General features: G+C 33.8%; 1 protein-coding gene and 1 non-coding gene across 2 annotated transcripts; one reads left to right on the forward strand and one right to left on the reverse strand.

Moving 5' to 3' along the window:
- Positions 1 to 6,890: 6,890 nt before the first annotated feature.
- LOC121225952 (small nucleolar RNA R71) lies at positions 6,891 to 6,996 on the reverse strand. Its single transcript, XR_005923855.1, has one exon. It is a non-coding gene; the product is annotated as a small nucleolar RNA R71 (small nucleolar RNA).
- Positions 6,997 to 27,221: 20,225 nt separating this feature from the next.
- LOC107918950 (probable glutathione S-transferase) lies at positions 27,222 to 28,174 on the forward strand. The gene is made up of 2 exons (XM_016848510.2): positions 27,222 to 27,593; positions 27,693 to 28,174. The coding sequence occupies exons 1-2, from the start codon at positions 27,273 to 27,275 to the stop codon at positions 28,050 to 28,052; spliced, it is 681 nt and encodes a 226-aa protein (XP_016703999.1). The 5' UTR covers positions 27,222 to 27,272; the 3' UTR covers positions 28,053 to 28,174.
- Positions 28,175 to 72,089: the final 43,915 nt, after the last annotated feature.

Consider the following 72,089-nt stretch of genomic DNA (forward strand, 5'->3'; position numbering starts at 1 on the left):
TAACCTTCAGAATTCAGCCATAACGTCTAGGTTGGGTTTGAGAGTTTACAGGAGATTACGTGTTATGAATTAAATGGTCAACGATAGAAAAATGAAGGATTTGATAACAAATTTGAGTGTAAGATGCGAAATGATTGCTATGTTTTTTTGAATGATTTCAATTGTTAAATTTTTTTCATGACAAAGTAAGTTAAGTAAAATTCATATGGAGTTACTAAGCATTTAGAATGCTTACTTGTTGTCTCCTTTGCCCTTGTAGATTGTTGATTTTGCGAAACGTGTTGGTTGGATCACCTTGAAGCTCACACTATATAGTCATCTATCGTTAGACTTTTGATCGTTTTATGTACAATTTTGTGGCATGTACATAGGTGTTGAAATATGTTAAGTTTGTTTCTTAGCATAAAATGAATCTAACTAATGCTTGATGTTGGAAAAGCTATTACTTATAGGTATATATATGTATGATTTGGTAAGTTGTTAAGAATTTAGGAGTGGTAATGAAGTGGAATGTTGAATGTTAAATGGCATGCTTAGTGATGGTATGAAATGGTTAAGTGAGTGGTTGAATGGTTTGAGTTGGTATAAGTTGAATTGAAATGATTTGGTGCCAAATTGGGCATATTGGATTGATTGATTTTGTAATGGTTATATAAAATGTTTGGAATGCAGGTTATGTTGTGCATTTATGCACCAATTCAAGTGTTTGGAGATTTGGCTTGAAATAGGTACCAAGTGGTCTAATTTTTACCAAAAACAGAGTCTGCGTCGTGACGATCAACTCTCCTTACCGCAATGTTGGTCAATAGAATGTGATGTCTCGATGTCGGGAGGCTAGGTGTCGCAACAACACATTCTATTTTGTGGTGTCATGACGCGGAGGAAATGATGTCATGAAGTTGGCCTTGGATTTTCAAAACTTTAAAATTTGGTCTTATTTCACGCTCGGGCCAACAAAAGAGCTTTTGTAAGCTCGATTAATACTCAAATTTAATTGTCTATCATAATATTTGAATTTTTATGACCTGATTGAATATTTGAAGTATTTATTTATGATATGCTTGATCTGAAATTTTTAAAATGTTGCAAATTACTCCTTGTTCAATTCTGAGTTGATTTTAGAGCATAAATAAGCTCGTATAAGACTCGTGAAAGGTCGTATTTGGTGATTAGGAACTGAATTGACTATGATTGTATGATTTATGTGTAATTTTAATGTTAATTGTTTGTATTTGATTCAAAAATGATTTTAGCATCCTTCAACTTGGACCCAATGATTGGGTTGGGTGGAAACATTAAAATATTTAGACTTTTTAGCACATTTCGAGCACTAATTCATATGTTTTCTAAGTAATTTTTGTCGAATTTATAATTTTATTATAAAATGATTAATTTAAGCTTAGTATATAAATATTTTGATTTTTAATTATTTTTATAATAATTTTGCATAAATTGGGTTATTTTTGGCAGTTTTGCACAAATGGTGAAAAATCAGGTTGGCAGTCACCTTGGAAGAATTAATTTACGAGGCACCTTGGGAGCAGAAGATGATGAATTAAAAACCATGGAGAACTTAAATTTAAGTTTTTCGAGTTCCTCGAATCAATTGGTCAGATTTAATTTTTATAGGGAAAAAAGGTAGCTAGAAGTAGAAAAAGGGCTGGAATTGAGCAAGTAAAGAGGGAGCATGGACAAGCCCAAAAAAGTAGCCCAAACTGTCGCATTTTGCTGACCCAATTAGCTTATTTTGGCTGGTTTTAAAACTTACAAATAAGCCTTTGAACTTTTCCTAAAATGCCATTCAAACCTTTCCCCTTTTCATGCATTCTATTTTCAACCACAAACTAAAAACAACAAATTCAAACTCAACCACTCCTCCCACTTGCATGGTCGGCCATATGATAAGGGATTGGCTGCTATTTTTGTCCAATTTGAGCTTCCAATCTCAAGTATAAATAGCCCCCTCACTTCCTCATTTTTCATCCCTCACTTTACATATCATTCTCCCTTTTCTCTCTTCCATTCCTTTTCTTGTTTTCCCATTTTCTTTGTCTTCCTTCCCTTTTCAATTTCCCTCTTAAAAAAGAGCTAGCACGACCCTTATAGTAGCAGCATTCAAGTGTTCATGAAGGTCTTGGATCGATAGAACGAGTAGAGAAGAAGAGGAGCACACTAGTCTAGCTTCAGAGAAACACCGAGATTTGTTTTCTAGTTCCCTTCTATTTATTCATTCATGTTTATGTTGTGATCATGAACTTGAATATTTGTTATGTTGTTCTTGAATTAATTAAAATGACTTAAATTTCTTTTGTATTAGATTAATTGTATTCTATCCACTTAGATTGTTAAAAATGTGTTAGTGTTGTTATTAGGTCGTGGTAAATTATTTAATTAAATAAAATCATACTTATGTTATGATTGTATTTTAATTTTAATATAATAATTGAATTAATTATTAAACGGATTGAAATTTTGATTAATGGAAGCAATATTTAATTGGTGCATGTTTAATCTTTTAAGGTAATTGAGGGTTAAATTTGCAACAGTATTAAGTAATACATTAGCCTTGCATAACTTGTAAGATTATTGTGATTAAATTGTTTCAATATAGAGATATATTGTAACAACCCGATAGTCAGGGGTGTCAGAAAGTGTATTCCCAGGACTCCATAACTGTAAACTGGAAACGTAAATAATTTTATTAAATATTTACGAGGCTAGCTTAGTAGCTAATTAATTTCTGGATAGTGAATTTTGTGAATTTAAGAGTTATTAGGGTACAAGGACTAAATCGAATAGGGGTTAAAAATTGAATTATAAATTGAAATAAAGTTAAATGGATAAAGTAACAATTATGCCAATTAATTAATGTTTGTAAATAGGTGGCCGGCCATGAGCTAAGTAAAATGCATGTATATATATATTATATATGTTTGTTAACATTAATGTACCTATATTATAATAATTGTTATAATAATAAAAACAAAAGAAAGAGAAGATTCATTCTCTGTTACATGCCTTTAGAAAAGAAAGAAAAAGAAAAGAAAGAAAGACAAGAAGAAGACTCACGCATGGCTAGGGGTTTGGAAACTCAAGATCAAATTGGTTAGTGCAATTTAGTCCCCACACTAGTAATTTTTATATTTTTAGAATCCCGGTACGTAGGGCTACCCAACCCATATGGTAATTTTTAGTATTGTTTAAGATTTTAGATGTTGACATTGTTGAATAGTTTAAGTATTAAGGATTAAATAGATAGATTGTTAAGTTAGAAATGGAAAGGACTAAATTGTGGAATTAATTGTTGATTTTGAATAATAGGGACTAAATTGTGAAAAATTCAAAATTAAGAGACCGAATTGGAAAAGAGGAAGCTAAATTTGGTCTAGAGTGAAATTAGTATAAAAATATGAAGTTAATTGTGAAGGTTAAAATTAGTCTCAGTTTAGGGACTAAATTGAAGAATAAGCAAAATATAGTGTGAAAATTAAAATTTAGTGTGAAGTTGAAATGTGTAATATTAATGTGATTTCATTGTTTTATTTTATAGCTAACATCGTACCGGAATCCTCGAGTAAAAAGGGGAAGGATAAAATTGACGTTGAATAGCTCAGAATTCATAGTTTGTGTTTCTATAATTGAATTAAATAGTAGATTATTGCATATATAATTGTTTGCATATGGTAAGCATTTGAGGTGAGTAAATTCATAATTGAAATGAAATGGATTGATTTTGTATATTATGAAATATATTGATTATGAATATATGTGTATTGAGAAAAATGTGATTATTATCAAATTTAAATATATGCTTATATGTGATGATATACATTCATGAAATTGAGACATTGGTTGTATTGAAAAGTGAAAAGAATCCCTATTAACTGTATCAGGCTGAGTCGAATCTAGATGACATGTCATAGGATAGGAAGAGTTGAGGGATTACTTCGACCTCAAGTCGATGAGGCACTGGGTGACAATTTGCTTCGATTTACCGATGAGACACTGGGTGTCAATTTATATAGAGCTAGACATAGTTATTAGTTTGGATTTATCCAATAAGGCACTGGGTGCCAAACTGGTGTGTTGGTTGGATTCATGTATCCGTCCGAGTCCGTGTCGTGTTAATAGGGGAAAGTAAAATAATAATTTATGTGATTGATATAGAAATGACAAAGATGACAAATGAATATGAGATGAGAAAATATAAAAATGAACAATATGAGAAACGATTATGAGATGAGAAATGAGATATGAAATGATGAATTGAGATATGAAACTTGAATGAATTCAAATATTGATCAAAAATATGAATCATGCCATTGCATGAGATGTGAATAAGGAATGAGCAAAAATTATACTATTGAACTGAAACACATGAACATAGCTTACTTGTTGCATTTTGCATTTTAAATACTTGTACCAAGTTTATGTTATTCGGATTATAGAAATACCATTGATTTTTACTCAGTGTGCGATTTTGTTTTCTGTGCATAGGCTAGGTACTGTTCAAATTATTGTAGACTCAGCATCAAATCACAAATTTCGAGCTCAAGTGTAGTGATATTTCATTTTGTTATGGCATGTACCTAGGAAGTCTTTGGTTGATATTGTTTATAAGGTGTGGTTAACTTAGTTGCTAGTGAAATGATGGTTAAATATGTATATGGTTGTGGTTGAGGCTATGTTGGTATGTTAGCCTAGTTTATATTTTGGTATGTGATGGTTTAAAGTTTAGTAGCTTAGCATAATGCTTGGTATGTGCTTAGCTTCATATTTGATAACTTTAGAAGTTGAAAGTTAGTTCAAATATGGTAAATGTGATATGAATGAAAGTCTTAAATGTTTAATGTGTTCTTGATGTGTTTGAACTTATAAAATGTGGTACCAATGAGGGTACATTGGTTATGCACATTAAGTGATGAATTTGGTGTATTTTGGGCATGTTTAATCGTGTTTTGAATAGGTTAAACGATTGGTAATTGAGTTTTTTAGTGCCCAAGTAAGTAAGAAATGGTAAACTTGAGTTTTAAGGTTCTTTTGGGTGCACACGACTTGGCCACACGAGCATGAGCCACCATGGGCATGTGACCCAAGTCAGAGAGTTACATGGCCTGGCCACACGGGCGTGTGTCTCAGCCGTGTGAGGCACACGTCCTGGCCACACGGGTGTGTGACTCCTAAAATCAAAATTTTTGTAATTATTTCCTAAAATTCCAAAATTGTTTCAAATTAGCCCGTGCCTATTTTTAAACTACTTTTAAGGTCTCGTAGACTCGAAATAAAGGTTGTAAGAGTAATTTTTACTCTCTATTGGGGTGGATTAGCAAACCTAAATTAAGTGTATTCCACTAACATCATCGAAGATAAATTAAAAAGGTAATCATAAACGGAGTATGACCCTATACTCATGCTAATAATTGGAATAGTCTTGTATGCATCCGAATTCTGACATTCAAGAAGGGAAAAATAGTGATAATTGTGTAAACAGTGGAATATTAAGTTTAGCAAAGTATAAATAATGATAATAGTGTAGACAGTGAAAGACCAAGTTTAGCATTGCATAGCATGAATTACTATTCGATTGTATAATATTCTGGTATGATATGGTCTGATTGTTTGTGACCTGCCCCTATATATTATATTGTTAATGGCTAGTATATATATGTGTAATTATGATTGAGTAATTGTATGATATGTTGTAATGCCTGTGACCCTAATCTGACGATGGAGAGGGGTTAGAGGTGTTACATATATTGTTACCTCACTTAATCTTATACTTTCTTGTAAAAATTTGATTAATTGCTTGAAGTGACATAGAGATGTGTTCAAGAGATTAATGGGTTTTAGTAAGTAAGTATGTGAATTAGTTAAAAAGTTACCGAGTTGCCGTGAAATTATTCGTAACAACACGAACATAGTTTTAATAATTCTATGTTAAAGAATAAAATTGATCTAAAAAATATATGTCATATTGATTAAACTCATTTTAGAAGTCATGCATTGGAATTTTTACTTCTTATTTTCTTAGTTAATCGTTTAGATAATTTTTTAGTTTTTATATCACCTTTCAAATCAACATATTTTCCATAACAAATTTTTTTAATTTTACATTTCATAAATGATTATTTGCACAGTCCCTGTGGGTACGATAACTCGACATTTTTGTCACTTTATAACTTGATATGATTGTGTACACTTGCACATTTTCGTTGTTCCAAGTTTTTTGCTCCGTTGTCGAGGACTGTTTTCAAAGACATTACTTGTGAAATTGTTAATTTTACATTTTGGTCTGTTTTTCTATTTAATTTTAATTTCAATATTTTTCTGTAATTGTTTCAGGGGTTTATGAGTATTGATTGAATTATCGACTTACTCCCCGTATATCCTAAAATTGAAAGGACTTTTCAATAAAGAAGAAGACAAACAGCTCAAAGGACTGAAGAGATGAACTTCGAAAACGAGAATCAAGAAAATAGAGTGAATTGTGCTCAAAATCCTATCATTATTGCTGATGATATGGATAAAGCTGTAAGACAATATGCCGTGCCATTGTTTCATGAGCTTAACCCGGGTATTAGGAGACCTGAAATCGAGGCACAACAATTTGAGCTAATGCTAGTCATGTTTTAGATGCTTTAGACAGTGGCCAGTTCAGCGGAATGCCTACTGAAGTTCCTCACCTTCATCTAAGATTTTTTATGGAGGTGAGTGATTCTTTCAAGTTAGCCATTGTACCCAAAGATGCACTAAGATAAAGTTGTTCCCATATTCACTAAGGCACAGAGCTAGAGCTTGGTTGAACTTATTGCCACCAGATTCTATTGCCACATGGCAAGAGTTAGTAGAACGATTCCTTATGAAGTATTTCCCACCTAGCAAGAATGATAAGTTGCAGAATGAGATCACTACCTTCCAACAGATGGATGATGAGTCATTGTATGTGGCATGAGAAATATTTAAAAAACTATTACGAAGATGCCCTCATCATGGAATCTCGCATTGCATCCAATTAGAGACTTTCTATAACGGTCTCAATGCTCACACTAAGATGGTAGTAGATGTTTCTGCTATTAGTGCTCTCTTTTCTATGTCTTATCATGAGGTTTATAAAAAAATTGAAAGAATTTTCAACAAAAATTACCAATGGCCAACCAATTGAGCAGCTTCAAGATGAGTTGCAGGAGTATATGAAGTGGATCCTCTCACTTCACTTGCAGTTCAAGTATCTTTTATATCCTCAATGCTTAAAATTTTTCCTACTAATGGGTTTAAAAATATTACAGCTCAGCTACCCAATAAATCGAGAATATAGCTTGTGTCTACTATGGGGAAGGGCACTTGTTCGGAGATTGCCCATCAAACCTAGAATCCATGTATTACATGGGTAACCAGAACCAAAATCAAGGTAGGCAGGGACTACTATCCAATTTCTATAACCCATCTTGGCGAAACCACCAGAATTTCTCTTGGAGTAACCAAGGGGCTGAACCCAATAACACTTACGCACAACCTAGACTCACCCAACCATCTGGATTTACCCAAAGAGTTCAGAAATCACCACAAGTTGAACCTTCTAATAGCTTAGAGAATCTATTGAAGGCACATATGATAAAGAATGGTGCCACTTTAAGGAATTTGGAGAATCAAGTGGGTCAACTTTGTACTGAACTTAGGAACCGACCAAAAGGTGCTTTGCCTAGTGATACGGAGAATCCAAGGAATCCAGGGAAGGAGTAGTGTAAGGCAATGTCACTAAGGAGCGGAAAGACATTAGATCCCAACACTGTCGAAGTTGAAGAGAACCTAACTGATGCTCAAGATGCAGTGGAAATTCAACCAAGTGTTGAAAATATAGCTTCACCAAAACCAAAATCTACAAAATCCAATAAGGTAGCTTCTAAACCAGTCAATTCTAATAAACTAACATCTTTATTAGATGCAGAAGTGCCACAACAGAAGAATTGCCCAGTTCAAGTAAAAAATCCTTCGCCACCCTACCCTCAAAGACTTTAGAAGAAGAAACAGGAAGTCCAGTTCAAGAAGTTCCTTGATGTACTCAAGTAACTTCATATTCAGAAAGTTGGGGATAGGTGAGGTTAGACCAATTACGGTTACGCCTTAGTTAGCAGATTGATCATTAGTAGATCTAGAAGGAAAAATCGATGATGTATTGGTACGTGTAGACATGTTTATTTTTCCTATTGACTTTTTTTAGCATTTGGAGCAGACAATGAGGTGTCAATCATCTTAGGAAGGGCTTTCCTGGCAACTGAAAGGACCTTAATTTATGTGCAGAAGGGCAAGCTTACCATGCGTGTTAAGAATGACTAGGTAACGTTCAACATTTCTAAGTCTATGCAATTTCTTGACACAATTGATGATTGTTCTACAATATTTAAGTTAGAGAAGTTAGCCATAGAATGGGAACTCGACTTTTTTGAGGACCTATTGGAACAAATCTTGACGCCAGACCCTCCAAGTGATGAGGAGGGGGAGGAATATTTAGCCTTGCTAAAGACTGACCAAAGGGGATTTAATCTGCAATCCCACTTTGAATCTTTGGAATTAGAGCATAGAGATTATGTCCAATCAAAATCATCGATTGAAGATCCACGTAAATTGGAACTTAAAGTACTTCCCTCGCACTTAAAATATGTTTATTTAGGTAATGCTTTTACTTTGCCTGTGATTATTTCAGCAGAGTTAACTAAAGAGCAAGAAGAGAAACTTAGTTTAGTGCTGAAACAATTTAAGAAGGCTATTAGATGGATCATAGCCGATATCCGTGGTATTAGTCCATCAACGTGCATGCACAAGATCATCCTAAAAGATGGCGAGAAAGGAATGATTGATGGACAATAGAGACTAAACCCCATTATAAAGGACGTGGTAAAGAAAGAAATCATTAATTGGTTAGATGTGGGTATAATTTACCCCATCTCAGACAATTCATGGGTAAGTTCGATCCAATGTATGCCAAAGAAAAGAGGCATCTCCCTCCAACCGTAGCCCGACGCCATCTTGTTTCCGTTTCATATTACTGTCTTGTGTTCTTATTAATTTTTACAAAGGTGGTAAGCATTTTTCCCCAAATTTTAATTTGATTTAATTATTGAACTTTTCAATTTTATGAACCGTTAATTTATTTTATGAACCGTTAATTTATTTTACTTCTAATTAAATTTTGGGAAATTGTTATCTGTTTTTGTCTTGTGTAATATTCAAGTTAAATCATGCCTCGGAAAAGAACTCATGCCTCTTTCCAAGTTGAAGAATCACAAAACAAATTCCATTGTGAAGAAGCCAAAACAAGATGCGACAACATCTCCAAAAATATATAAATGCTTCCTGAGAAAGGTTTTATGTTGAAAGAAGGTAATTATATTGGTTTCATTGTGAGCATTCTACAAGTTGTTGAAGCTTTAAATTGGGGAGCGTTTTGTGAGAAAAGACCTAGTGCAGATGAAGAGTTAGTTCGAGAATTTTATGCAAATTTGACCACAAGCGAATTAAAAGAAGTCTCTGTCCGAGGAATCAAGGTACCAATAAACTCAAGTACTATTATTGAATTATTTGATTTATCTAATTTCGAAGATGACGAATATTCGTCTTTAATGGAAATTATTAAGGCTAAGAAATTGTAAGAAATTCTAGAAGAACTTATAGTTTCAGGTTCTAAATGGACCGTGTCAAAGCATAGGACTCACACTTGTCGAAGAGAATATTTGACACTATTAGCGAATGTATGATTTTATTTTATTTGGTTCAGTCTTATACCTATCTTACATGGGACTACGATTTTAGTAGAATAAATGATCTTGCTATACTCAATTATGACAGCAAAAACCATTATTGTAGGAAAGATCATTCTAAGAGAAATTTGAAACTGTGCCGCTAGACGTTTTGGTCCAACCTACTTTCCCTTTACAATAATAGTTTTGTACTTGAAAGCTAAAATTCTTGCAAAGATAAAGAATACAGGGTATAGCTAAGGCACAATCACAGATTGGGACCTTATCTGTTTAGCAAGAAATTCTATTCTGCAACAACAAGCTGAATCAAGAGATGAAACCGAAGAAGATGAAGTTCCTATAGAATCAAAATCAGTGCAACCAGTTGGAATTCTTGACCTGGTAGAGCCAACTGAACCAGTTTTCGAACCTGACATGGAAACCCCAACATTTAGAATTCATCCCCCTAGCCCAAATCTTCGAGATGAGCTGTCAAAGTTGATGAATTTAATGTAACATATGTAGTGGCAGCAACAAGCTTATTGGAGATACTAAAAAATACGGGATGACTTAATTAGAGATGCTTTTAAGAAAATATTTCACAACCTGTTTATTTTTGTGCCTGAGTTTCCAAACTTTATATTTGATCCATGGACTCCAATGTCGAGGAAGGAACAAGGCGATTCAAGCAAAAACAAGGACGATGAAGCAAAAGATGGGTCAAATTCTAAATGGTCTACAAATAAATAAAAAAGGGGTTCTTGCCTTTATTTTATTTTAAAATTTTAGGGTATTTTAAGTTTTTAGGCTTATTTCTTTTAGGATATTTCTATTTCTCGCATAATAAAATAAGAAGTTGAAATCATTAATAAAATTAAACAATTTGCAAAATAAGAAGTGTGACAATAGATATGTACATGTCTAGGATTAGATCTCCCTAGGAAAAGCTTGGTATTTAAGTAGTTAAACATGACTCACCTCCTTTTCTTGGGATCCTACCTGGTGTACATTATCTATTCACTTCTATATTTTTTTCTTTCTATTGTTTTTAACAATGGGGGCATTGTTCATCCTAAGTAGAGGGGAGCAAAAAATTGAATTTTTTTTTCAGAATACATTTTTCTTATAATTATGATTAAGTTATATTTTGTTCAAAAATTTGAATTTTTGTTAATTATGCTAAACTTTAGTATAAATGAAGTTCTATTAACTCAATAATTGCTATGTTAGCTAAATTATGACATAAATGTTGCTCTTAATAAAATATGTAAATCGAACCATAAAATTTTTAATTTCTTAGAAAAGCTAAGCATGCATGAAAGTTTAAGTCTCTAAAATTGACTTAGTAATTTCTTGAGCGAAATCCTAATAGGCATGGAATTTTGAAAATGATTTAAACAAACTTTGTTTGGACCATTTGAGCCATTCAAGATAACTTTAATGAATATTTATCCCTTAAAACCCAACTTTAAGACTATATGACCTGATTTTATTCGAATCTTGCAATAATAAGCCATCTCTTCTCTCATATTTATCTTGATTTTGTCCCAAACACTAGACTAAGTCTATTCAGAATATTATCTGAAAATAAGTTTGGGGGTGTTGAGAAGAAGTATCAAATGCTCAGCGATATTGTAGTACATGCAGTAATATGCTCATTCGTGTTAATAAAAAGAGCATACGTACTCGAAAAAAATAAGATGTACAAGGAACATGTGTACTCGAGTGCAAAATTAGTTGGTTAATTTGGAGGTATTTATTCTGAAGGTCCGATGCAATCTGAGTCTATGGTTTTAGCTTAAAATTATTTATCTTTTACTTACCCTTAACCAAGCCATGTTACAACTTATGTAAAAGACCTATTGATCTAGATTTTTGTGTTGACTACATTAGTGGAGAGAAATGACTAAACTCAAATTATGAAGGCATAATTAAACTTAGGGATTGTAGTTTAGTCTTAAATGAGGAAATAAAATTTAATTGGTAAGAATTTAGCATATCTTTTTGGGAAAACATTTAGTCTATTGCTATCATGATAATAATTTAGATAATTTGAACAATATGTATACTCTAGTTGCATAATTTCAAAATTATTGTTCTTGATCATAATTGCACTAAACTCATAATTTTGGGTAAATGATTTTTGAAGAAAATTTTCAGAGGTGATTTTCTTAAAATTTCTGTTGCAATTTGTGCATTACTCGGGATGAGGAATGAATTATGTTTGGGGGTGTGGAAACACTAAAATATATAGACTTTTTTAGCACATTTTGAGCACTAATTCATGTAGTTTCTAAGTAATTTCTGTCGAATTTAATACTTTTATTGTAAAATAATTAATTTAATCTTAGTTTATAAAACATTTTGGATTTTAATTATTTTTATAATAATTTTGCATAATTGGGTTATTTTTGACATTTTTGCACAAAGGGTGAAAAATCAACTTGTCAGTTACCTTGGAAGAATTAATTTATGAGGCACCTTGGGAGCACAAGATGATGAATTAATAACCATGGATGAAGTACATTTAATTTTTTGGACTTCCTCGAATAACTTGGTCTGATTTAATTTTTATCAGGAAAAACGGGCAACTGAAAGTAGAGAAAAGGGTCTGGATTGAGCAAGTAAAGAGGGAGGATGGACAAGACCAAAAGAGAATCCCAAATCGGCCTATGTTGCTGACCCAATCAGCTTATTTTGGCTGATTTTAACATTTTCAAGTTATCCCTTGAAATTTTCCTAAAATGTCATTCAAACCCTCCCCTTTTCATGCATTATATTTTAACCACAAGCTAAAAATAGCAAATTCTAACTCAACTGCTCCTTCCACTTGCATGGCTGGTCATATGATGAGGGATTGATTTCTATTTTTAGCCAACTTGATCTGCCAATCTCAAGTATAAATAGCCTCCCGCACTTCATCATTTTTCATCCCTCACTTCACACATCATTCTCCCTTTTCTCTCTTCCATTCCTTTTCTTGTTTTCCCATTTTCTTTGCCTTCCTACCTTTTCCGATTTACCTTCTTGAAAAGGAGCTAGAATTCCCCTTGGAGTAGTAGCATTCAAGTGTTCGTGAAGGTGTTTGATCGACAAAATGAGCAAGGAAGAAGAGGAGTGAACTAGTTTGGCTTCAGAGAAACACCGATATTTGTTTTCTAGTTCCCTTCCCTTTATTCTTTCCTATTTATGTTGTGATCATGAACATGAATATTTTTTGTGTTGTTGTTCTTGAATTAATTAAAATGACTTAAAATTTTTTCGTGTTAGATTAATTGCATTCTGTCCACTTAGATTGTTAAAATGTGTTTGTGTTATTATTAGGTCTTGGTAAATTGTTCAATCAAATAAAATCATTCTTATGTTATGCTTGCATTTTAATAGTAAGATAGAAATTAAATTAATTATTAAAATGATTGAAATTGTAATTAATGGATACAATATTTAATTGGTGCATGTTTAATATTCTAAGGTAGTTGAGGGTTAAATTCGAGATGGTATTAAGTAATACATTAGCCTTGCATAACTTGTAAGATTATTGTGATTAAATTGTTTCAATATAAAGATATATTGTTACCTCATTTAATCTTATACTTGCTTGTAAAAATTTGATTAATTGTTTGAATTGACATAGAGATATATTTAAGAGATTAATGGGTTTTAATAAGTAAGTATGTGCATTAGTTAACAAGTTACATAGTTGCTGTGAAATTATTCGTAACAACACGAACATAGTTTTAATAATTCTAAGTTAAAGAATAAAATTGATCTAACACATTTATGTCATATTGATTAAACTCGTTTTTAGAAATCGTGCATTGAAATTTTTACTTTTTATTTTCTTAGTTAATTATTTAGATAATTTTTAGTTTTTATAGCACCTTTCAAATCAACATATTTTTCATCTCCAAATTGTTTAATTTTACATTTCATAAATATTCATTTGCACAGTCCCTATAGGTACAATAACTCGACGTTCTTGTCACTTTTTTACTTGATAAGATTGTATACGCATGCACATTTCTGTTGTTCCATCGAGTGAGGGGTGTTACTAACTTAGTGGAAAGAATTGACGTTTACTTCCAGGTGAGTTCCCGAACTCAACTCTAAATGGATGTTAGTTGTTGAAGTTGTGTGCTAAAGATGTTGAATTCAGGCTTATATAAATGACAATTCAACCTATAACTAAAAGCTAATGTAACAAGCCAATTTTCAATAGTGTTAAAAATAGTGATTTCAAGACCATAATTCTGACAAAATAATTTGTAAATATTATTTAATTAATATATTTATAAGGTCTATAGAGTCATATTAAATTTTGGTTGAGAGATTTTATCGTTTAGATAGTTTATTAAGTAAAAAGGGCTAAATCGTAAAAACTAAAAAAAAATTGAGTAGTTAAATTAAAGGGGCTAAATGGGTAATTTAACCCATAGGAATTTTGTTAGTGGAATTGAATGATGATTTGCATAAGTGGATGGCTTAATTAGGCTTAAACATATATTAATTAAGGTTAATTAAGGAAGTTGTCAAAATTACATATATACCATAGTATATATATTAAATTAAACTAAAGAAAGATGATATTTTTGCAATCTTACATTCTTCCTCAAGGAATAGGCAAGAAAACCTAGGGTTATCATAGTTTTTCAATTGAAGCCTTACTTGGTAAGTGTATTGATGCTCACTTGTAGTAATTTTTATGTTTTTGAGTTCGTATTAGCTTAATCTAGCTAAATCAAGGACCAATTTGTGAAACTGTTAAAAGTTATAAAAGTTTCCATTGATGAATAAAGTTATTTCTTAAAGCTTATGATAAAATATGGAGCATTGTTGATAGATTAGATTATTCTGAAAAATGATTTTTGTAGATTTTAAAGTTTAGGGCCTAAATTGATTAAATGATAAATTGTTTGTACTCGAGATGAAATTATTGCAAACAAGGACTGATATGAAGTTATAGAATTTTTGGATATTGTGGGTGTTTAGGAAAAATGGGTGAATTGTATGATTAGGGCCTAAGGATTGAATTGAATAAAAATGGAAAGTTAAGGGGAAAATAGGTAATTTGCCAAAAGGACATAGTTGCATGAAAGGATCAAATTGTGTTGTTAATCTAATTGATGGAATGAAATTTATTGTTTCTAGATCAAGAACGTGCTGATAATCGTGGAAAAGGAAAAACTGTGGAGTAGTCTCTATACTTTAGAATCTCCAACAAATCAGTCTAGTAAGTTCATATGTTTACTTACACTCTTAAAATTCGTACATTCCTCTTAAGATGCTCTTAATGAATGTTGCATTACATATTGAAAGTATGCTCAATCGAGCAAATCCTACCGTTATACTGAATGAATCTCAATCGAGCAAATCTTACTGTTATATTGAATGAAGCTCAATCAAGCAAATCTTACTTTTACACTGAGGGAAACTCGAATGAGAGAAATTCAATGTAACACCCCTTACCCGAGGCCATTGTCGGATTCGAGCACGAGGCATTATCTGACTTAACTTACTAGCTCGGAGCATAAAATTTACTTTTAAAATTAATTCGCTCACGTTCAATATCCCTGAAAAGAACCCTCGAGACCCTAAAACATGCAACAGATATGGTTCGAGTCCAAACCGGGAGCATTAAAAATTTTCTGAATACTTAAGCAACTCAAAATAATTTATTTCACTATTCACAATAAAACTGTCCATCTGCGTAACAGTCACTAATTTAATTATAACTGGAGTTACAAAACTCAAAATTTAGATCCGTAAATTTTCCTTGAAACTAGACTCATATATCCTCTTACCATAAAATTTCCAAAATTTTTGGTTTAGCCAAATAGTACAGCCCTCGGAACTGGTCAAAAAGATCATCTATCCTCGGTAGAGGGTACTTATTCTTGATGGTCACCTTGTTCAGTTGACAGTAGTCAATACACATACGCATGGATCCATCCTTCTTTTTCACATACAATACTGGTGCTCCTCACGGAGGCACACTAGGACGAATGAACCCACAATCCAGTAACTCTTGAATCTGGGCCTTAAGCTCCACAAGCTCTTTTGGTGCCATTCTATAGGGGGAAATTGACACCAGAGCTGTACCAGGAAGGAGCTCAATCCCAAACTCTATTTCAAGATTCGAAGGTAACCTAGGTAGCTCTTCAGAAAAAACGTCTGGAAACTCCTTAACCGTCCTGACATCCTTAATTAAAGTATTCCCAGAATCTGAAACACTAACGTAAGCTAGATATGCCTCATATCCCCTACGAACCAACTTTTCGACCTTCAATGCAGAAATCACATTTGATAAGTAGTTCTGACTCTCCTCAAATACGACTACCTCGTTGTCTTCTGTAGTTCTGAGTACAACCCTTTTTGTGGCACAATCTAAGCTCACTCGGTGATTAACCAACCAGTCCATTCCTAGTATCATATCAAATTCCCTAAAAGGTACTTCCATCAGATCAACCAAAAAGATAGCTCCTTGAACCTCTAGAGGAACATCTCTAAATAGTTTGTTAACCCTTATTGACTGCCCCAACGGACTTAGTACAGTGACCTCACTCGTAGTGCTCTCAACCAGTATACCCAAGTTTCCAGATCAAGCTATATAAGAGTGAGTGGATCCTATATCTATCAGTGCAGTATATGGTACATTATAAATAAAGAACATACCCGTAATGATATCCGGAGCATCTCTATCCTCTCGGTGGTGAGCAGCATAAACTAGAGTCGACTGCCTCGCCTCAGTATATCCAGCACCTCTACCCAGTGCTCTCTGACCACGGCCATAACCATTACCACCTCTGGCATGTTCCTGGTCTCTCGGTGGCTGATATACTACTCTTGGTGGCTGTGCAGTATCATTATCTGGAGCTTGCATCTGATCGGACCTCCGTGGACACTCTCTAATACGGTGCTCTAGAGAACCGCACCTCAAACATGCCCCAGTTCTTTTCCAACACTCACCCCAATGGTGCCTACCACAGCCAGTACACAGCGGCTATCTAGTAGCAGCAATGGGAGCCCTAACTCTCATCGGCTCATCAACTCTGGCCTTTTTCTTAAGCCTTAGAACGGAACTCGAGGGCTCCGAATCCCTCTTCTTCCTACCTCTCCCTCTGTCACGGTTCTGGTGATCAATGTGCTTTACTTCCTCGGCGATCTTCGCCTTATCAACCAAAGCAACAAATCTTGCTCCCTCCGTGGAGCTATCAGAACCCTTAGATTATCCTTGAGGCCATCCTCGATGATAGAAGGTTGCACGCGGACCAAGATCGAGTTGTCAAGTCACGAGGAAAACTCCTACGAGGCTCTAAACGAATAGATCTGAAATCAAAACAAAGAATAAGATTAACACAAATCAGATCTGGAATTAAAATCCCCAAAACAACTAAGAACAACCAAGAATGAAAGAACTTATGAATAGATGTTTTTGAGAATGCAAGAATACGAAATCAATCTCCAAGATTGATTCCCCACAAGCCGAATCTGTCCAAGAACACCAAAACAGTAAGCAAATTAAGACAATCAGAATTTTTAATGGAATCTAAGGGTTGGAGCGGCAAGAAGACAAGAGAGAAATCGATGGAATAGAACGATTCAGGAAGTGAACAAAAGATTACGATGTTGCCCAATTGAACACCTAAGATGGTTTCCCCAAATTTCATCAATCGAATGGCCCCCAAACAGAATATGTAAAAATCGGCAAGAACCCTAAAAATTGGGGATTTTACGACCGATTCTTTGCTGCCAACAAGAAGAGTGTTATTCAATTTTTTAAGATGGAAGAGGGATGGAAACACAAAAAGAATAGAAAATAGATTAGTTAAAGATTCGGCACAAGCAGAAATAAAGAAAAGAAATTGAACAGCAAATAAACCCAAGATAAGTCCTAAGAAGCCTTGAAATCCTGAAAGATTTCACAACTCCCTTCAAACGGTTCTAATCTCCCCTCCAAAGAATATCGATGGCAAGAAGAAGGTTAAAGATGGCTCCCACAATCATAAGATTGTTAAAACAACTTCTAAAGAACACTCAAGAGAGAATTCTTGGAGAAAACCCCAAAGAAAATTCTGCACTTAACAAATCAGAAATTTTGATATATCTCTAAGTAGTGAGTACAAGGGGCGGCCGGCCATCCTTTAAATAGGCCTTAAACTAATCCTAATCTCATTAGGAAACTTAAAAATTAAACCTAATTAATAAAAATAATAAAGGAAATTCGGGCATGCACTTAAATGGACTGTTTTGGGCCGAATTTAACATGTAATATTCTTAGAGCCTAAAAATTAAATTAACAATTAAAATGTTTACAAATTGGGCCCTTTGACAATTTGACCTGATTTTCAACTAAGTATGTGTGGATTTCTTGATTGGGCTTGGAATCTTCTTATTGGGCCTTGCCTTCAAGAATTTGGGCTTGTGATCCATTTCCTACCGAAATTGGGTCGTTGATGCTCGTAACGGAGATCCAATGCATTTTGGCTACAAGATTCGATTTCTTGGAAAAAGATTTCCAAGATTTGAAATCTTGATTTTCTTGATTCTTGAAATCACTCCAAACAGCAAAATTAGGCCAGGATTCGGTTTCTTGATTTTCTTGAAAACAAGAAAGTGAATGTTGATTTTCTCATTCCCTCGTGTACGCATCTAAGGCCTAGCTAACAAACTCCTGAATGGTCCCATTTAGTTTGGAACGCATTTGTCAGGCCTTTGATCTCGTTATTGGGCTTGTGGTAATTTGAGCCCATCACGTTCTTGAACTTGAGTTGGGCCTTTATGACTCGTATCACTCGAAGCGAACACATCGCTCGTACTCAGTCGCCACCAAATTTTGTTTTAAAGGCTGTTTTCCATTCATCCCCTTCCCTCATTCGAATTTGATGATAACTGCTTTTTAAATCAATTTTTGTAAATATAATTGAACCATGTAATTCATCAAGCATATCATCAAGTCTAGGAATTGGATGTCGATACTTTACCGTTATTTTGTTGATTGGGCAGCAATCAACACACTACGATACGTACCATCTTTTTTTGGTACCAATAAGACCGGAACAGCACAAGGGTTTAGGCTCTCATGAATGTACCCTTTGTCTAGTAATTCCTCAACTTGCCTTTGCAATTCCTTTGTCTCTTCGGGATTGCATCTATTGGCTGGTCGTTTGGTATTGAAGCTCCGGGTACTAAGTCAATTTGATGCTCTATCCCTCTTAAAGGTGGTAAACCTTTAGGGCCCTCACTAAAAACATCCTCATAATCCTGCAAAAGAGACTGAAACACACTAGGCAAATTTTCGTTAATGTTAGATAAAGATAAATAATTTTGCCTAAACCTCACAAGGATACAAGGTTGTTTATTGAGTAGGGCTCTCCTTACATCTTTTTTTGTTGCCAAAAATTTTTTTCCGCTCATTTTACCACTTGTGGATTCACTCACCTTTGGGCTTTTTAAATTTTGACTTTTTCCACTACTAGCCTCTTTTCTCTTTGTCTTTTGTACTTGTCCTTTCTCCCTTACCCCTCACAAAATTTCATCATCTTCAATTGATCTTTATATACATCAGTGGGATTTAAAGGAGCAAAAGTAAATTTTCTACCTTTAAACACAAGGGAGTTTCGATTAAGTTTACCTTGGTGTGTAACATCACGATCAAATTGCCAAAGTTGTCCAAGGAGCAAGTGTGCCGCATGCATTGGGACCACATCACACCATACTTCATCCTCATAATTGCCGAGCTTAAAAGTGACCAATGACTGTTTCGTAACTTTAACTTCAGAGCATTCATTAAGCCACTGAAGATGATATGGCTTAGGGTGTTTGGTACAAGGCAACTTTAAAGAATCCACCAAATAGCTACTCACTACATTCGAGCAACTTCCACTATCAATAATGAGTGAACATAAGTTACCTTTAATAAAACACTAAGAATGGAAAATATTGGTCCTTTGGTTATCATCATCTTTTATCTGGATGTTAAGGGTTCGGCGCACTACAAGGCATTGAAAATCAGCAAAGTCCTCTTCTTTTGGTGGTTCGACCAACTCTTCGCCATTGTCACTGTCATCCACAAGTTCTGGCATATCTGGATCTGTTTTATCAGTGTCGGAAGTGTACTCACCATTATCTTTCAGAAGGAGTAATCTTGTGTTAGGGAATTCCCTACTATAATGAGCACGCCCTTTGCACTTAAAGAATTCAATCTCACGAGTCCTTTTCACACTCGAATCACCTAAATTGGGCTACTTAGAAGGTGTTTGCATTTTAACAGGAGCCCCTTTTTTCCAATCTGATTGCTTACTTCCATTACTCAAAGAAGATTTATTAGTAACGAAAGGTGAGTTTGAACTCTTAAAATCAGAATTGGAATTGTTACCTCAGTAATATTGTGAAGCAGAGAAGGAACCAAACCTTTGTTCCTTTAATTGTTGCTCGATCTCAATGGCTTTATGAACTGCTTCTTCCAAATCAATGTAAGTTTGTAGCCTCAATGTATTAGCTATCGGCCTGTTCAAACCATCAATAAATCGAACCATTGTTGTTTCCTCATCCTCTTCCACATTAGCTCTCTGAATGAGCATCTCCATCTCTTTAAAATATTCATCCACCGTCCTACTACCTTGAACAAGTCTTCTCAGCTTTGTTTTAATTTCTCTATAGTAGTGAGGTGGAATAAACCTTTTACGCATAATCTGTTTCAACTCATCCCATGTAAAAATCTCACATTCATAATTCCGATGACGATTTACCCCAAGTTGAGTCCACCAACTTAATGCATAATCTGAAAATTCCAGCGTTGCTAATGCCACATTTTCATTATCTGGACATTTATAGTACCGAAACATAAGTTCAATCTTAGATTCCCATTCACAATAAGCTTTTGGATCATTCTTACCACGAAATTGGGGAATTGTGAACTTCAGTTTTGCCAAAGAGGGTTGTCCACGATCATGAAAATCAACATCAGTTCTAGTGACACGTCTAGGACCGTGCTTATGAGCAGGAGGCTGGTTATCCATATCTTCTTTAATTGGATCTCGATATTGAGACTCTGATTCAATCGCACCTTATTAATGGTAGCAGTCAAAGCTCGAAGCGCAGCAGCCTGTTCGTCCAACTGTTGTTGGAATTTTTTAAATGTTTCATCATTATTATCACCTTTAGACATTTTCTAAAAACCTGCAAAAAATAACACTCAACACTCAAAAATAAAAATTAGCAAACCTCACCGTTAATCACTCAAAAAGAAAAATTAAATTCTTAATGAGGTAGAATTCAGTCTTGTGAGTTCTTTAGTAGAGTTTATATCAACCAATTAGAAACTGTTTGAACCGAACTACCAAAGAGTCTTAATTTACACTAGGATGCCAAAAACTGACGAGACACCAATTGATTTGTGTCGCACTGAGGAAGAATTGTGCACACTTTAAAAGTTCTACTAACACAAGAAGCAATAAGGTGTTAGATAATGTAAAGGGAGAATAAAGGCAAACAAATGAAAACCTACAGCTATGAATCAATAAAAATTATTGATAAAACCAGAAAACCCGAAAAACTGCGGAGTAACTTGACAGCTTCGTTCGAGGTGTTCCCGATCTCTAAAAATCATGAAATTAAATCTGGAATGTCCTTAATATTTAATTTTTGATCTGGAAAGTTTGGGCACCAAATTCAACCCGCTGAATTTTTTTTTAAAATTTTTATTGGATTTCGTCTTTTTTGATTTTTTTGACTTTTTCGACTGATTTTTTTGCGAGATTAATTTTTTTATATTCAATAACAGTGACACAAATATGTATGTAAAATTTTAGATCAATCAGACAACGTTTACCCACTCAAATGAATTTTTTTCGAAAACTTTTTCTGGGTAAAACTGCTGTTTGTAATTTAAAAAATAGAGACCAGTTTAGAAATCAACCAAGAACACCCAAAACGCCCAAAATCTGATACCAAATGATAGAGGGTTGTGCACGGACCAAGATCGATTTGCCAAGTCATGAGGAAAACTCCTACGAGGCTCTAAACGAATAGATCTGAAATCAAAACAAAGAATAAGATTAACACAAATCAGATCTGGAATTAAAATCCCCAAAACAGCTAAGAACAACCAAGAATGAAAGAACTTATGAATAGATGTTTTTGAGAATGCAAGAATACGAAATTGATCTCCAAGATTGATTCCCCACAAGCCGAATCTGTCCAATAACACCAAAACAGTAAGCAAATTAAAACAATCAGAATTTTTAATGGAATCTAAGGGTTGGTGCGGCAAGAAGACAAGAAAGAAATCGATGGAATAGAACGATTCAGGAAGTGAACAAAAGATTGCGATGCTGCCCAATTGAACAGCCAAGATGGTTTCCCCAAACTTCAGCAATCGAATGGCCCCCAAACAGAATATGTAAAAATCGGTAAGAACCCTAGAAGTTGGGGATTTTATGACCGATTCTTTGCTGCCAACAAGAAGAGTGTTATTCGATTCTTTAAGATGGAAGAGGGCTGGAAACACAAAAAGAATAGCAAATAGATTAGTTAAAGATTCGACACAAGCAGAAATAAAGAAAAGAAATTGAACAGCAAATAAACCCAAGATAAATCCTAAGAAGCCTTGAAATCCCGAAAGATTTCACAACTCTCTTCAAATGGCTCTAATCTCCCCTCCAAAGAATATCGATGGCAAGAAGAAGGTTGAAGATGGCTCCCACAATCACAAGATTGTTAAAACAACTTCTAAAGAACACTCACTCAAGAGAGAATTCTTGGAGAAAACCCCAAAGAAAATTCTGCACTTAACAAATCAGAAATTTTGATATATCTCTAAGTAGTGAGTACAAGGGGTGGCCGGCCATCCTTTAAATAGGCCTTAAACTAATCCTAATCTCATTAGGAAACTTAAAAATTAAACCTAATTAATAAAAATAATAAAGGAAATTCGGCCATGCACTTAAATGGATTGTTTTGGGCCGAATTTAACATGTAATATTCCTAGAGCCTAAAAATTAAATTAACAATTAAAATGTTTACAAATTGGGCCCTTTGACAATTTGGCTTGATTTTCAACTAAGTATGTGTGGATTTCTTGATTGGGCTTGGAATCTTCTTATTGGGCCTCACCTTTAAGAATTTGGGCTTGTCATCCGTCTCCTACCGAAATTGGGTCGTTGATGCTCGTAACGGAGATCCAATGTATTTTGGCTGCAAGATTCGGTTTCTTGGACAAAGATTTCCAAGATTTGAAATCTTGATTTTCTTGATTCTTGAAATCGCTCCAAACAGCAAAATTGGGCCAAGATTCAGTTTCTTGATTTTCTTGAAAACAAGAAAGTGAATCTTGATTTTCTCGTTCCCTCGTGTACGCATCTAAGGCCTTGCTAACAAACTCTTGAATGGTCTCATTTAGTTTGGAACGTATTTGTCAGGCCTTTGATCTCGTTATTGGGCCTTGTGGTAATTTGGGTCCATCACGTTCTTGAACTTGAGTTGGGCCTTTATGACTCGTATCACTCGAAGCGAACACATCGCTCGTGCTCAGTCGCCACCATACCACGTGCATAGCGACTCAGTCGTAAAAACCCGGCCTCATACTCAGCCACTGATCTATCCCCCTGAATCAAATTCAAGAACTCTCTCCTACGGGTATCCACATAGTTGGGCCCCATATATTTCCCCTGGAAAGTAGTCTTAAAGAACTCCCAAGTCAATCGATCGAGCTGGGTGCCCTCCTTAACAGTGAGCCACCACTGATAAGCCTCATCTCGTAGCAGCGATATATGACCCTTTAATTTTTGCTCAAGGGTCCAGTCTAGGTCGTCCATAATTCTCTCTGTGGCCCCTATCCAATATTTTGCCATATTAGGGGCAACTTTAGCAATACCCTTGAAAAGCTTAGCTCCGTTAGACTAGAGTTGTTCTGTAACTGACCCTCTCTAAAATCCTTAACATGGCTTGGGACAGTGCATCATCCCCAGCCGCTCGATCATGAGACTCAGTCTCAGCCACAGGTGAAATCGGTGTCTCACTTGTATCCAAATTAGGCAAAATGCCAGAAGATAAGGACTCAGCTCGAGCACCTCTATAGCCTCTACCACGGCCTTTTATACCCCGTTCGCAAGTACCTCTTGTGCTCATTGTCTATTCGCGTTAATCTGTATTTACTATTTTATGCATCAGTTTACAGTTCCAGTGTTTATTAACAGATATTTTATGAAAACAGTATCAAAAGTGTAACATTTGTTTTCGTACGACGCAATGTCTACCAGTGTTTATCGGTTTTACACAGTATCAGTATACACTAACTTGAGTATTTTTAGTACAGTCTATCTATAGTAGTCACAGTATATACTATCTATAGCATTTCCAGTTTTTAAACAGATATTAGTTCAGAAAACTTACAGGATCGGCGCTAGAGATTCGATATGCCACACATTTAGTAAAATCATTTCACGTCATTTAAAAATCAGTTCTTAGAGAATTGAATCTTAAAAGCCCAAATCCACAGTCGAGTTTTGCAACCTGGCTCTGATACCACTAAATGTAACACCCAAAATCTGGCCTGGACATTATGGCTGAATCTGGCGATGTCACATGGTAGTGTGTTTGAAAACATTAGGTTGTGTTGGAAAGCCGTAACTTTGATTAAAATAATTTCCACTTAGAAAATTTTAAGAATTTCTTATTAATTCTAAAGTCGTCTTAATTAATCAGTCGAAAATTTTCAAAACGTTTAATCTATGCGGAAGCTTTTAAGATAGTTTACGTATTTTTGTATATTTTGTTAAAACATTTGATTCATTTTGAAAACTCGATTATTCCTATCACAAACAGTTATAAACCAAAACGATATAAATCTCAAATTAAAAATAAAAATCCAAAGAGGCCATTATTACAATAAAATACCCCCAAAATAAAATCAAAATTAAAATTAAGTGCTAAGTCAAATTAAATAGGTCGTGTGGCCACTGCTGAGTCCTTCGTCGCACCGATCCGCCAATATTTGGGGATTACCTGTACAGTCAAATCAGAAGGGTGAGTTTACAAAAACTCAGTATGTAATCCCATATAAAGCAAACAAACAGAAAGCAATCACAATCTGGGCCTAAGCCCTTTTCAGTGTCAGAGACAATACCAGTTTGGACTTTAGCCCATCTCAACACACAAGCAATCATGTGTTTGGGCCTTGGCCCATTACAGTAACAATAATCAGTACAGTAACAGATTATACAACATAGAGGTCCTACCCAGCCAGCCTCTACACTCCATCTCCGTCCAACCCTACACTCCATAAGGGGATATAATCAACCCACCCATCCTTATACTCCAAAAAGTACCGAACGCAACACTAGACAGTAATTTTGCAGTTGAGCTGCCAGTAAATTAGGCTTGAGGCCTTTCAGTACACTTTCTTCGATCAAAATAACCCCCACCCAATGCAATGCATCATAAAGACATGTCATGGCATCATGTAATAATAAGTATAAGGTATTTAGCATGCTCAACATACAAACATACATATCTATCTCATATAGGCATATAACAGTCTTTCAATTATTTTAGTCAATTAAGGGTTTAGGTAAACTTACCGACCCTACAGTAGGTTCACAATCGACTTGGGCGATCCATGCAACCTTAGCAGTCAAACAGTGAAAATGGGCCCACAGGCCCATGTTGCAAGCCTAGGTAGGCTCATACGCTCGTGTGGCCCACACGGCCCAAAATGGCCTTGGCCGAGTGGATCTCACAACTTGACCCAATATTCCCACACGCCCAATTCGGCCCGGCCCATGAATCGCACATGGCCAGTCTCGTCGATCACATGCTCATGTTCAATCACATGGCCTACCACATGGGCCTAAAAAATTGTCCTAGCCCGGCCCAAAAGAAAATTGCTAAGCCCGAGCCTGACCCAGCCCGACCCATATTAAATATATATAAAAATATATATTTGATTAAAAATAAAAAATATATATTATTAAAAATAAAAAAATTTCCCGGGCCAAAAAAATTTTACCCGAGTCCCGGCCCGTTTTCTAAACAAGCCTAGTTTTTTGTCCAAACCCATATTTTGAGCCTATATTTTTACCCGAACCCTCCCGTTTTTTGAGCGGGCCGTTGGGCCGGGCCGGGTAGCTGAATCCATGATCACCTCTAGTCCTAAGCGAAACAATAAAGTGGGTCCCTTTTAAAAAAACTATAAAATATAATAAAATAAAAGCTAAAAAAATTTTGAGCCATAAGAAATAAAACATTTATAGTGAAAAATTAAAAGTTCTAAACATTTAATTAATTTATTTTAATTAATTTTTTTTCACATATTCAAAACTTAAAAAAAAAATTTATACTCCTTCCAACTTTAGACCTTTTGCGACTGCACTGTCAAACTAACCCAAAAGCACATAATAATTATGCATTATAATACACCAATATCAATATTCTAAATTCTTAAACTTACGCATATAACGAGTCATTATTTATCAATATGTTTTTGGTCATTACTATTTATCAATAATTATTGACTTGACTTGGTTTAGATTGGTATAGAAATTTTATTGACTTGGGTGTTCTTTCTTTCCTCTTTCCCCTCTCAAAATAAATAATTGATTAAAATACGTGATAAAATTTTATATTATTTAAAAAATTAAAATTTAGTCATTATTATTTTTAAGAATTTAATTTCTTTTTTAAATTTCAAAATTTATATGCAACTATTAATAATGTTAAAATTGTTTTATTAAACTTAAGTTCATTATAACATCATCTTTTATAGTTACATGATCACTAAGTGAGTATTTTCCTTTTTTATTTCAAAATACCACATCAGTAAATTTAATAAAATAATTTAATTTTATTAATAGTTAGACTTAAATTTTAAAATCTAAAAAATAAAAATATTAAATTCTTGAAAATGAAAACATAATAATTAAATTTCAAAATTTTAAATAATAGATGGAATATTTTAACCTAAATAAATTAATTGAAACAACTAGCTGTATACATTTGAACAACCGGTTGAGGTGGAATATATATTTATATATAAAATACCGTCATATTTAATTAATTATAAATTGATTGTCTATTCAATGAGAAAATAATCTGAACCTATATAATATAAAATATAAAATTGATTCAAAATTTTATAAATAAGAAGAAATATAATAATATTATTAACTTTTAACAACCCATCTATTAAACTATCATTCCTGTGATCAATTAATAAAATGCATTAAACAGTGAATCAACTATAGTGTCAAAAAGATTTAATATTTATCTTTTATTTGTTTATGAATATTGGTTTACCGAATTTTTACTTAAAGCTTATTAGTCAGATTAGGAAGAAAAATTTAACAATTTAATGATTTTAAAAAAATTATCAAATAATTTAATGATTTAAATAATTTTTTTAATAATTAAATGATATTTTATAATTTTTTAAAATTGAGGTAGTAAACGTAAATTTACTAAAAGGATCTATATATATGTTTTCATATCTGCAATTAGTGATTAACTGATTAACTTTCTTTAGTCAGTAGAATCAAGAAAATCATGGCAGGTGCTGCTGAAGATTTGAAGGTGTTGGGGACAAAGCAGAGCATGTTTACGCAAAGAGTTGTATGGGCACTGAAGTTGAAGGGCGTTGAATATGAGTTCATTGAAGAAGACCTTGTTCATAAGAGTTCATTGCTTCTGGCACTGAACCCAGTTCACAAAAAAGTTCCTGTACTCGTTCATGACGGAAAGCCCATCGCCGAATCCAAAATCATCCTCGAATACCTTGATGAAACATGGAAAGAAAGGCCTTTATTGCCGGAGGATCCTCGGGAGAGAGCAAATGTTCGTTTCTGGGCTGCGTTTATTGATGACAAGGTGATGATATATATTGATTTCAATTTATGAACAAATTTAAGAATTTTTATTTTTTTCACAATTAATTAAAATTTCATTATGGGAAACTTGTGGGTGTAGTTGATGGAAGCATCGAAGAAAGCATTTGTTTCGACCGGAGATGATAGAGCGAAGGCGATGGAGTCGACGATGGAGGGCTTAAAATTACTGGAACAAGAGCTTCAAGGAAAAAAATATTTCAGTGGAGACGAAGGAATTGGATATTTTGATATCGTAGCGGGATGGATTGCATATTGGTTGCAGTTTATTGAAGAAATTGGGGGTTTCAAAGTAATGGAGTCAACCAAATTTCCTTGTTTGGATGCATGGATCAAAAACTTTCTGCAAGTTCCGAGCGTCAAGCAAAGCCTTCCCTCACCCGATGAATTGCGCAATGTCTTCGGCGCAATTCGAATGGCTATGCAAAATGAAATAATATAATTTTAAGTGTTCTGTTTTTTTTTTAATGTTATTTGCATTTTTATCTTTTGTAGCTGATAATTGGTGTTTGCGTGTTGGGCTACTGTATTTGTCTGTTTAATAATGAAAATGTTTTGAAGTTCCATTTTGTGTTGAATGTATCGCTCTTGTGCCGTGATAGAAGATTTGTATTAATTTCAATTTCACTTCACATTTAATTTTAACCTCCAACGTTGGACAATCTAATTCAAAAAAAAAAGAAAAAAGAAAAGCACAACCCCTTCTCTCCCATTTGATAAAAAATTTATTTTATATTCGCGTTATTATGTTATGGCGTTGATACTATCTTATGGTCCCTTGAACTTGAGCATCTTCTAATTACCTAAGGTTCTTTTTTTCAATAAAGGGATTTTAATGCAAACAATTCAAAGAGAATCGAAAATGGAGTGGGGAAACACATGTTATTGGGAGGAAGAAGAAGCTTAGGGTGTAGTCAGTCGCGAAGTTAATCAACCTTTAAAATGGATATTTTCTCATTTAAGCTTTTTTATAATTTATAAAATTTTAAATTATTAACAATAAAATTACACTTTGATTCTTTAAAAGTCACTAAAACTTTAATTTAATTTTTTAAAAATTATAAAGATATAAATTATTAAAATAATAAAATTATATTTTTACCATATAAAAGGATACAATTGAATTTCCTCCAAAAAAAAAGAAATTTCTTCAATGTAGTGATCTCTAAAGCTCATAGCATAGGTCCTACAACTTTTTATTTATTTTAAATCAGTCATTTCTAAAAGATAAATCACAAACAAAAAAAGATAAAAAAAGGCGACACGGGTTCAAAACCAGCAATGTGGTAGGGAGGCCCAAACAGAAAAAAGAACAAGAATCTAGCGCATCAATATAGAAAGCATGTCTTCCTTTTGAACTTTTCATTCATTTTGAATTTCTATATCATTAGGGCAGGAAAAAAAAACAAAGGAAATTTAGAGCATGATCGTGAATCAACTTCGATACCTAAGGGCCAAGTTTTACTGTTCCAACTTTTTATCTTAATTTATGCACATATTATTTATTTTTTTTAATTCAATAAGATTTGGTGTCGAATAGGAAATATGAATCTAGTTAATCATCCAAAAAATAATAATTGAAACTTTAATATAATCTTAATAGAGGAGCTCTAGATAGTTGTTTGTAAAACTAACAAAAGAAAATGAATTAGAAAGATTATGTTATAAGTATTCATATTTTTCAAAAATTTAGAATTTAATTTATGTGTTTTTAATTAATTTTAAGAATTAGTATCTTTATTGTTCAGATGTTTAAAATTTAGGAATTTAAAAAAAATTATTATTAATATTTTTTTTGTTAAATTCAAGTTCATAATAATATCATTTTTTTAGTTACATGATTATTAAGTGGGTAGTTTTTTTATTTCAAAATGTTACACCAAGTTTTAAAAAAATTAACGGTATTAACAATTAGACTTAAATTTAAAATCTACAAAATGAAAAAAAATTAAATTATTAAAAATAAAAATATAGAGATTAAAAATGCATTTACTACATATTTTAATCCAATTTGAAAATGTAGGAGATTATCTCGTAAACAAAACAATAAGTAATTCAAAATGGTTTGGATGATACTAAAATTGAAAACGAAGAAAATAGAGAAAAGTCTAAGAATGATTCTCATAAGGAAAACTTGTAAATCACTAAAAGGCATAGACAAGTTTGTAGATTGAAGTAGAGAAGTGGATTTTCCACTCATTTTGATTTATTTTGAGCTAAGTTCATGTCTTAACATTTTCTTTGTTCATTATGTAGATATTTATAGATAGATAATTATAGTTTAATATAAAAGGTGTGATATTAAGCCAATAGAAGCCATGAGCAAAAATGGTTGTTTAAATGAAGGTTTAGTAGTGGAGTTTGCTAGCATAACATTGTTCTTTCATCATGGTGGGAAATATGAAATTTACAGTATAATGATGTTCAATAGTTCATGTTTATTCAAGGACGATGTCTCTCGGAGTGGCCACCTTCTTGATGGAAATAAATGTTGTCACTAAATTTAGTATATCATGTAATGTGAAATGTGAATTACTATTGTCCGATAAAAATACATTTGATTATTGAAATGTGATTTATAATAATATCTTTGTAACCTAGTTAAATGGTTAAGATACCGTAGACATGTCAATGGGGGATTAGATGCACGCTTGATTTAGAAGATTATGTTTATTTGCCTTGTGACAAAGCTCTAAGGTGCATTATGAATCCAAATCTAAGGTGTTTGGATGAATACGCTCCTAATAAAATATTTAGGGTGTTCGGTTGGTTAATTCGTATATTTAGCTTTTATTTTGCCAAGGGTTAGGATTCATTACCTTTATGAAAAAAGTTAGGTTGAAATTGAATAAATTATTCTTAAAAGTGTTTAAATTTTATATTATGCATACTTTTGCATACAAAGTAATTTTTTATGAACAAGTCAATTATGCAGGGAAATTATCTAAATTCATTATATGATGAGTTGTAATCTTATTTTTGTGATGCTATGCCTGATTACATGTAGAATTTTTACTCAATGGCTAGTTGTGAGTAAATCAAGGTATGTATTGTGATTTTCCTTGAATTTACTAAGTTTTATGTTTAACGCGTGATTGTTTTTGTTTTTTTCGCGTTGATTAACTTGATTTTGGAAGCTCAGTTAGACTAATGGATCACCTACTCACAACATTGATATTGTCGAAACCATTTTTAAGTTTGAAAAACAGGGATCGACTTAAAAAGGAAAATGGGAGTCGCCACCGATCTTTTATTAAGGTGTGATTGGTTCACCATTAAAATTTTAGGTCTGCGAGATTTGAGAAAAATAGGTCCGGGAGTCAGTTACGCACGAGGAAGGGTTAGCACCCTCGTAACGCCCAAAATTGGTACCGAATCGATTGTTTAATGTCTTAGTGTCAAAATTTTGAAAAGATTTTAAAATACGATCCTTTTATTTTGAATAAAATGAATTGGACGATGAGATTTACTTTTTTCAAAGAAATAAACCGTCACACTCAGTAAGTTAGAGTGCAACATTTTAAATCCTCAAAATTAAATTTATCTCTTGACTTTTAAAACCTATGCATTTTGAGAAGGATTTCCGATTATCTGGATCAAATGAGAAAATCAAAACCCAGTAAGTTAGGGTTCGATTTCACAAAATTCCTAAATATCGAACATTGCCTTTATTTTTTTTTAAATCTTCGTCTCGAGAAAAAAAACATGTTATATCCAATGCGTTAGGACACAACGTGTCAAATTCCTGAGAATGAGCTTTTATTTATGTGTTTTGATTAAAGAAAATTTCCGATTATTTAGATTCAACGAGGGAAATTGGAACCCAATACGTTAGGGCTCAATTCTCTCGAGGATTCCAAATTTCGAATATTGCGTTATTTTGAAAACTTTTGTATGAAATGACTTTGACATTTGTGATTTTTCGAATGAATAAAAAAATGGAATAATAATATAGAACATAAAGAATGATTTGTAAATAACATACACTAATGAATTGCGAATAATCAATAGGCAAATACAAACAAACATAGTACAATAATCTCAATCATACATTATGCCCATGCTAATAGTATCGTCGTCCAAAGAATGAGCGAATTATCAATAAAAATGAGTTATATGTGTAAAATTTAAAATAAAAAACATACATATGTGAGTTTAAAATAAGTCAAAAATGAAGATAAAAAAAAAAGTACCATAAAAATATCAAAATGAAGTTTAAGGTGAATATTGTATACGAAAAAAACCAAAATACATGAAATAATATATACATGTTAATTGAAAATAATGTTACACATGTGAAATGAAAATGTTAATAACAATGTGAATGATAATATATACATAATAATATATATAAAAAAGGGTTGAAATAAATGAAATATATAAAATAGGGCTTTTAAAAGAAAATAATTATTGTAAATATAGGAATAAGTAAGAAAATATATATAATAACATGAAATCGGTAATATAGTATATGTACATGTATGTATCAAAATAGTTTAATATGAACTATATACATATATAGATAGAGTATTGTATAAGAATATTATTGTATAGTGAATTTTAAAAAGTGTTATAAAATAAAACCATTAGAAAATGTATAAAATATGTTGGATTAATATAAAAATAATAATAACAAGTTTAAACATTCCAGTACTATTAAATTTTAAGTTAAAAATATCATAGTAATAAATAATTGAATAAATAAACAAACGAGCAAATTTAAAACAACTAATAAGGATTGAATTGAATTTGAAACAAAATTAAAGGAAAAAAAACAAAAACAAAACAAAACTGAGGGCCAAAATACGACACGCGGATTAAATGAGGACCAAATGGGAAATATTCCCTTTCCTCAAAACGCAGAGCCTTGACATGGCCTCAAATGCAGCAAAAATAAAATGTTTGGTCAAATTTAAAAGAAATAAAAGGATTGATCTAAATACGCTATAGAAGCAGGAGGACCATTTGTGAAAATATACCGCTCAACACCAAAATGAGCGGATCCTTCCCGGGTCGGGTCACCGCGCGGGTCAAGGGATAGATATGGCATCATACGACGTCGTTTTAGGGCCATTGAAGCAGGCCCTAAACGACGTCGTTTTTATCACCTTATAAAATCCCCTAAATTAAACCCTAATCAAAATTTTCGCCACTTTTCAGAAAGTAAAACTAAAAAAAAAAAACAAAGCCCTAGGCTTCTCTGTTCTCCGCTGCTTTGTGCACTGAAGGCATCCGAATGGTTTCCGATCTTAACCCATTCTCCGATGACGACGGAGAGGGTCAAAACCTAGTCACCAGATATGCTCTCCCTTCCCTTTTATTATTTCATATATGTATGTGTGATAATGAAGAACATATTGAAGAAAACAAAGAAAAAAAGAAAAAAAAAACAAACTTTGAGATTTTCCTTTTAAAAACGATCTCTTTTTTTCTTTCTTTTTGTATTTCAATATCTGTGTAAAAAAGAGAATCCTTTACATTGTTTTTTAATCGACCTTATATCCGAATCGAATAGAAGAGAAAAAATAAAATACCCAAAAAAAGAAGAATAAAAATACATCTTTTTTCTGCTATTTTTTCTATTTTATATTTTCTGTTTCTCTTGTTGGTGTTGTTTGTCTGTTTGCTGCGCAGGTACGGGCGTATGACGCCAACTGAGCGTGGAGGTGGTGGTGCACGTGCGAGGGCAAAGCTTGATTGCGGCGCTGGAGGCTCACCATTACTGCTAGGGTTTTCGGTGTTTGGGGGCAGTTGGGCCATGATAGTTGGGCTAGATGGGGTATTCGGGCTAGGTTAATTGGGTTTGGGCTTAATTTATTTTGGTTTGTAATCTGGACATTTAATAATAATTTGGTTTATTTATTTATTTTGGGCCGGACAATATTAGGGTATTACAAATATCATCCGAGAGTATGGAATTTTTATATAGAAGTTTTGACTCCTAGTGACATGTATTAAAGAGTCTTTAATTTATACATACATACATACATATATATATTTGTTTCATACTACTCTTGGGTCTTGTAATTGCGATGGATGTATTTAAATTTCATTTTGTGATGTTGCTTAGTAGTTTGAGTCTTAGGTGATTACGACGGCTATTGGTGAGCATACACACTCATAACCCTCATTTGATGTGAGCTTGCATTAGTTGATGATGAAACTACAATAAAAGTATTAGGGAAGTTCTTGTACTTAAGGGTGGATTGCATTTTAGTCCGTTTATTGAAAAAATGGGTAAATTAGTTTTTATACATTTTGAATTGTGCAAATTAGTCTATCCGTTAAATTTTATCTATTAAAATGATGATGTGAAATGGTAAACTCATGCTAAATTTTTTTATGGGTAAACTATAAAAATGTCACCCAACTATGCTTTTCATTCTATTTTGGTCACCCAACTATTAATTTTTTTTATTTAGTCACTAAAATTTTTCGAAATTAAGTAGTCTAGTCACTCTGAGCTGATGGAGGCTTTTTTATTGGTCTAGTAACAAAATTAGCTCTCTAATATTTACACATTCTATCAATTTTATCCTAAATATAAAAATTTAGCCCTCAATGTTTACAAAAAAATTCATTTTAATTCTTATTCTAAAAATTTAATAAATTTGGCCCTCAACAGTTACAAAATCATTCAATTTAGTCATAATTTTAAAAAAATTAAAAATATTAAAAGAATATTTTTTAATCCTTTATAACCCATCAGCTTACCCATGTGAGATATTAAAATAAGAAAAAGAGTACCATTTTTCAAGTCACTTGTAGCATTTTCTTTTACTATAATTAGGTTTCACACTGGATCAAGCCAATTGATTTGGAACCTATTTGAAATAATTGGTTGCATTATTACCTGACCATATAACGTTTTTAATGCTTTTATTTTCTTTTGGATCTTAATTCTTTTTTTTTTGTGTTTTATCCCAACCTTTTAGAGTTCTTTTGAAAATGACTTCAAAGACGATACTCTTTTTCTTATTTTAATATCTTAAATAGGTTCGTCGATGGGTTTTAAAAGGCTAAAAATGATTTTTTAAATATATATATATAGAATTTTTAGAGTTAGGACTAAATTGAAAATATTAGTAAATGTTGAGGGCTAAATTTTTTTAGAATTAAAACTAAAATGAAAAATTTTGTAAACATTGAGAGATAAATTTGTTGAATTTTTTATATTTAGGATCAATTTGATAGAATGTGTAAACATTATAGGGCTAATCTTGTTACTACACCAATAAAAAAAACTTATATTAGGTAAGATTGACTAAAATATTTAATTTCAAAAATTTTAATAACTAAATTGAAAAAAATAATAGTTGGGTGACCAAAATAAAACGAAAGGGATAGCTGGGTAACTATTTTATATTAGTATTAGGATAATTTCTAAGTATTTGTAATTTGAACTTTTTTTTTTTTTTTTTTTTTTTAGTAGAGAGGTCGAAATGCAACCTGCCCCTAAGTATAGGGGTTTTCCTAGTACTTTTACTTGAAACTATTTTGATTGGTTTTATAATTGCCTTATTATGTCAGTCTTGTTTAATGAAATCTGTTTTTGGTTAAAGGTTAAATGTTGAGCAGGAAAAGTTTTACTGTATATGTTCACCCTTGAAGCACACTACTTGTTGTTTTGTTTAGAGGTGTTTCGAAATGAATTTTAGGTGTTAAGAACTCAAGATTTCGGTCCCCTGCACCTAGGGTTGGTACCTATGGTGTAGGTATTAATTTCTGCTTAGGCAAGGCAAAAATTCATCCTACGTGCTTAGAGTTTAGTACCCTTGTCAAGGTATTCTATTGTATATCTTTACAAATATTACAATCTGTTAAACTTATAGTAAATCATATTTCTATATCTATTTTTAATTTTCTTCTGCCTTGATGAACATACACTAAGGCGCGATCACCTTTCAAGCTAGATCCACATTGTGGAAGATCAACTTCCTTATGTGAACTTAAGGTGACATTTTTTGCAAGTCTAGTAATTCTTTCTTAGTTAATATGACCAAATCTTAGATGCCAAAGGTATGCCTCATTAATGAGAAGTTTTAAGTCTTTTATTTAATAATTCAATTTCAAGCAGAGTTTACATCTTTGGTTTGATAAAATAGAAATTATTATTCATCCATCCATTACAGATAATAGTATGATTTCTAAATATTGCAACACTATTATTAAAATGTCACAGTCAAACTGTCTTTAAATAAACATGCACCAGAAATTAAGTTTCTTTTGAAACTTGGTACATAGAAAATGTCTTTCAAAATAATCTTCCTAAAATTATCAAAATAAAGATGTACATCTCCCACTGCTTCAGCTTCCACACTTGTCCCGTTTCTGGTTCGTAACGATAGACTTGTAATGCCCCAAAAATTGGTATATCTGATTTGTTAAATTTCATTATTAATAAGTATCTGCTTCTGTGGTTAAAGGCTTTGATTGTGTGTTTGAGGTCATGGGTTCAAATCTCTCTTTTGGGAAAAATTCAGTTATTTTTGTTCCTAGGCCTATCTCTATTTATCCGAATTAAGTATTATTTTTGATCAAGTTGTGACAGAATGAGCATGCTGGTTCTGAAGTAAGGTGTCAGCTTACCCTGTGGTCTTGTGTTTGAATCTCTACATGAGCAAAGTGGCGAAATTTTTGTTATTTCCGTTTGAGCCAACCATGTAGTGGCTGTGATTTAATTGAATTATGTTTGTGGGGAAATATGATAAGATATCAAAATTTTGAGATTGTTGAGATTGTGTTGTGTTAAAAAAATATATCTAATTATTATTTTATTTATTTTATTTTATTTTCTCCAAGAATCTCTTTTCTTTTTCACATATCTCACATTCTCCCTATTCGCCCTTTCTGCCTTTTTTTGCTTCTTCTTTCTTTGTTCTACTGTATTCTTTTTTTTTCTTTCCTTGTTGGTTCCTATTTTGTCAAGAACTCATCTTTTAATCTTTTTTTCTCCAAATTCAATTTTATTGGGGTGTGATTTTTGTTATCGCCTTATCATGTAAGTGCTTTTTGAATTTTCCTTTTGTACCAAATATTTATTTAATTAATATTATCATTAGTTTGTTATTGGTGGAAGGTTTTGAGGTTGGGAACAAGTATTTTTTGTTGTTTTATGTGATCGAGGTTGTTTTAATTGAGAAATCTTTTGGATTTAGGTGAAGATTTTTGGACTAACGATCCTCCGACGAGTTAGATTTCTGTGGAAGCTGTTGTTTCGTTTCGGGTAAGTAATTGATGCTAAGTCTGAAGTTAATTGGTGAGTTTAGGTGTAATGTGTGGACTTTGTGGTTGAGAAAAGGTTTAATTTTAGGAGGTCGTTATTGATTGAACGTGTCAAATATCATTTTTAGGTTCTGGAAGTCTCGTGGTTGCATTCATATCAAAATCGGATTAGGTGTGTAACAAAACCTAAGAACATAGCGAACGAAAAAAAGTAGAAATCTGAAAAAATCGACGCTATACGGCTATGTGCCAAGCTGTGTGGTAGGTTATGTGTAACAAACGGCCGTGTGTTAAACCGTGTGAGCCACACAGTCTAAGCCAATTGGGTCGTGTGGGCCACACGGGTGTGTGTGAGACTGTGTGGGCCACACTTGTTCCGTTTCTAGTTCGCAACAATAGACTATTATCTTTAAGATCTTTCATTTACTCGAACCTTTATAGAGAAACACACACAAGGTTAGTAGATCTAAGAATCAATGACCTAGTGGTCTATTAAATCTTCCACTGAGCAAATTTCTATCTTAAAGAGTTTTATACATTTTCCCTAGGTGTCTAGGTAATCCTTCAACTCTTTGTAGTTGGCCTTAAAATACCCTTTCTTGTTGTAGAAGAAACACTTAGACTTAAATATGTCTTTAGGCTTTTGGGTTTATTTCCTTTCCACTTTAGGTGGCCCAAATGACTTAGCCTTGTTTCTTTTAGCACTCTTTCCTTTCCCTTTATAATAAGAAGAAATTATTAAATTTTTTTTCTACTTTTTGCACTAGCTGACTGCCATTTAACATCTAGTCATAGGATTGTAAGTCCTTCATAAGTTTTGTAAGCGCCAAATTCTTGTTTCCAAGGTTATATGCGACCCTAAAGCCTACAAAATCCTTGGACAAGCTTTTGAAAACCATCTCTGTTGGCCTCATTATCTGTCACCTTAACAAGGTAACCCATAAGAGTAATCATATGGTCTTTGACCAGAATGTTAGGTTTTTGTTGGGTTTTCATCAAACTAGATAAAACCTATTGTTGAGCCAAAGAAGCTTGGCCTCCAAACATGTCCTGTAATTTTTTTTAAATCGCTTTGGTAGTTTACAACTCTCCTATTGTTTATAAAGTGTGCTGGTCTTGTTAACATATAACAACGAGCTGTCTCATTAGAATCCTCCCAATGTTTTCTAGCCTTAGCTTGAGATGCTAGTGGGTATCCATTATCAAGAACCATTTTTTGTTTCTCACAATTTAGGACAATCATTAGGTTCCTTTTCCACTCCTTAGAGTTATTCATGTTCAGCTTATTCTTAGCAAATATATTTAGTAAAGGAGTAAGTGCCATTTTTTGATTTGAAAAAAATAAAATATTCATTCATCAATATATTTTTATTAAACAAATATTAAGAAAACCTTTTGCAACATACGATATGCATTAAGATCATACATGCATCTTACATTAAACCTTGAAAGCATTTGTAAGCCATTGCAGTGATAATTCCTACACCCATTGAATTAAGTCACCTTGGGGCAATCTTAATCAACTAGTAAGAACATGTATTTCCATCCAATTAATATGTGAACCTAATTCTTTAGGTATAAATAATCATTTCACATTTGACCATCATTCTAACTTAAGCATAACTTCTTAAGAAGTTACTTAACTAGGATGGTCTTGAGTGTATAACCACCAACTCAACATCTATCATTTCATGTACCACGAATGAGTCATCTTGGGACAATCTCAATGAGTAACATGTAGAACTAGTTGTCTTATATAAAAAATAAACTTCTTTAGTGAATTCCAAATGATAATACCTAACTCAGGGCTGACAAACTATTATATGGTATCAGAAGAAATTTATTTATTTTAAGGAAATCTCCTTAGTGAGATCCATATAACAATACCTACCTTGGGGTTGACAAATTGTTATGCCATCATAAGAGACCATTGATGGAGGCTGTAAATCTTGTTTAAGGACATTCTCCCACTCAATGTTTTAAAAAACATGCAAGGTTTTTATGTTTAGTTTCAATCATGAATGATTAATAAATGTATGACAAGTTCATGTGACATTCTTTTCCAAAACTATATGTCATGCTTAGGACATGTATTCATGAACATATTTTGCATTCAATTTAAATATAATAAATGCAGTCACTGACCACTACCACATCACCACCATTGACCACCGTCGGACCACTGTTGGTCTTTTACCAATTGGCTAGGTCGGGTTTTTGTCATCTCGACCAGTTCTAGATGCGTCTCAGTTTACTTAGTTGCGCAAAAAATCTTGGTTACATAAGACTTATGTTGTTTCAACTCACATGAATTATTCTAAAAAATAATAAAACCTACGTGTGGATGATACTTCACGATCTAATTTCATATCTCAAAAAATTATTAAAATAATACTACAACCATTGTAATTTTTAGGAATCACAATTTTGGTAAAATTACTTTATCATATAAATAATAAAATAATAAAATACATTTATTCACATACATAATCCAAAACATGCTTATAATTATAAGAATGTCACATCTTATAAAAAATTAATCGAACATGAAGAAGATAGTAAATTCGGTATCGATTTATACTGTAAATATAACACAACTTGACTTGGATACCAATTTCTAGAAAAAAATCCAGTTTAAAAATGATTTTCTATCATAGCGAAAAACTAAAATTTTGTAAATCAAGTCAGTTTGTGATATTTATAGCAATAATTATTTTTCGAAAAGTACTTATGCTTTGTGCGAGACAGATTCTAAATGTTCCTAGCTTTCAACCGAACTACATTCTCCATTAATCTCGTACCATGAATCAATTTGAGTGTGGGCTCAACAATTATGAATCAAACATAGAACCAAAAACAATTTCTTACTTTCAATAGGAAAGTAACTCTCTCTCAATAGAAACCAGTAGAGTTGTTATTCCCAGAAAATAAAATTTATACTTAGAAATTAAATTCTCACTATTTTCAAACAGAATAATAATATCTCAAAGTTGTGTATTGCTTGTGTATCTTTAGCTTTACCAGTGCCATCTGTTTATAAGGAGAGATAGAAGAATCTTGGTTGAATTAGTAAAACACAAATAATACTTATTTGATAAAAAAACTAGTCTTTTAGTATAACTAAGAGAGGGCTTTTGGGGCCACTCCTATATTGGGCCCAATTATATGTGTTTATTAAACTTTTAACCTAACACTTTATAATTTAATTCAACACAATGCATGTTTTTTTTCTATTTCCCAAAATAAATATTATTTATTAAATTAATTTAAATTAATTTTCTAATTAAATAAAAATTTCAATCCAATTCTAATTCCGTTAAAGTCATGGAAACTTTATTGTAAAAGAATCTATTAAAAATATATATTTAATTTTTCACATTCAACGGATTCACAATTACCAATTAACTTAATTCCATTTTCAAACTTCAATTATTTAATTAAATAATAATTCGAAAAACTTAAAATTAATTCTCATGTCATTTTTATACTTAGTGAGAAACCACATTCATTTCCGAATGTAACTCATTTCTTTAACTTTATCATTTCTATCCATTTCTGTTAATTTGATTCTGTATGCAATTCATTTATGGCTTCAACGAGCTAGCGGAAGGATTTATTGGACATATTAATTATAAACTAATTTAATCATGAAGTCATTTCACTATAGTATCACGATTGAGCTCTACTTAATTACATACCATTACAAAAGTTACTCAATCAGTGTTCGTCCAATGACCTTGTCATAAGTGTGTTACCCTCATAGGATATCCTTAATCTCTTTTGGATAAATTTGTTCTCCTAATATGATGCTATTTTATCTCTTGTGATCATTACATCTTTAATGAAAAGTCAATTACTATCTATTAGTGATCAAATCATACATCACAAAGACGGACGACCCGTGACCACATTTACTTTTCATCAACCATGTAATGCCAATGAGAGGATATCATTTACCCATGTTTTGGGCTATAAATTCCACCAATATGAATGATGCTACATACTGCAAAAGTCGTATACCCAATGCATCAACTTTCACTTCCTTTTCTACTTGAACTTAGGTTTTTACTTACATCAAAGTATACAAGTCACACATACATAGTCCATCATCCACTCAATATTAATGTATGTCCCACTATGAACATCGCAAATGAATAAAATCCATAAAAAGATTCAAGATCTATTCTACTTGGGTCTTGTCCAATTTATTGTCAGTTCAGTTAGTCACATCTATGGCTTTATCTTCTAATAGTCATCCGCTCCGATGCTTAAGACAAAACATCTTGTACTTTACAGATGACATATTCATCTTTCATTTGGTTTGCTCATTTTCAATTATACATGTTTAGGTTCATCTACTAATACAAGTTGTCTTTCTGTATTACAATTCGACCATGCAATATTGCTTAGTATTAGTTAAATGTTAAATAACCAATGAGTCAATATTTGCTTTCATTTTGCTTTGTGTGCAAAAACCATTGAGGACAATATACAAAGGGTATTAATATAATTTATGAATAATTTTATTAAACCAATATGTTTGAAAAAATACAAGTTTACAAGCAAATATACTACATTTAGGGCACCAGATCCAACAAAAGGACCATATAAGAGACATGCTTATTTCGACTTAGTTGATTGTGCCACATTGTTGTAGATCTTGTCAAGTTTTCTTGGAAGAAATGTATCAACAACTTATTATCACTCATATGTTCGTTTATGTTTAGACAAAACAAGGTGATATATGTTGTGGGGCGAGTCATGCCATCGTACTTCTTAAAATCTAGGACATTGAATTTTGGCAGTATTATTAGATCCAACACCAAACTAAGTTCGTTGGAATTAATTTAGTAAAAGGCTTTAGCATTTTCTATTGAGTTAATTCTTTCCTATAGAATCTTATATTTATCTTGAGTTTCAATTGACTCGAGTTGGAGGTGTCACCCTTTGATGTCTATATTTCTATAGGATCATCTGAATCAAGTATAATGGGGTTAAAGGTAGTTTCCCTAGATTTAGACCAAATACCCCTATTTATGATGCTCAACAGGAGCTAAAGCACTAGCATTGGAAAACTTTTCTTTTCACTAGCTGTGGATATCCTCCTTATGACCTCTGAACATAGGGAAGGGTAAATCTTAATGGGTAAATTGTATATTTATAATTCTTTTACATAATTGAAACTCATTCCCCACGTTAGGAATTTCTGAAGTCCTTTATCTTTAGTCAAAGTCTTTGAAATTCCCATCACTTGAGTCATATGATCCCATGACTCTCCTAAAGACTTAGCCAATTGCTCTTGCAACTTCTTCTTTGCCCTTTCCAACCTCTCTATTTTTCAGTGTGTATTGTGCCAATGATGAATATATTGATTACCACTTGATTCCAATGTAATAATTGTAGATGAATCCTATTGTAACCATTAATTATGGATCAAAATCATGTGATGGTAAAAAAAATTCATGCATTGTTAATGGATAGATGCTTTAGTATGAAAGACTGAATGGATGAATACATAGATGATAATGTATGCATGGGAAAATAAATGCATGAAAGCATAAAGTTTTTGATTGGTTTTGAGTCAATCCCATAAAACAACGTCCATTAATTAATAAGGTTAGATCACATCAAGCATTGTTGTTTATAGAAAATGGTAAGCCATGATGCACAACTGCCAATTTCTTTCGAAAACCATGCCAATCTTAGCTCATAAGGCTCGTCACTATCTTAGTTGAAGTTTGCTTCTCCATGATGAAAGCCTTTTATATTGTCAACCAACCACAACTCAACATCTCCCTAATATGTAACATGTGTATGATGAATGCACAAAAAAGGAAAGGAAAAATTTGAACCAAGTTTGTAATTCCCTTAACTCGATCCAAATAATCGGATCCGGATCTTGGGCATTATCACACCATTACACACACAGGCTTAACTTGTTGTTAACATTTACAGATAATTATAACTTACTTAACTAGACATTTCGAACTAAAATACATGAGTAAATATAATGAGTAAATACAGATACAAAATGAGGTAATTAAACTTCAATGATATCCAAATTGAAACCCTAATTTATTACAAGTACCCCAATTAAATTTCTAAAGAGTATTATAGTCCTTGAACATGCCGCCAACTTACTCTGTATGCATAACAGCCAAATATGCCACTCCTTAGGCGTAGCCCTGACATCATCACTCATAGCACAGACACATATCAATTCACCTATAACAAAATACACATCTATATAACTTCGTAAGAACTTAGTGAGGAAAACATCATTTACCTGTGTCATTTTTGCACATCTCAACTGGTAGCTTATTTAGATGATCGCATCATTCTGAAACTTCAACCCAGTCACTAAAGAATACCCCCTCAATTTCTATTCTCATATACATGTCAAATTTCATACCTTTGTAAAAACCCATTTTTAGTGATGTCAGGAACAGTGGTTTCGGGACCACAATTCTGATGAGTAAATTATTATTTTATAATTTATTTAATGTTTATGGGATTATATTAAGGTCGTACAAAAGTTTTGTTAAGATATTTTGAGGTTTCATAGTTAATTACGTGAAAAAGACTAAATTGTAAAAGGTGAAAAAGTTGAGTTCTATTAGTTAAAGGGGTTAAATGGCTATGAAACCTTAAAATAAAGGACTTGAATGGTAAATATACCAATTAAAGAGGTAGTGGATGTTTATGGATAGATTTTAAAGAATTTTTAATAGTTTTAAAAGGTTAATTTGGTAAATTGCTAATTAAATTAAAATGTTAAGAAATTAAAAGATGACAAGCTATCATATTTCTCAAATTTTCAAGCCAAAACCATTTTCCACCATAGCCAAGAAAAAGCTAGGTTCGACCAAGTTTCTTTGATGCAGGTAAGTGATTTTTAGTCTAGTTTTTAATGTTTTTTATGTTTTTGAGTTCGCTTTAGCTTAATTTAGCTAGCCTGAGTGTTAATTTGCAAAATTGTTAAAGGTTGAGGGACTTGCCATGAATTTTTTTGAATTGGTTTTGATATTATTTGATGGATTATTTCTCTTTGCTGTAAAATAAACATGTTTTGTTGAGTGATTTTTGTTGAATTTTGGAATTAGGGATTAAATCATTAAAGGTGTAAATTTGTCAGTTTTAATGTGAAATTTTGGTAAATATGGGATGTTTCAAGGTCCCTAGTAACATTGGTGAAGTTGGGTTTAGGCTAAAATGAGTTATATTAATGTTATAAGCTTAAGGACTAAATTGTGAAAAGTCCAAGTATTAGGGGCAATTTGGTAATTTTGTACAAATATGAATTATGGATTAACTTGACTAATAGAAGGACTTACTTGAATGGAATTATTTATTTAGATAAAGATAACCACAATCGGATATAAATCGAGGAAAATCTAAAGCTTCGGAATAGTTCGACTATAGTTCTATGCCCTAGTTATCGAGGTAAGTTCGTATGAACTTTAATCGTTTGAGTGTTATCTAAATTGAATGTTGATTATGTTGTTTTAATATAAATGAATAAATATATAAATGTATCAATGATATGATGAATGGATGGACAACGAGTCCCGGTTGAACCTTAAGAATTCTTAGGATACGAATGACATGTCATTAGGGATTCCATGTTTCCGATGTATCACATCATTTTGAAACTTCCACTTAGTCACTAAAAAATACCCCTTGAATTTCTATTCTCATATACATGTCAGATTCCATACCTTTGTAACATCCCGTTTTTAGTGATGTTAGGAACAGTGGTTTTGGGACCACAATTTTGATGAGTAAATTATTATTTTATAATTTATTTAATGTCTACGAGATTATATTAAGGTCATATAAAAGTTTCATTAAGATATTTTGAGGTTCTATAGTTAATTAAGTGAAAAAGACTAAATTGTAAAAGATGAAAAAGTTGAGTTCTATTAGTTAAAGGGGTCAAATGGCTATGAAACCTTAAAATAAAGGACTTGAATGGTAAATATACCAATTAAAGAGTTAGTGGATGTTTATGGATAGATTTTAATGAAATTTTAATGGTTTTAAAATGTTAATTTGGTAAATTGATAATTAAATTAAAATGTTAAGAAATTAAAAGATGACAAGCTATCATATCTCTCAAATTTTCAAGCCAAAACCATTTTCCACCATAGCCAAGAAGAAGATAGGTTCGGCTAAATTTCTTTGATGCATGTAAGTGATTTTGAGTCTCGTTTTTAATGATTTTTACGTTTTTGAGTTCGTTTTTGCTTAATCTAGCTAGCCCAGAGGTTAATTTGCAAAACTGTTAAAGATTGAGGGACTTGAAATGAACATTTTTTAATAGATTTTGATGTTATTTGATGGATTATTTGTCTTTGTTGTAAAAGAAATATGTTTTGTTAAGTGATTTTTGTTGAATTTTGGAATTAGGAATTAAATCATTAAATGTGTAAATCTATGGGTTTTATTGGGAAATTTTGATAAATATGGGATGTTTCAAGGTCCCTAGTAAGATTGATTAAGTTGGGTTTAGGCTAAAATGTGCTATATTAAAGTTATGAGCTTAAGGACTAAATTGTGAAAAGTCCAAGTATTAGGGGCAATTTGGTAATTTTGTATAAATATGAATTATCGATTAAGTTGACTAATAGGACTTAATTGAATGGAATTATTTATTTAGATCAAGATAAACCACAATCGAACATAAATCGAGGAAAAGCTAAAGATTTAGAATTGCTCGAGTGTACTTCTACGCCCTAGTTGTCGAGGTAAGTTTGTATGAACTGTAATCGTTTGGGTGTTATCTAAATTGAATATTGATTATGTTGTTTTAATATAAATGAATTAATATATAAATATATCAATGCTATAATGAATAGACGGATAACGAGTCCCAGTTGAACTTTAAGAATTTTTAGGTTACGAGTGACATGTCATTAGGGATTCCATTTTTCTGATGTATCACATCATTCTGAAACTTCAACTTAGTCACTAAATAATACCCCCTCAATTTCTATTCTCATATACATGTCAGATTCCATACCTTTGTAACAACCCATTTTTAGTGATGTCAGGAAAGTGGTTTCGGGACCACAATTCTGATGAGTAAATCATTATTTTATAATTTATTTAATGTTTATGGGATTATATTAAGGTCGTACAAAAGTTTCTTTAAGATATTTTGAGGTTTCATAGTTAATTAAGTGAAAAAGACTAAATTGTAAAAGGTGAAAAAGTTGAGTTCTATTAGTTAAATGGGTCAAATGGCTATGAAACCTTAAAATAAAGGACTTGAATGGTAAATATACCAATTAAAGAGTTAGTGGATGTTTATGGATAGATTTTAATGAAATTTTAATGGTTTTAAAATGTTAATTTGGTAAATTGATAATTAAATTAAAATGTTAAGAAATTTAAAAATGACAAGCTATCTTTCTCAAATTTTCAAGCCAAAACCGTTTTCCACCATAGCCAAGAAGAAGATAGGTTCAGCTAAATTTCTTTGATGCATGTAAGTGATTTTGAGCCCCGTTTTTAATGATTTTTATGTTTTTGAGTTCGTTTTAGCTTAATCTAGCTAGCCTGGTGGTTAATTTGCAAAGCTGTTAAAGATTGAGGGACTTGCCATGAATGTTTTTGGATAGGTTTTGATGTTATTTGATGGATTATTTGTCTTTGTTGTCATTATCGAGGTAAGTTCGTATGAACTTTAATTGTTTGAGTGTTATCTAAATTGAATGTTGATTATGTTGTTTTAACATAAATGAATCAATATATAAATGTATCAATGCTATGATGAATAGACGGATAACGAGTCCCGGTTGAACCTTAAGAATTCTTAGGATATAAATGACATGTCATTAGGGATTCCATGTTTCGGGTGCTAGTCTTGTATGTCCTACCAATGGCTGAGGTCTTTAATTTGTTGTGGATTTTTCACAGCTCGCGTGAGTAGCATTGTGTAGCTTACATTCCGACCCACAGCTCGTGTGAGCAGGCCCATTTCACCGCTCGTGTGAGCATTGATGAAATGGAAAGGTTACGGTTTTATGTAAAGGCACATTATTTGTGAGCTTTCTCGACTATCCGATGTAATTCTAAATGGTTCAATAGGTAAGAAAAGGGAAAGAAAGGGTAAGTATGCAAATGGATTTAATCATGATTTTATGAAATTATTTGTGAACTACATGATGCTAGTACATATGGAAATTTACATATTTGATGGTTGATTTCATTTGTATCAGGGATAAGTATACTAACTTGTGACTTGGTGATGTTGTTTAGGCTTTTAATAAGCTTATGGCATTGGTGATGAACTATGTTTAATCTTTGAATTGTATAAATAACATGGTAAGTTATGTTTTAGTTTTTACGAGCTTACTAAGCACTCGTTGCTTACGTAGTTTATTTCCTTTGGTTTTTAGATTATCAGAAGCTCGATCAATTGGAAGCTCATCGGAGACCTATCACACTATCCAGCAGCCAATTCGGTAGTTTTTAAGTATTTTGACCAAGGTTTATAATGACATGTATAGGATGATTTGTAACAGTATTTTGGTGAATGTGCTAATGGTGTTTTTGGTATGTATAAGTTTTGAAAGCTATGTTGGTTTGGTATACTTTGATGCGTTACCAAGTTCTTTCATTTTGGTTACGTTAATGTGCTTGTTTATAAGGTTCTTTTGGTATGTTTTGATGGCTTGCATTTGGTCATAAATGGTAGTTAGTTGAACTTGGTTATTATGTTTGGATTATGGTAATATTGACATGTTTAGGTAATTGATGTTTTGATGCATTTGTGGTGCATTTGAATGGCATATTGGTTAGGTGATTTAGGATGTTTTAAATGATATGTTTATGTTGTTTGGATGGTGTTTAAGTCCCTTGAAAGTGTACACAAATGGATTGGTTAGTTATGCACGAATTGGTTATGAAATGACATGATTTTAAGTATAATTTTGGGTTCACACGGCCTAAGACACGGGCTGTCACACAACCATGTGTCATTTGTGACTTTCTTAGTGTTCAAGTCTGTAATTTACATGGCCTAGCACTCGACCTAGCACATGAACGTGTGTGGCAACTCAAAGAGTTACAAGGCCTAGCACACAGCTTGGTGCACAAGCGTGTGGAGCATCTCAGTGAGTTACATAGGTGAGGACACGAGTTAGGACACGACCGTGTGTCCCTTGTTCAAAAGTTACACGGCTTAGGTGATGTCACATGGCCTGGCGACACGGTTGTGTGACCCTTATTTCAAAATTTTGCAACTTTTTTTGTAAACTTTCCGTTTTGTTTCAAATTAGTCCTGAATTGCCTTAAAGCTATTTTTAGGGTCTCGAGAGCTCGTTTAGGGACAAAATGCATGTTATTGAATGAATTATGATTTTTTTAATTTATTTAAATATTATGATGTTAAATGTTTCTGATTGTACGGTAATGTTCTGTAACCCTAATCCGGCGATGGAGACTGGTTAGGGGTGTTACAACCTTCCTCAGAGTTCATTTCTTACCCATCAACATCTTCAATACACCAATTTCCTCTTTCAATTTGGTCTCTCATAAGTCTTTACACATTTCCTTTATAGAGGCCCATACGACCGAATCTCTCTTACTCTTGAATACTTAACTTTATGTCATCGTTCCACAATCCTTGTTTGATCACCTATACATAACATGTACATTCCTTCTGTGTATATAGAGTTAGAAAAATTCTTATTCAAGATATGCTTCTTTTACATTTACCCATCACTTCTTCTATATCTCATCACTTCATTATTCACAGTCAAATCATGGTATTGTATAACACTTTATTGTAGCCCATAAAGACACCGTGCCTTACTTATCTTTCTAATCACACTTACAAGCCATGTTGAAAGCGTCAAAGCAATTTAATTCAAAATCTGCCAAGAATCATTTTCTTTAGGGTACACAATTGAGAGCCTCACTATGATACGCCACAAGGGCACTATTTCAGAATTCACCATGTTAATTATTCCTTTGGAGTACGTCGCAAGGACTTATCTCTCAAGCTATTTCCACGAAGGCTATTATTGCAAGTTTTGCCATAAAGGCATTCCTTTTATAATTCTCCATAAAGGCTTTCTTTCATATTAGCCACAAAAGCTTTCTTTCATATTACACCACAAAGGCTTTTCTTACCTGACGTGTTTATGATATAGATTTGTCTAAACTCACGTTACGTGAGGTTTGCCCATCATCATCTTGAGATATGCAGGGAACTCCATTCAGTTTTAACCTCCATTTAGTTCCTCTTCAGTGGATGTCATGCCTATGGGCTTATCCTTTAATATTCATATCAGAGATCATGTTTTTAGTCTCGACGGACCTTTTTAGACTACCGCGATAAACAGACACAGACTCTCTAGACCTTTCAGGCACTGACAACTCACATTTATCTTTAGCTCCACAACTTACTCTTAACAAAGCATACTCATAGCATACATCTAAGACACACATATATGACCAAACTTAATTCTTAGATGCCATACCATAACATGCATTCAATCATATAGTTACATGACCATCTTATTATACTCATCTAGCTTTAGTTTCATTGTTCAATAGGTTTCTACAAAGATATCTCATGTGAATAGTATTCATGCAAAAGTCGGTGCAGGGACTCACCTGACAACCATAAACAAGAACTTAAACTCTAGATCCAACAAGGAATTGTAGCAACCACTACTTTTAAATCTAAAGAACAACATTAATACTCATTCATAACCTTTTCCATAATCACAAACCCAAATAACCCTTATACTAAGCCTTAATTCTTCATCTTACTATTCATGCACTCTTACAAATCTACTCTTTCATAGCGCAACATGCAGAGTTAAAAAAATTACATTGACATGGAACAATTACTTATAAAATCTAGGATCTCAACTTCAGCTTAGAGAAATGCCTTTGGTTCCTCAAGCCTCAGATAATATTGTCTTAAAAGAAAGAAGAAGAGAACTCCCATTTCCCTAAACTTGAATATCCATTATTATAATCTAAGTTATTATTGGAACTTGACAAATATTACATCATTATTGAATTGTCTTACCAAAAGTCTACAAATTTCGAGAAACCTAATTAAGTGTTCCCTTATCTTTTAACTATTTCGGTTCACGTTCAATCGGTTCCTAACCAACTTACCTTGCAACTTAACTTACACAGTACCACAGTTAACGGACGCACTATACCTGATGTGAACTCATATTCTCGATACAAATTTTACTTGACCGCTAATCTTATTCCAACTAACATAGCCATGTAATAAGGAACCTTTATTAGCTTAACCACATAACTATACATGCCTGCTCTATGCGCCGAAAGATGCACTTAGGCGAAGCCTACTCTACCAATCATATTACCTTAGGACTATGCACTAAACCTTGTACCCACCAGAACCGGGTTGTTACAAGGTAGTAGTCAACCATTCATACTTGAAGATATAAAGATAACAAATTAAGCATAAAGTAAATAATAAAAGTTGAGTAGCATTTCTCTTGTATACTTATTTTGGTGACCATTAATAGACAGAGGTTGGACATACCTCTAATGGGGTGAGCTTCTATGGTTGACTGTACGTTAACTAGATTCTAGAAAGGCACTCGAATTGTCCTTACTATCACCTACTAAGAAAAGGACAATTCGAGGTGTAATACTCGATTTTGGCCCGGGTAAAAGGCCCAAAATTACAAACGGGCCACAAGGCCCAAAACCAATTTAAAATAGTGGCCTAATTTCGAATATGGCTCTGATTTTTGCCCCTGGTTACAAATTATAAACGGGCCCAAAATTAGACCCAGGCCCAAAGCAATTTCAGAAACCCTAGGTTTTCTGATGGAGCCTCGCGCCGCAGCCACTCAGCCGGTCCTCCGAATCTCTGCAATCTTCACTGCACAAAAATGGAAATAAACAGTATATAGAAAATAAAAATCAAGGATTGCAAATCAAGAAGAGATAAAACAGGATTTGTTTCTTTATATTTTATTGTAATATGGCTATAAAAAGCCATTGCGCACACTGTAAAGGGGATCCGAATTTTTTTTGAATCAATAAAAGCCCTATCTTCACAACACAAACAGAGAAACAAACGAATTAAAGGTTGTTATTTGCAACTTTTATTTATTGTTGTATTTTTTTACATTATATACATACGAATAAAATAAATAGGGGAAAAGAGAAGACACAACCTGCGTTTTGAAGCCCCAGATCGCCGTGGATGGCTGAGGGTGTCGTCTCTGATGAAAGACGACTGGAAGCTGAAAGGTTTCAGTGCTTTTAGGGGCACTTTCGTTGGTGTTTTGTAAGATTTGAGCCCGGATTTAGGCTCAGGGGGTCAAGAGGGTCAAACCGAAAATTTTTCCCCTTTCCGGCCAATACAGACGGCGGTGCCGATGCTGGAAATCGGCGACCAGCGTGGTGGCCGGTGACCATCCTATGGCCGGCCAATGGCCGGAGGACAGAGGGGCTGAGAGAGTTTTTTTAAAAGGGATTTGTTTTTTTCAAAAAAAATGTTTTGAAATGATTTTTTTTTGGAAAATAGGGGGTATTTATAAGGTACCAAAACGATACCGTTCTGGAGAACCCTTAAACGCCCAAAACGGTGTCGTTTTTGGGAGGCCGGCCCGACTCCGACCAGACCCGGCCTAGGATCAGCGTGTTTTTTAGCGGAAGGGTAAATTGCATTTTTACCCCCTCCGTCTTTTAATATATTTTCAATTAGGTTTTTTTATTTTTTTAATTCGACCTTTAACTTATTTTAAATTCCAATTTAATCTTTTTGAACGGCGCCGTTTAGAGGAGAAGGGAAAATTTCCCTTCCAGCCCCTTTATGTAATTCGCGCATTCAATTTAGTCCTCCAGACTTTATTTATTTGTGGATTTACCCTTGTTTTTTTTATTTGCGACCCAATTTAGTCCTTTTTTCATATTTTTCTTAAAGTCAAATTTCGGATAATGTTTTTTATTTTTATGTAATTATTATTATTTTATATATATGTTTCTTTTTGTATGTATTTATACCTTAAAAAAGAGACTGGAATTTTTCGTATACTTATATACACATGTTTTATTTAATTAATTTTGATATTATTTTAATTATTTTAAACTTATATATTTTTATGTGCACATGTATACTTTTTTTTTGTTTATTTCAATCATTTGTCTATTGATTTAAGTTTACATATTATTATTATCTCGCTCATTTATTTGATATTTTGCATGTCATTATTTTATTTATTTGTTTATATATTCACATTATTTCTATGCTATCACAATATTTATTACCACATTGTATATTTAACGTAGCATCACATCATTTTTTTTACTCGATTTCAAACTTTTCAAAATTGAGATAGTGCTTGTATTTAGGATTTTCAAGGAAATTGAGCCCTAACGTATTGGGTTCCGATTTTCTTCGTTAAATCTAAGAATTGAGTATTTCTCTTTAATCAAAAATAAGAACTCATTATTGGGAATTCAACACGTTGTGTCCTAACGTATTGGATGTGACGCATTGATTTCTCGAAATGAATATTTTTTAAAAAAAAATAATAAAGGAAATATTCCGAGTTTGGAATTTTAGAGGAATTGTGCCCTAACGTATTGGGCCGCGATTTCTTAAATCTTGAATAAATGGATATTCTTTTACATTTTTTATTGCACTAGTATTTTGCCCTAATTCATTTCTAGGGAAAATTAGAATGTCGTGCCTTAACGTATTGGGTGTGGTATTTTATTTCTCTGAAATGATAAGGGTCTTAATACGTAATGTTTTTAAGTTTTTTCTAAGGATTACGATTTTCAAATTTTCGACATTAAGACATTAATTAATTAACTAGGTACCAATTTTTGGGCGTAATGAGGGTGCTAATCCTTCCTCATACGTAACCGACTCCCGGACCCGTTTTTCTAAAATTTGTAGACCAAAGTCATTTTTAGGTGACCCAATCACACCTTAATAAAAGATTGGTGGCGACTCCCAATTTTTCCAATTTTAGTCGACAACCTAATTTTTGTTTTTTTCAAAAATAAAAAATGGTTTCGACAGCTTGGCGACTCCACTAGGGAGATTTTTTATAAAAAGAGAGTCGAGCCACAAAGTTGATTAATTTTTGTCTTATGGTCGAGAAAAATATTTTAAAAAAAAAAGCTCATGACATCCTTTTGCATTCATTATCTTATTACTTAAATATTGTTTGCATTATACATTTCATGAGTTGAACAATTTTACCCTTTTAAGTGGGAGTGAGAAGTTATGCCTTCGTGAGGTTTTTACCTCCGTGTAGGGTAGTTGATTGCTTCCGGGATATATGCGTACCTATGTCTTCGTGAGATTTTCATCTCCGTGCAGCCATAGGAAAATGTATTCCCCTGAACCGAACTCGATCTATATGAGCCTATAACGGGTGAGGATTGAGGAATCTGCTGGTTCAGGTACCTTTACTCTAGAAGCCAAACCTCATATAATGAACCTTAGGAATCCACCCTAGGTAGAACTATACTAAACCCTAGTAGATATCCAATTAGGGATTTTATTATATCTTGATTATATCTTATGTTTTTATGTGATACTGACTTTTTGTGTTTCATTTGCATGACATGGCATTTCATTTCATCATAAAAGGGCATCAATTCACATTCAGTTGCAAGATAGAAGGCTTATCATGGAAAGAGGGTTTCTTGATAAAGTGGAGGACAATACGGCTGTCCGAAATTGGTCTGAAACAACACAGCAAGAAAAGGGTGATAGTTTAGCTAACGAGCATATATCGGAGTTATGGGACTTTACGCATATTAGTGTAACTCAAAACAATTTGCAGGAAGTGAAGGAAATCTGGGGTCAGTGGAGTGATGAGGTTAGACAACTCTTTTATAATGATTATGGGGATCTGCCTTATTTGCTTAATGTGAAGGTAGACAAGCGTTTGTTTCAAGCCCTCGCCCAATTCTGGAATCCTGCTTACAGCTACTTTACGTTTGGGAAGGTTGATTTGGTGCCTACGATAGAGGGGTATATGACTTTACTCCATTGTTCAAAGTTTCAAGTGGACAGGGTCTATTCGAGAGCGGTAAATGTGCCAACCTTTTTTAAAGAAGTTAATGAGTGTAACATGAATGAGTGAGCAGTGGGTTATCGCACGAATTAAGCAAAAGGGGGATAGAAAGTGCGTTCCTTAGAGAAGCTTGAAAGATGCAATTCTCACACACCCAGATGTAAGGAAAAGGTTAGATGTTTTTGCTTTAAGTATATACGGCTTGGTTGTCTTCCTTAAAGCCTTGGGGTATGTGGATGAAGCGGTCATTGATTTATTTGACCGGCTCGATAAGAAGGTTACATTGATTCCAACAATTTTGGCAGAAACTTTCAGGTCATTGAGTGCATGCCGGAAGACGGGTGAAGGTAGATTTACTGGATGTGCACAGCTTCTACTCGCGTGGTTTCACAGTCACTTTTGGAAGGTGGATAAAGTTTCGTATCGGGTTTTCTCTGAAAATTATTCACCACTAAAGGAGATAGTCGCTACATCGAGGAGAGACGACATTTCGAAGGAGAAGTGGATGGCAATCCTTCAAAATCTTCGAGAGGAAGACGTTGAGTGAAGAGCTCCTTGGTTACTTCCAGATGATATCCTGTATAAGTGTGGTAGTTTTGATTGGGTTCCTTTGCTAGGGGTTTGGGGAGTTGTTGGATATGCTCCATTATTGGTGCTAAGGCAATATAGGTCAAGGCAATTTATACCTGCGACCCAAAGGATAGCTGATTGTGAATTTTTGTACAAGGATGATGGTTATAGAAAGAAGATTCAAGAGATGGCCAGTGCATGGAAACAAGCTCGTCGAATGAAGAGGCTAGCTGTGGGTCCAATGACAACTCCTGAGTATCATGAATGGTAGGCTAGGAGGATCAATGATAATACACCTAAGTTAAATCAGGAAGACAGCCAGTCAGTAGAAGAGCATTTGCGAGTCATTCCTTCTGAGTTGGAAATCATAAGGCAAGATTTTGAGAGGAGAAATGCGGATTTGGAGAAAAAGATAGAGCAAATGGAGGCGGAAAAGATGAACTTAAGATTGTATATAGACGTTCAGAAGCTTGAAAATGAGAAGTTAAAGAAAGAGAAAAATAAGGCTGAGGAGGAGTTGGGTAGTCTAAAGACGGATTATAAAAAAATGCATTTGTCAATGAGAACTGCTGGGCTGGGAAAGACTTCAGAACAATAGCGAGCAGAAATCCGAGAATAAAAGGACAAAGCCGATAGATGGGAACAGAAATTTTTGGAGATGCAGAGACGAAATGAATTTTTAGAAAAGAGTTTGTCAGAAATCCAGAAAGAAAAAGGCGAGCTAAAAGATAAGGTGGTTGTGTTGGAAGGATGTCTTGTCAATATCGAAATCGAAATTCAGCAAAAGAATTGAAAGCTATCTTGAGAAAGATTTAAGAAATGAAGAAAAGAATCGAAGAGCTGGAAACGGAGCTGCAAAATTGTGAGATCCAGATCAAGCACTTGAAAGCAAACGAGAGTCATAATAATGAACGGCTTCATCACTTTCAGAGTCAAGTTAGGAGCAGAGATCATCTTATCGAGGAAGCTGTGGTCCAGATTTGAGAAGTAGCTGATCATATACAGACTTTAGCAGTACAGGCTGACACGCTGAGTGTGAAGTATGAATTAGAATCGGATCGGGGACAAGAATTAGCTTTGTTACTTAGAAAGATTAGAGTTCTGGGTACTAGGGCAAAGTCTTATTTGTAATTCACTTTATGTAAAGGAATTTAATTTCTAGTAAAGTTTTCTTATATGGAATTGAATCAAAATTGGCGCCTTTCTGAATTCATTTCATGCATTACATTGTTTCATATGCATTAAGAAATACATCAAGGGATTCTAATTAATTTAAATCATTCCTCAGCTAATCTAGAAACCAACCAACCCACCAAGCACCACTACGGTACTCGATCGAAAACAAAAGATATGGATCAAAGGATGGAAAGATTAGAACAATCTCAAAAGGAAATGCAGGAGTAGCTTCAAAAGCAAATGAATGAGCAGCAAAAGATGATAGACAAAATGATAGAATCTCAAGGGAGTATGATGGCTCAGTTAACTCAGTGGTTCAGTAAAGGAACTGATAAAGGAAAAGGCTCGGTGCTCAATATTGAAGAAGGAGACAATGAGGGACCTGTCTATCCTCCAGACTTTAGCCCCAACAAGTTGAGATATACCCGCGTAGGTCTTCTGTTACCATTAATCCTCTGGGTGACGCTGCAACGCTAATGAATCTCCAAGCAGGATTAGGCTCTAACCCCGGAGCCAATTTTGTTAATCCTGCTATTCCTAAATTTGATGAGACAGCTGGAAAGGAGAAAATAAATGATGAATTGCCAAAACAACTAGAGGAAAAGTACAAATGGCTGGTACAGAAATTTAGAGCGATGGAATCTGCAGAAGGCTACTATGGGATGGATGCTAAAGAATTGAGTCTGGTTCCGGATTTAGTGATCCCTTACAAATTCAAAATGCCAGAGTTTGAAAAATATAATGGAACCAGTAGCCCCAAAGCTCATATTACCATGTTCTGCAGACGAATGACCGGTTATGTCAATAATGACCAACTCTTGATTCATTGCTTCCAAGATAGTCTCACAGGGGCAACATCCAAGTGGTACAATCGATTAAATCTTACCTAGATTAATTCATGGAGAGATTTGACATAGGCGTTCATAAAGCAGTACAGCCATGTGACTGACATGGTACCTGATAGGATCACTTTGCAGAATATGGAAAAGAAACCAGGTGAAAGCTTTAGACAATACGCGCAGAGATGGAGGGAGGTCACTGTACAAGTTCAGTCATCTCTTCTAGAAAGAGAGATGACGATGCTTTTAATCAACACATTAAAGGCACCATTTATTACACACATGTTAGGGAGTGCTACTAAAAGTTTTTCTGACATAGTTATGAGTGGCGAGATGATAGAAAATGCTATCAGAAGCGGGAAAATAGATGCTGGAGAAAGTAATAGAAGGGCAGCCTCAAAGAAGAAAGAGAACGAGGTCAACAACACAAGTTCATATTCGAAGATAGTTATAGTGAATCAGCCGGGAAAGGTGGCTGTTAACCCGCAAGGATCATCAAAGTAGAGATCTGATACAAGACAAAATACAAAGAAGATTCAATTTACGCCAATTCCAATGACGTATAAGGAGCTATATCAGAATCTATTTGATGCAGACGTGGTTTTCCCTTTCTACTTGAAACCTCTGCAGCCTCCATACCCCAAGTGGTATGATGCAAATGCACACTGCGACTATCATGTGGGAATTGAGGGACATTCTATAGAACATTGTACGGCGTTCAAGAAGCTGGTGGAAAGACTTATAAGCATGGGTGTGGTTAAATTGGATGATTCGTCCAGTACAAAAAATTCGTTACCTAATCATAACGGAGTGAACATGATAGGTTGGAGCATGGGTAGAAAAATCAAGGAAGACATAGCAGAAGTGAAAATCCCTTTGAGGTGGGTTTGGAGGAATATGGTAAAAAAGGGATGATTGTTCTGAATTCAGAAAGAAGCTTTGAAAGGGTAGAAAACTATTGTGAGTTCCATCACGAGAAGGGACATGAAATTCAAGAATGCACAAAATTCAGAGCCTTGGTTCAAGGCTTGATGGATAACAAGGAAATGAAATTTTATGAAGAAGTTAAGGAGGAAGGGAGTATTTGCACATCCGAATCCTCGAAGGTTCCAAGATTAGTGTAGCCTGTGGTTATCATCTCGCAACCAAAAAAGGATGAAGTGAGAACGCCAGTGATGCCAAGAATCATAATAAAGAAACCCGCAACCTTTTCTTACCAGGACAGTAGGAAGGTTCCATGGAGCTATGAGTGGAATACAATTGTCCCTGGAAGAGAGACTACAAAAGACCAGTGTGTGAGTACCAAACCAAAACCTATAGAAGGGGCCATAATAAGGGAACAGAAAGGAAAATAGTTGAGCCAGTGAAGGAGGAAGAAGCTGTGGAATTTCTTAAATTCTTGAAACATAGCGAGTATAATGTTGTTGAACAATTGCATAAACAGCCGGCTCGTATATCCGTACTGGCCTTACTCTTGACTTCAGAAGCACATCGAAATGCGCTGATGAAGATGCTAAATGAGACCTATGTGTCCAAGGATATTTCTGTTAGCAAGCTAGATCGGTTGGTCAATAATATTAGTGCTGATAATTTCATATTTTTCAATGATGATGAAATACCTCATGGGTGCATAGGATCTACCAAAGCTTTTCATATCACTGCACGATGCAAGGGGCATATTTTGTCGGGAGTATTGATTGACAATGGATCAACTTTGAATGTATTGCCACTATTCACGCTCAACAGGCTACCCATAGACAATTCGCACATGAAGACATGTCAAAATATAGTGAGGGCGTTTGACGGCATAGAAAGGAAGGTCATGGGAAGAATTGAGATACCCTTACTGATTGGCCCAACGGTTTATGAGATAGATTTTATTGTGATGGATATCAAACCTTCCTATAATTGTTTATTAGGAAGACCATGGATACATTCGGCGGGGGCAGTACCGGCATCATTACAACAGATGTTGAAGTTAGTGTCAGATGGTCGGCTAGTGACAATAAAAGTCGAAGAGGATATAATAACAACTATAACCAATGAGATGCCATACGTGGAGACCAATAACGAGTCAATAGAATGCTCATTTCGATCTTTGGAGTTTGTAAATGCGGCATTTGTTCTTGAAGGGAGCAAAATTTTGGTGCCAAAATTATCCAAAACTTCAGAGATAGGTTTACAGTTGTTGGTAGGAAAAGGAGCTTTACCCAGAAGAGGACTTGGGAGATATCCTCAAGGGATGACTGAGATTCCAGTGCTGAAAGAAAAGCAAGATCACTTTGGCTTAGGATACAAGCCAGATAGAGGTCAGAGAAAGAAGGAGATAGAAAAAAGGCAAGAAAGGAGAAGAGCATGTTTGAACGGGGATGAAGCTAAGTGGGAGACAATAATAATTCCCCACATATCCAAAACTTTCGTATCTGGAGGAGTTATTCATCATGGGGGAAAGAAATCAGTTGAGGAAAGCATTGAGGAGACGTTGGAGAATATGCACATCAATGCCATTCATGAGCATGTGAATGAAGAGAGAATCTAGTTGGACATTCGTCCTTATGAGCCCGGAAGTGTTCTAGACAATTGAATTGCGGAAGAAATACCTAAAGTCTTTAGAAATGTCTCAGAGTAATGTTCAGAACAAACTTGTTGTTTTAGCTTAGAAATAACAAGAATTCTTTTGTGAAATAGGCTTGTGTTTGAATATCATTATTTTAATAAAACATCTTTGCAATTGTTTCAAACAAATATTCTTTCATCATTGCACAAGTAATTATACATAAATTAATACATTCTTTTGTAACCATATTAGGTCCCTGTGTATCAATGACGGGAATGACGCCGCTACGAGCTCAGAGTGCCCTTTTGAACGAAACGTGTGTTTAGAGGGATTGCATGACTTTGAAGGTGACGAAGATAGTGGTTTATCTTTGGACTTGTTGAGGATGGTAGAACAAAAGGAAAAGCAAATCCTACCTCACAAAGAATTAGTAGAAGTTGTGAGCTTGGAAGAAGAAAAAGAGGTGAAAATTGGAACTGAGATTTCTGCAAAGACAAGACGTGGCCTCATTGAGTTACTCCAAGAATTCAAAGATGTCTTCGCATGGTCCTACCAAGATATGCCCGGATTGAGTGCTGACATTGTAGTGCATCGCCTACCTATAAAAGAGGATTGCAAACCAGTTCAACAGAAGCTCAGAAGGATGAGACCGGATATTGTGCTCAAAATAAAAGAGAAGGTTAGGAAACAGTTTGATGCTGGGTTTTTACAGGAGGTCAAATATTCTGAATGGGTAGCCAACATCGTTCCAGTCCCTAAAAAAGATGAAAAAGTACGAATGTGCGTGGATTACAGGGATTTGAACAAAGCAAGTCCAAAGGACAATTTCCCATTGCCACATATTGATACTCTGGTGGATAATACGGTGAGATTTTTGCTGTTTTCTTTTATGGATGGGTTCTCAGGATATAATCAGATAAAGATGCATCCGGAAGATATGGGAAAGACTACATTCATTACTTTGTGGGGAACATTTTGCTATAAGGTGATGCCATTCGGATTAAAGAATGCAGGAGCAACATATCAGAGAGCCATGGTAGCCTTGTTCCACGACATGATGCATAAAGAGATTGAGGTTTATGTTGATGATATAATTGTCAAATCCAGAACAGAGGAGGAACATGTGTAGGTCCTGAGAAAATTGTTCTTAAGATTAAGGAAGTTCCAACTCAAGCTTAATCCGACAAAATGCACTTTTGGAGCCAGGTCAGGACAGTTGTTAGGCTTTGTAGTCAGTGAAAAAGGAATCGAGATTGATCCAAACAAAGTCAAGGCAATACGAGATTTATCACCACCACGTACCCAGAAAGAAGTTCGAGGTTTCTTAGGAAGATTGAATTACATTGCTCTGTTCATTTCACAGTTGACTAAGAAATGTGATCCTATATTTCACTTATTGAAGAAACATAATCCTGATGTCTGGAATGAAGAATGCCAGAAAGCCTTTGAGAAGATAAAGCAATACTTATCTAACACTCCAGTGCTGTCACCACTTAGCCCAGACAGACCCTTGATTTTGAATTTTAACGATGTTCGACAACTCTATGGGATGCGTACTGGGTCAACATGATGCGACTGGAAAGAAGGAAAAGGCGATTTACTATCTCAGCAAGAAATTCACTAATTGTGAGATGAGATATTCGCCTATCGAAAAATTGTGTTGCGCCTTGATTTGGACGACCAAGAGGTTGAGGCAATACTTACTCTATCATACGACTTGGCTAATCTCAAAATTAGACCCTTTGAAGTATATGATGGAGTCGACAGCATTGAATGGAAGAATGGCTAGATGACAAATCCTTCTCTCTGAGTTTGATATCGTATATGTAAGTTAGAAGGCCATCAAGGGGAGTGCGATAGCAGATTTCTTGGCTAGCAGAGCTCTGGAAGATTATAAGCCTCTGGACTTTGATTTCCCGAATGAAGATTTGATGTATGTGGCAAATGCTGAAGAAGATCCCCAAGAAAATCACTCTTGGAGATTAAATTTTGACGGAGCATCGAATGCACTAGGCAATGGGATTGGGGCAGTCTTGGTGTCTCCGAATGGAGATTATCATCCTTTCACCAGTAAATTAGACTTCGATTGAACTAATAACATGGCTGAGCATGAGGCCTGTATCATGGGTATACGGGCAGCCATAGAGCAGAAAATCAAGACATTAGAGGTGTACGGAGACTCAGCATTGGTAATATACCAGTTAAGAGGGGAATGAGAGACAAGAGACCCTAAATTGATCTGTTATCGGAGATTGGTTTTGGAATTGATCGAAGAGTTTGACAACATTACCTTTTGTTATCTCCCACGGGAAGAAAATCAGATGGCCGATGCTCTTGCTACTTTAGCTTCCATGATCAAAGTGAATCAGTTAGAGGACATAAAGCCCATTCAAGTTAGTATTTATGAGATCTCACCCCACTGCTACAGCATTGAAGAAATGGAGAATTATAATCGTCCCTGGTACCAAGATATATTGCTATATGTGAAGAATCGCGAATATCCTAATCAGGCAACGGAGAATGATAAGAGGACATTGAGAAGACTAGCTATTGACTATGTCTTAGATGGAGAGATCCTATACAAAAGGGGAAAGGATCGAGTATTGTTGAGGTGCGTAGACGCTGTAGAGGCTAGGGAAATTTTAGAAGAAGTCTATGAGGGTGTTTGTGGAACGTACGCTAATGGATTTACCATGGCTAGACAGATTATGAGATTCGGGTATTACTGGTCTACCATGGAAAGAGATTGCATCAATCATGCCAAGAAATGCCATAAATGTCAAATTTATGGGGACAAAATGCACGCGCCTCCTTCTCCTCTTCATGTGATGACTTCTCCGTGACCTTTTTCCATGTGGGGTATAGACGTCATTGGACCAATATCACCGAAGGCTTTTAATGGACATCGTTTCATTTTTGTGGTTATTGACTACATTGCTAAGTGGGTAGAAGCAGCCTCATATGCTAATGTCACGAAGTCAGCAGTCAATAAGTTTTTGAAGAAAGAGATTATATGTCGATATGGAATTCCTGAAAGGATTATATCTGACAATGCATTGAATTTGAACAATAGCACAATAGCAGAAGTCTGTAATCAGTTCAATATCAGACACCATAATTCGTCACCATATCGCCCAAAAATGATTGGTGCAGTAGAGGCGGCCAATAAAAACATTAAGAAAATTGTGGCGAAAATGGTTGAAACTTACAAGGATTGGCATGAGAAGTTACCATTCGCTCTTTTGGCTTACCGAACATCTGTAAGGACTTCGACTGGGGCAACACCTTTTTTGTTGGTTTATGGAATGGAAGCAGTTTTAACCATTGAGGTTGAAATTCCTTCTCTCCAAGTTTTGGCTGAGTTAAAATTGGATGAGGCTGAATGGATTCCAATCTCGGTATGATCAACTAAACCTGATTGAAGAGAAAAGATTAAAAGCCATTCGTCATGGTCAAATGTATCAGAAGCGAATGATGCAAGCTTATAATAAGAAGGTTCTTCCCAGAGAATTTCATGAAGGGGATTTGGTTTTGAAAAAGATCCTCCCTTTACAAAAGGATTTCAGAAGGAAATAGATACCAAACTGGGAAGGACCTTACATTGTGAAAAAGGCTTTTTCTGGAGGCGCTTTGATTTTGAGTGAAATGGATGGCAAAAATCTTTCGAATCCTGTAAATTTAGATTCGGTTAAGAAATATTTCATTTGAAGGAAGAGAGGAATCAAAGTGAAAACCCGCAAAGGGCGCTCTGATTTTGCAAAAAAAAAAAAGGAGAGGCCAAGGTGAAAACCCGGAAAGGGCGCTTTGAGACCAAAGGGGGTTTGAGTTGAAAACCCGAAATGGGCGGATCAAACATTGTCAGATTGGGGCATATGGTGATCTTGCTTCACTTAAGTCAACGATAAAAGGATATACGACGTTTTGGGGCATTGGCAAAGTACTGTAGATCCCCTAAACACATGTTAAATTCAGAATGGTTTTTTGGCTTGCATAGAGAAGTTCAAGCGGCGATATCCGAAGCACCTAGTCTTCATATTATTTGTACCAAATTTGTTGGTTCTTGTAAATACTTCATTCTGTGCTGTTCTTGAATACTTTTTCTTTTCAGGACACTTACTATCAATAAACCCTTGAATTAATTTATCTCTTACTCAGTATTTTTGATCTTTGCGCAAGTGTGTCGCATTAGAATAATGATTGATGGACTAATAAACTTTCACAAAATAAGTTTGGTATATTACTCTGGAATTTTCTAAATAATTTGGTAACTTGAAACAGGACTATTGTTTAAAACACCCCGGGTTCAAAAGATAAAGAGCCCAAGAAGGAAAAAGTCTAAATTAAGACTGCTTTTTTCGGATTTTGGTGTCTAAATAGTGAATAAGCCAGCAGGAAGTCTTGATGGGGTAGGAAGGGGTCCCTATGGAAAGAAAGCTTCTCATTTGGGCATAAGCATTTGAGAGGACACCCTAAGAGTGGTGTAAACAAATTTCATAATCTATATCCTTAAATTACGATAGGAGAAGACTGGGAAGAGTCATATTTTCCTACTCTTAAGTCACGGTGGAAGAAATATAGTACAAATTCTACGTCCTAGAGGGTTGAGCTTTGAAGTGCACAATGGGGGGCAATTTGATTAAGCATTTTTTGGAGATATCAGCCAAGCAAAAGGCGTCAACGACAAGGCCTTAATAAACTCTTAGAAATAATTCTTGAAAAATGACATTTTGCATTCACTCAAATGTCATTCACACATGTCTAGTTAGGAGCATTTGATGCATTTTATGCCATCCTAATCATTAGGCATAATTAGGTTCATTATACAGGTCATGTTCCCCAGAAAACAGATCAGTGAAGATAACAAATCGAGTCTTATCTCCCTAAAGTTGCCGTGGGACAGACTAAATAAGCAAGTCTTATCCTCCTGAAGTTGCAGCGAGGCAGACTGAAGATGGCAAATCTTATCTCCTTGAAGTTGCAGTGGAGCAGATTAAAGCCGACAATCCTATCTCGCTGAAGCTGCAGTGAGCGGATTAAAATCTCAGATCTCATCTCTCTGAAGTTGCAGAGAGCAGATCGCATCTAGTATTATCTCTCTGAAGTTGCAGTGGAGCAGACTAAGTAAGCAAGTCTTATCCTCCTGAAGTTGCAATGAGGCAGACTGAAGATGGCAAATCTTATCTCCCTGAAGTTGCAGTGGAGCAGATTAAAGCCGACAATCCTATCTCCCTGAAGTTGCAGTGAAGCAGATTAAAATCTCAGATCTTACCTCTCTGAAGTTGCAGTGGAGTAGACTAGGTAAGTAAGTCTTATCCTCCTGAAGTTGCAGTGAGGCAGACTAAATCAACAAGTCTTATCCTCCTGAGGTTGTAGTGAGGCACATTAAAGTTGGCAAATCTTATCTCTCTGAAGTTGCGGTGGAGAAGATTAGAGCCAATAATCCTATCTCCCTGAAGTTTTAGTGGAGCGGATTAAAACCTTGAAGAATAAGAAGAAGAAGAGTACCAAGATCCAGCACGACCGGACAAAATTTTTAAAGTCTTTGCTCTGTTCCTGTTACACGAAAACGAGCAAAGAGGGCAGCTATAATACCCGATTTTGGCCCGGGTAAAAGGCCCAAAATTACAAATGGGCCACAAGGCCCAAAACCAATTTAAAACAGTGGCCCAATTTCGAATATGGCTTCGATTTTTGCCCCGGGTTACAAATTATAAATGGGCCCAAAATTAGACCCAGGCCCAAAGCAATTTCAGAAACCCTAGGGTTTCTGAGGGAGCCTCGCGCCGCAGCCACTCAGCCGGTCCTCCGAATCTTCGCAATCTTCACCTGTACAAAAATGGAAATAAACAGTATATAGAAAATAAAAATCAAGGATTGCAAATCAAGAAGAGATAAAACAAGATTTGTTTCTTTATATTTTATTGTAATATGGCTATAAAAAGCCATTGCGCACACTGTAAAGGGGATCCGAATTTTTTTTGAATTAATAAAAGCCCTATCTTCACAACACAAACAGAGAAACAAACGAATCAAAGGTTGTTATTTGCAGCTTTTATTTATTGTTGTATTTTTTTACATTATATACATACTAATCAAATAAATAGGGGAAAAGAGAAGACACAACCTGTGTTTTGAAGCCCCAGATCGCCGTGGATGGCTGAGGGTGTCGTCTCCGATGAAAGACGACCGGAAGCTGAAAGGTTTCAGTGCTTTTAGGGGCACTTTCGTTGGTGTTTTGTAAGATTTGAGCCCGGATTTAGGCTGAGGGGGTCTAGAGGGTCAAACCGAAAATTTTTCCCTTTTTCGGCCACCGCAGACGGCAGTGTTGGCTCCAAAGATCGGCGGCCGACGCAGTGGCCGGTGATCGTCCGATGACCGGCCAAAGGCTGGAGGACAGAGGGGCTGAGAGAGTTTTTTTAAAAGGGATTTGTTTTTATTTTTTAAAATGTTTTGAAATGATTTTTTTTTGGAAAAAAGGGGGTATTTATAAGGTACCAAAACGGTACCGTTCTGGAGAAGCCCCAAACGCCCAAAACGGTGTTATTTTGGGGAGGCCGGCCCGACTCCGACCCGACCCGGCCTAGGATTCGCGTGTTTTTTAGCGGAGGGGTAAATTGCATTTTTAGCCCCTCCGTCTTTTAATATATTTTCAATTAGGTTTTTTTATTTTTTTAATTCGACCTTTAACTTATTTTAAATTCCAATTTAATCCTTTTGAACGGTGCCATTTAGAGGAGAAGGGAAAATTTCCCTTCCAGCCCCTCTATGTAATTCGCGCATTCAATTTAGTCCTCCAGACTTTATTTATTTGTGGATTTACCCCTATTTTTTTATTTGCGACACAATTTAGTCCTTTTTTTCATATTTTTCTTAAAGTCAAATTTCGGATAATGTTTTTTTATTTTTTTATGTAATTATTATTTTATATATATGTTTCTTTTTGTATGTATTTATACCTTAAAAAAGAGACTGAAATTTTTCGTATACTTATATACACATGTTTTATTTAATTAATTTTGATATTATTTTAATTATTTTAAACTTATATATTTTTATGTGCACATGTATACATTTTTTTTGTTTATTTCAATCATTTGTCTATTGATTTAAGTTTACATATTTTTATTATTATCTCGCTCATTTATTTGATATTTTGCATGTCATTATTTTATTTATTTGTTTATATATTCACATTATTTCTATGCTATCGCAATATTTATTACCACATTGTATATTTAACGTAGCATCACATCATTTTTTTACTCGATTTCAAACTTTTCAAAATTGAGATAGTGCTTGTATTTAGGATTTTCAAGGAAATTGAGCCCTAACGTATTGGATTCCGATTTTCTTCGTTAAATATAAGAATCGAGCATTTCTCTTTAATCAAAAAAATAAGAACTCATTATTGGGAATTCAACACGTTGTGTCCTAACGTATTGGATGTGACGCATTGATTTCTCGAAATGAATATTTTTTTTAAAAAATAATAAAGAAAATATTCCGAGTTTGGGATTTTAGAGGAATTGTGCCCTAACGTATTGGGCCGCGATTTCTTCAATATTGAATAAATGGATATTCTTTTACATTTTTTATTGCACTAGTATTTTGCCCTAATTCATTTTTGGGGAAAATTAGAATGTCGTGCCCTAACGTATTGGGTGTGGTATTTTATTTCTCTAAAATGATAAGGGTCTTAATACGTAATGTTTTTAAGTTTTTGCTAAGGATTACGATTTTCAAATTTTCGACATTAAGACATTAATTAATTAACTAGGTACCAATTTTTGGGCGTAATGAGAGTGCTAATCCTTCCTCATACGTAACCGACTCCAGGACCCGTTTTTCTAAAATTTGTAGAACCAAGTCATTTTTAGGTGACCCAATCACACCTTAATAAAATATTGGTGGCGACTCTCAATTTTTCCAATTTTAGTCGACAACCTAATTTTTTTTTTCAAAAACAAAAAATAGTTTCAACACGAGGGGATACATTTTTTAAACTAAGGTAGAAGGTCGAGTTTACTCATGAAAATATAAGTAGTATGTAGCCCAAAAATAATTTGCGACCTTGCATGGATGGTCGAGTTTACTTATGAAGATGTAACATGTTTTGCTCTTATTTAAATGGAAGGAACCCAAGTGTAGAGCTCATGTTATATAAAACGCAATTTCACAATGCGTGAATAAAAACTCACAAACCTTTTACTAAAAACAATATAAAAACACAAGGTTTAAAAAATTTTAAAAACACTAAAAGGCATGAAAAAGTCAAATAATGCATGAACAAAAAAAAGAAAATAAAAAGTTTATTTACAGAAAAAGGAAGGAGTCATAATTAAATACGGGTTGAGTCACTAAATTGAAATCTTAAACATGTATTTAATTTTAAGCTCAACTCTAAAAAATGTCCACAATAGACTCATCAAACTCTCGAAATCATTTTTTAGAAAACAAACTAGCTTGATGAATTTGAATAAACATAAAAAATTTTAATTTTTGAAACACAAGATTTTTATTGAAAATTAGAAGTCACCAACAATATTTTGGCTAGATGCAATTGGTCACTTACAAAATTATCATTTCGAAAAAGAAATTTTAAAAACTTTTAAAAAATATATATTTTTTATCTACACTTAAAACAAGAGTAAAATAAGTTTAGATGTAAAAGTTGATTACGTAAGAAGAAGGTTACAACATCCGTATATTGCCCGCAAATCAGTACACTATTAAGTATACATTATTTTCAGATTTTGAAAAATATAAGTTCCAACACTTAATATTTAACTACGATAACATATGTATTAATTTTATTAATTGAGTAAAATTAAAATTTTCCAAACACATTTTTTTTTGTTATAAAAATTTAATTTTGTTCACTTGTGTTTGAGAAGGATAATTCAACATTAAAAATAATAAATGAGATTCTGGTAAGTTTAACAACAATATCCTCAATTTTCTTATTGTTGCCTTACTTTTTAAAAGAAAAAATTATTTTGATGTAAATTAACCTTAAACAAGGAAATGCAACATTAATCAATATATATAAGATATAATGAAAACAAATCCATAAATCCATAATAACATGAGACAAAAATTTGCCATCTATAAATAAGGTTTTCTTTTGTCCTTGATGTTGTTCAGTATAATACATAATATATATGCATTTATTTCTTTTTTTATTCTTTTAGATATCTAATATATAATTATATTCATTTTTATAATATTTATTTATATATTAATTATCTATTTACTTACTAATCGAAAAAATGGAAAACTAAAAAATAGTTTTAAATATGAAAAAGTTGTTTTCTTGATTCTTGTGTTGCACACGTATTTTACGGCTAAAGTATTGTTATTTTAAAATGCAAAAAAAAAATCCAAATGGAGAAAAATATTTTGAAAAAAAAATGAATAAGATTGGAATAGATCAAATAGTTAACAAAATAAAAAAATACAATGTTATTAAAAAATGTACTATAAGAGAAGAGGAAAACATACAACAATTTCTTTACATTGCTTTTATTCACAATTTTAGTCTCAAATCATGGGAACTAGGGATAACATAGCATCAAAGTTAGTCTTTTAGGCTCTTGGCTAATCAAGCAATTCCTTAGGTTATCCCTAAACATTTCACAAAACACAATTTCAATTATGTCTACATTTACCCAAATGAATAACAATTGATTCAAGCACTATTTATCTACAAGCATCTATACAATCCATCTATGCAATTTAATAAAGTTAACTACTTTTAAAATAATATTAAATGAAACATAAAATAGCCAACCAAAACACATAAATTAAAATTATTATGTAGACCCCCCACTTAAGTTACACATTGTCCTCAATGTGTCCCCTATTCAAGATTAGTTTGAGAAAATTCTCTCGATTTAAGATTATGTGCAACAAAATGTTGGAGTAGTCCTCAAACTTCGTTAAAACTCTCAATGTTGTGTAGCTCTTGGTGGGTAGACCTACATAGAAAAATATGCAATAATAAGAAAATAAAAACAAAATAAGAATTAGAAAAAAAGAAAACTTATCAAATTTTGGGCAATTCATATCCCCTTCATAGAAGAACTTCCAAGAGGTCCTCTACACCTTGAACCAAAGTTTGTTCTTCATGACCAGAATAAGGATCACTCTTGTCATTCGAGCACATTATCATTGTCTTATTTTTTACCTTCTAGACAACCACGTCACAAGCCACTTCTTTCCAAAGTCAAGCCAACTCCATACTTCATTCTTGGGTACTATAGCCTCGAGCAAAATGAACTCAAATAAAGCGTTATTGCCCCGGACTAAACTACCCGCATCAGGATAAAAATGTATATGCTCGTGAATTTCATTAGTTGGCTTGTTCGCAACAATAGTCGAAAATTGTGTTGACTTCTCCACACTTTCACTTAATTCCAGGTTTAGCTCTACCTCTACATTGAACTCTACTCCTACTCCTATGTCAATCGGAGTGAAGACACCATCTTCGTTTCTCATGATCTTGTCACGATCTCTAACTCTGAACTCTTGTTGAACACCCATGTTCAACTCATCATGCTCAATAATAGTCGAATGACCCTCATTCTTGAGCTCAGGAATATCATTCTCGAATTCTTCCATAGTAGTGTTCATTGCGCATTGGACGACTTCTAATGATTGCTCCAACATATTGGAGATGGAGGACATTGTAGCTTGCCACGAAGACATGCTCTCCTCCAACATTCCAAATCGAGTAGTAAGGGATGAGTCTTCTATATACTCGTCACTCTTCACATTACTTTATGGATAGTAATATGGAGAATATAAATCTTGCTTCAGATAACTAGTCAACCACTTGGGGTTGTAGCTATCCACACCATCTGCATACCCATAAGAGCCATGAGAATGCTTGTATGATTATTCATGTCATCTATTATCACCATAATAACTCCAATGGCTCATCAAATTTCCATTCACCAAACTCAATTGCTCTTCAAAGTTGTATTGGTCACCCAACCACCTATATCCATTGTTATTAAGCATGATTAAGCTAAATCTTTAACAAGGAAAATTAACATAAAAATACAAAAATAAAATACTATACAATGAAATAAAAGAACACTATTTAATTTCCTTGTCTTTTGACAAATACTGCCTTAAAAGCAACTAACTTGACTACACATTTACACCGTTAGAATCCCCGGTAATGGCACTAACAACTTGACTGTGCCCCGGTGTCGTGCGCCAAGGCTATGGATCAACACAAATACAAACAAAAACCTAGCGATGTACTGCAACTATGACAAGTCAATTGTAATATTTATAGTGTTACAATGGAACACCTAACTATTCCAAGGATCGAACCCATAGGATTTCCAAATTGGTAAATAAGTTTATCAAGTTACTTACAATTTAATCAATTACTAATCTATCAATTCAAAAATTATTTGTACAAATTCAAATATAAAGTGTTTGTAAACTAAATTTAAACTATCAATTAAACAAACTAAACTAAATTAAACTTTTTTCCTTTTTTTTAGACAATGTAAATGATAAAATGTTGGTTGATTGATTAGTCGATTGCCAATGAAACTAATGAACCTATATCACTTATATTGTTTGCCACTCTTAGCTAAGAATCTCCTCTCGATCTCATCCTAGACTAAAAGATACCACCTAAGCTCTCTTCTCGGTCTCACCTAATCATATAGATCTCCTCTTGGCCTCACTATTTGGCACAATTATATCAAACTATCTAATGATAAACTCTTCTTTTGGTCATGTTTATCTAAATTTTCCACCAGAGGCGTCAATTCTAATGTATGAAGCATTTCGATATAAAAGAACAACCAAACAATGAAGTGTAGACATGAGCTTAATCAAACAATCAATTCATCAATTAACCAACAAGCAATATTAACACATAATAAGGCTTAACACTCAAATAGATATTTCATCAAAAAAATTGATATGCACAATATAAATGTAATGGTAAGAAATGCTCATTTAGATGTGGAACCAATGGCACCCAAAAGCTTGGTCCATCTCTATTGACAAAATTCTTTAACAAGAAAGAAAAAAAGAGAACAACAAAAATAAAATCTAATCTAAAAACAAAAGGTGAAACCTAATCTAAAAATGAAAAGAAAAGAAAGAAACCTAACTTAAAACTATGAAAAGTAAATGAAAGTGACCAACCACCAAAATCTACTTCCAAAAGCTCAGAAAGTAGTATTTATAGTCTACTAATATTTAATCTAACATTGATAATTATACCCTTAAATGAAAAGTGACTTAAACTTGTTTGGACACAAAATTACCCCTACATTTTCCCCTCCGTTAGGCTTTAGTGTTGCGACACCCAAGCTTTGGTGTTGTGACATCTTCAACAGTAGGCATAATCTTGGCTTTGGGGGTTTTCGATGTCACAACATTGGTTGGCTGGTGCCGCGACATCCTCGGCAATGGCCATGGCTTCTTCACTTCAACAACCTTTAGTGATATCACGACCTTAGAGGCTTGGTGCTATGACTTTGGGCTTAGTGTCACGACACTCTCAACAACTAGCTTTAGTATGATTTCTTATTTAAGTCTTGCACCCTTGAGGTCATGGAGGCCCAATGTCGGGACACCCATGTCAAATGTAGTTCTCCTCAAGGTTTGGCCATTTTCATCTCCCTACACAATGCAAGCACACTATTAGATTCTTAATAACACCATTTCACCAATTTGGGTCTCAAAAGGAGTAAAAACACATAAAAATGGTTATTAATATTGAAAACTAAAAACCAATAGAAAGTATAAAAAAAGAATTGTAAATAGATTTAGAACAAACTCATTAAGTATTTTAGAAAGCCCAATTTGACGTATCAAATTACGACAGATCATAGACTTCACTAACCAACTCAATCTATAGAAGCTCACCAAGGATATTGTAGCCACAAAGATCATATAGTTTGTAAGCTGTCACATCCCAAAATTCTATTAAATTTTGTTAATTATTAAACAAGCATGATAAGTGGTGTAGTGGTTAAGTAGCTTTAGTAACTTCTAAAAGACCTAAGTTCTAGCCCCCATAATAT

This window comes from Gossypium hirsutum, chromosome D13, assembly GCF_007990345.1.
Source record: "Gossypium hirsutum isolate 1008001.06 chromosome D13, Gossypium_hirsutum_v2.1, whole genome shotgun sequence".
Taxonomy (NCBI): Eukaryota; Viridiplantae; Streptophyta; class Magnoliopsida; order Malvales; family Malvaceae; genus Gossypium; species Gossypium hirsutum.

Bases quoted from the DNA above. Each gene is read 5' to 3' on its own strand.
- LOC107918950 (XM_016848510.2), top strand. From the start codon at position 27,273: ATGGCAGGTGCTGCTGAAGATTTGAAGGTGTTGGGGACAAAGCAGAGC. The intron at 27,594-27,692 runs GTGATGATATAT...TTGTGGGTGTAG, and splicing joins CTGCGTTTATTGATGACAAG to TTGATGGAAGCATCGAAGAA.